This window comes from Uloborus diversus, chromosome 10, assembly GCF_026930045.1.
Source record: "Uloborus diversus isolate 005 chromosome 10, Udiv.v.3.1, whole genome shotgun sequence".
NCBI classification, from domain to species: domain Eukaryota; kingdom Metazoa; phylum Arthropoda; class Arachnida; order Araneae; family Uloboridae; genus Uloborus; species Uloborus diversus.
This window is the reverse complement of record NC_072740.1, coordinates 93,488,641-93,560,729: the sequence shown is the minus strand read 5'-3', so window position 1 is coordinate 93,560,729 and position 72,089 is coordinate 93,488,641. Positions and strand designations below refer to the sequence as shown.

Genomic DNA, 72,089 nt, shown 5'->3' with positions numbered 1-72,089 from the left:
GCAATACATTAAAATTACGAAGTACCAATTTAAGTAAATAATATTCTACACTAACAAGTAATCTACTGAAATCACACAGTATAACCATTGCCAAAGACTAATGAAGTATGTGTGTAAAACAATTAAAGAAATGCATTGATTTGCATATATTTTATAACATCAATAATTTAGTTGTAATTTCATAGCATAAAAAAGCCTAATTTCGTTACGCCCTCACTAGTGAAGGAGTGGCGAATTTTAACAAAGTGGCCATTTACTTTTTTTTACAATTATCTGAATAGAGATTATAGGGATAGTGGGCTTTAATTATACCAAAATATTTATAAATCAATAATAATGAGCAAGCCTGGATTTACAAGCTAGCAAGCTAAAGCTTAGGGTCTCCGCTTTGCTAGGGGCCCCCATCTCCCGGAAATTAGTATGATTCGTTCCAAATAAAAAAACAGAAAAGGAAAGAAAAGAAAAGTGCTTGAAAAAATAAATTTTATTTTCTAGTGTTGGAGAACCTTGAAAGTTTGGAAAAGTGTGGCTATACAAACCACAAATGGGACTGGATATTGGGTAAAGGAATGCCAATGTCTGTCAAAAACAGCTCTTTGGTTTATCTTACACCAAAAATGTAAAAACCATGGTTCTTACGTTTCTGAAGCATATTACAAATTTTTGTGACTCTCATGTTTCATATCTTGCTATTTATATAATTCCGAATGCAGTAATTTGGAAATTCTTTTATTATTGCTTGTTTTTATCTTGCTTCTTCTGCAGATTGGCAATCTCTTTAGCTCGGAAAAAAAAATACACTACTTCTATTCCTTTTCATTTTCTGTCCAAATTGCAACTTACGAGAAGTTGTTGTCATCATGAGAAATCTATAATTTTTTGTTTTAAATTTAAAATAGCTGTTTCTTTCAAAGTTAGAAGAGGAGTGTGAAAATTCACAATAAAGTACTAAAATATCAGATAGACTGGAAAGTACTTATGAAGTGAGTTAAATAATTTTAATTCTTCCAGAGTCCTTGAAAATAATTAGATAAGTCTTTGAAAATCAGAAGCAAAGTTGGGCTCTAAATTTTTTTCTTATTAAGTGTATCAATTATGAATTTTTCAAATGCGCAGTATGTTACTCTCTTGTTACCTATTTTCTAAATTTTTGAACCATTTCTTTTAAAGCATTTTTTAAATCTTATAGTTTATATTTAATTCATTGCTGTATTTGTCGGTGGGTTGGAGGGATGATTAAAAACTAATTGTACCGAAAGCCAATGTGAGCAAATAACAATGCATTGTCTTTTCTCTTTCTACTTTAAAAAAGTTTTGTTTGGCTATTTCTGCCATAATATTTTTGTAGTTCCAACTGCATCTTAAAAGGCTTCAAAATGCTGAATTTTATATCTATATTTCAAGCTTTCCTCCGGGGGTAGAAACTCCAACGTTGGGGCTATTCTATACTCCACTTAAAGGGGAGTCTCTTGGTACCATTACCCCTCTTAAGGCCAATCCAAAAAGGACATCAGGGAAAAAACGATCAAAAGAATAAAAGTACTGCTGTTATTAGAGAAAAAAGACAAACTTGGTACAGGGGAAAAAAATAAAAAAAGTCTCTTACACCACCGAGAGAAACGTTGTTTAAACTACACAAGGGGGCCCCCATACCTGAAACAGTTTAGGGCCCCCTTAAGTCTAAATCCGGCCTTGGTAATGAGAAACTTTTAAAATTTACCTGCATTTAGTTAGGAGCTGATGAAAAAGTAATGAGGTAAAAAACTTTCCGTTCGCTCTCTGTCAAAATTTGCCTCTGAGAACAATATTTCTGAGTTTTTTGATGCAATGTGCTCAGGGTCGTGCACGGGGGGAGAAGTTAAACCTACTGGCCCGGTCCCGAGATTCATGAATTAGGAGTGAAATATATGTAGAAACGCTGGGTTAAACAATGTGGATGGAAGCCCGAAAAAGTCAATTGTGACGGGCCCGAAAATGTCTGTGTACGGCCCTGAATGTGCTGTGATGGCTATCAAAACATTCTAATTCCATTAACTAGTTTTATGTGCCCTCTAGTAGGAACTTTGATAGGTCAGTGATGGAGTGGCATACGAAAGCGGGAACAACATTTAATAATGATATTAAAGTTAATATTCAAAAATACATTATAACATATAACAATAGCATATTATAGTTCGTATTTGAACACAAAATCAAATTTTGAAAAAAATAATTCATTTATACTTTCATATGGCAAGAAATGATTTTAAAAGTTGATATATTGTATAGGGACAGTATAAGTAGACTTGCCAGACGTCCCGGTTTAACCGGGACAGTCACAGTTTTCAGCCAAAATCCCGGTGTCCTGGCCAGTTTACTTCACGTCCCGTAAAAGATAAATTTGATTACAAATGACCAAAAAAGTCCAAAAATAATAGACTGTGGAGGATTATTTAGGATGATTACTTTGTCATTTGAAACACAGACTTGTAAAATTTCTATAGGATCCGTTTGTAAGGATTTTTACAAGATAAAAAACCAAAAAGACTTTCTAAAAAGAGTCTTAGCGAATAAAACATACATGTAAAAAATGGTCAAAATTTTATTCCTCATGCAAAGTACTCTTCTTACAATAGTAAGAAGAAATATTAACATGTAAGGATATATCTGCTTGTGTCATTTATTATCACCCCTGGTTAAGGCTCATTATTAGTATCCATTTATTCTTAGCCTTAAGAATGAAACACTCTGAAACACACTAAAAACCAGTCAGGGGTGTGTTCCCTTGTGAATACTCGCGACGGGGGGGGGGGGGGGGGGGTATTCTGGTGTCCCGGTTGAACATTTCAGAAATATGGAAAGCCTAAGTATGAGGGAGTGACAATGTGATTGGTTTGAGTTTACAGTATTAATTAATTTATAACAATCAAAATTTTAAAAACTACCAAACTAACTCATAAACATGATATTTTACATGCCTGTTAAATTTATCTTTAAAACGATGATTAACTAATCAGATACAGGCTTGGGACATTAATCCAGGGGGTGCCCAACTTTGGGGGGGGGGGGGGGTTCATGGCGCAGACTGCGCCATTGCAATTTTTATGGGGGTCGTTTTGAGGGGTATTTTTTCTCTTTTTAGGGTAACTCTTGCTTTTGTGGGGACTCGGGATTTTTAAAGGGTGACCCTTGCTTTTAAGGGGGTTGGTACCCCTGATTAATCTGGCCTATTTGGAGAGAATTACCCATTAATCAAGTAATAAAGCATAGAGATTCGCATAGAAAAAAAAATGTTTCAAAACCTGACTGCAATCGTTTATTGCAAAACCTTATATTTTTAAACACAATTGATTTTTTTTCTTTTTAAATTTTTCTTGCAAGTGATTATTAGTCTCGAATAACCGTAACATAGTCTAATTTCTATTGTTTTGTTCTTCTTTTCTTTTCGGTCTCTGGCAGTGGTGGATTTACATAAAGAACCTGTGGGCAATGCATTTTTGCGGCCCTTTGTCTAACGTAAACATTTTTTCTATGCAGTTTTTATTCCTTTCGTTGCTCTTCAGTCGCAGGGCCCATTGCAATCCCAAAACTTGCGACATAGTAAATTCACCACTGGGTCGATGGAAACTGAAACCGATGTAAGTAATTATTTGTCTTGCCAGAATGAGGTGTGTATTTACAGGTGTTGATGGAGAATGTATCGTGAATGTAAGTGAGAAATTCTATTAAAATTTAGATCAGCACTGTTCTTGTCGATTAAACAGATCAACTGAAATATGAGTTTCTGAAAGAATTATTTCAACTCCAGGAGGCATTCTGGAAAGCTTTATTAGAGGTAAGTTTAAATCCATTTAAAAATATTACATTATTTTTATTTATGTGATTATTTTATCCAGTCCTGATAAAGATTTAATGATTTGTGCAACTTTGTGTAGTCCTCCATACATGTATTGGATATGAAAATGGATGTAACTTATATCCATCAATCCATACCTTAGTACGAAACCATAGGTTATAAATGATTAGAGTGGGGGCGTTATTTCATTGTTGGAGCACCTTAAATTAGGTAATTTCATTTTGAAAAGCTAGTATCTCTGAAAACTAATAGATTGGTCAATTTCCGCTTGTAAGCTGGATGTTAGGCTTTCCATCTCATCCGTGGTCAGACTGTTTGAATAGATTCCAATTCCGTATTAAACCTTAACAACATAATTTTTCCAAAAAAAAAATGTATTTGTTTACTAGTGTTATTGGAGCGCGAGTCCTAACCTTCGCCCACAGTAAACAAACGTTTTTACGCTCTCTTGAAAAGTAGTACAAATGTGATTTACGCTAGTCAAGCTTTGAGGTACAAATATTTGTTGGTACACGTCAAATTTGAAGGCCAATCTCTCTAATACAAAGGCAATTTGCCTCCGTCATACCATAATAGTTTTTTTTTAGTTATGAATATTCATGAATAGTTCTTTGGACGTCCCTTTCCGTCACATAAAAAAGGTACTTTTTAGTTAAATTTTGAATTTATTAACATATTAAATGTGCAACTTCCGATGTAATTAGATTATATTAGGGGTTAAAATCCAAGACCAAAACAGCTTTAGCATAAAAATATAACCTTAGAGAGAGCATTTCATAACTGTCATTTCCGTCATAGCCCAGTAAATAGGCAATGCCAAGTTCAGGAAAAGTAAGTGTAACAGTGGCGAATAAATGCTTTTATTTTGGAGGGGGCCAATATATCTAAACTTGCTCTCCCCTCCCCCCACCCCATTTTTTTCTTCTTTTTTTTCGTAATTTGAATTTTTTTGGAGGGGAAACAACAGTGCGAGATCTTCAGCTTTTCTGAGCAGGCGCAAAGACTTCATTCTGTTTCCCTATTCATCTTCCTTCAAGATTATGTGTCAAGTTTTTCATTTATTAATTCATTTTGTAACGCAGAACAGCAGATAATTCATAAAAACTAAGACACGTTTATTACTGAGAAATTCTTTTCTGTACAACTTGCTACTTGGAAGCCAAATAGATATCAATAGTTAAAACCTTAAAACACGAATTTTAAAATAACTCTGGTTACGTAAGAGGAAGGACGGATAAAGGTCATAATAAAAAGTCAAATAAAAAAAAAATTTCATAATTAAAGTTGTAAAAACACTCTTTTAAGTCTCTCTTTCGGGATATTAGGACACGAAAGAGTTGTGTGTACGGAGGAGGGAACTGCCTGGAAGAAATTTTCAAAATTGAAGTAAACTACTGTAATTTTTGGTACGGATTGGGAATAGGGAAGGTTTGTGCTCCCTTTGGAATTTATTTCAAAAATGATGCTTATTTTAGGACATTTTTAATGACGGTAAGAGATCGAGGCTCGAGGGATCTCTCCCGAAATGTTTCGACATTGAAGCACAATTTAAGACAGTGATAGAGGAAAAAGGTTCACACACAATCCTGATTTCCCCCCCCCCCTTTTTTTTTCCAAAACTGAAGTCATTTTTAGGCTTTTTTGGAAAGAAACAGTTCGAGAATCCTCCCTGAAAGGTTTTTTGAAAGTAATAAATGCAATTTCAGGTTATATCTTCTGAGACGTTAAGAGGTACGGAGCGTTTAGAGATCTTCCTCCGAAATTTTTCAAAATTGTAATCTTAAAGGCGCAATCAATTTCAGACTATCTTTGGCAGTAACGGTAGGGAAAGAATGATGGTTCGGAGAACCTCCTCCGGGCTCCAGAAAGGTATTGAAATTGATGCCCTAAACATGCCATAATAAATGCGTTTTTTGGACATCAGTTTCCCATTGTTACTCCAACCAAATAAACCTTACTTTAAATTTCTTGCGGGGGAGGAGAGTTGAGGAGCGTAGCATTTTGAAGACTCTTATTTTCAGAATGACTAGGAAAAAAGGGAGAGTTAAAGAAAAAGAGGGAACTGACCAATAAAATCTGTCCGTTAAAATTTTGAAATTTAAAAATTTCTTTTAAAAGGAGTTAAGATTTTTTTCCAAAACATTATTTTTTTTTACATATTAAAATATTTTCATTTTCCCAAGACACCTTATTTTTTTTACATATTAAAATACTTTCATTTTCCCAAGACACCTTCATTTATTTTCTTGAATAAGGGGCACTTACCTCCTGACCCCCATTGGTTGCACCAAGGTCTGGTGCCAGCTATCATATTATTATTATTATTATTATTATTATTATTATTATTATTATTATTATTATTGTTATTACAGTCGACCGTTGTTTTACGCGGGGGTTACATTCTGCGGAAATGCCGTGTAAATCGAAACCGCGTAAATTGAGACCTAATAATAGTGTTAAAATAGGGGTTTGGTTCCATAGGTAAAAAATACTTCATTCTAGTGATAACTAATTGTATAATAAGTTTAATATGTACTTATATCGACTTTTATGCACAACATGCATAAAGAAAACATAATATAATTTCGTGTTCTGTTTATAAAGAGGAGCTGGCTATGATAATCTTTTGGCAGTCATTAATAATTTTTCTCTGCAGTTCTTTGCAAAGCATTAACGCATCCATGATCACTCGCGCCATTTTCATGATAGAATCTTCCTTCACTAACAAATCAGAAAGATCATTTCTGTTGTCTAGGAATGACTCAAAATTTTCAAGGCTAACGTTTTTGGTTGTGCGTCACCGACGTCGGTATCCTCGTTGGTTTTGGCCTCCTTTGTCACAACTAAAAGCTCTTCTTCCAGTGAGTTCTGAACTGTGAGAGTTTAATAATTTTACTTCCGAAAAGAGTTTTGGAACCAATCGCATAAAATGTCTCCAGTGGCCCAAGCTCGATAATTAGCACGCCAAAATGCAGTTGATTACGCGTAATCTGCAATCTTTAGGAGTTTGGATTTTGAAAGAGGGGAAAATTTAATCTGTTTGCTTTGCCGCATCCGCGTAAAACGGAAACTCATCCGCGTAAAATAAAATAAAGGTGTCACATCTTAAACCGCGTATAATCGAAACCGCGCAAAATAAACCGTTGTAAAACGAGGGTCTACTGTATTATTTATTCTTTCTTTGTGAAGCTAAAAGTATAGAAATTAGTTGTGAACAAACTAAAATAGTAAATAAATGAATAAAAAACTACCTTTATTTAAACTTTTATTTCCCAGATTTTGGGAGGGGCCAGGGCCTTCTCAGCCCCTTCCTTACCCCTCCTTTATGCCACTGTAGTGTAACTCAAATAACGAATTTACAACTTTGTAAATACACATAATACTGTGAAATGTGCGAGTTTTCTTTTTGGGGGTATTTTATACGTATTGCATAAATGTCTTTGCAATTAAGTCTAATTATGATTTATTACTTTCAGATATCCTTAAAGAAGCGCAGCAGAAAGCAGAAGAGAGCAAAAACAGCGTTTGAAAGAAATTCCCGGAAATGGGCGAGATACAAAGGCAGAGAAAGAAGATGGAACTCTCCGCAAGGATCGATTTCGATGGAGAGAAGGGGGGTGTCTGGGACATAATCAATCAACTGAGGGAGACCCCTGGCCCCTTCTCGCACTCGGAGGTTTTTAAACGCAACCGATTAAAACCCTACCTCATTAGAAGCGGGGGTGCTCGGAAAACTTTAGACCATATTGGTCTAATAAGTGAATAACTTTAGTAGGGAATCTCGTAATGCTAAATGGAGATTTACCACTGATCTGATACTCGAGCGTCGTGGGGACCTATTTTAGATTTTGTATTTTATGTCATAAGAGGAAAGAAATGTTATACGTATAATGTGCCCTTCAGTTCAACTGATATTCAAAAATGAAAAAAAAAAAAAAAAATGTCAAAAAGTTTCCTGAATTGCTGCAAGTTGCACGAAATGAAGACTTTTCACTATTGTGAAGAATATTTTTAGCTCCCAGTTTAAAGATTGGCTGAACGTGTTTATAAAGTGTATCGGCTTTAGTTCGACCACCGCCTGTCCCGTCTCGACTTATTAAGCTACCAAAGGGAGCGAATAAGTCCATGCACTACGTAAGCTTGCAAGAAAAAAGCAAGCAAAGTTCTAGATACTTGCTTGCAATTCTGCTTTAACTATAGGCCATGTTTGCAATACTGCTTTTGAAACTTCCGTGATAAATCAGGAAGGTATCAAGCAATTATATTGTAACTACAAAAAATTGTTCTACAGTTCCAGAAACACGAATGGCTTTAAACGGGAAGATTTCTGAAATTTTCTGGAGGCTTCCAGGATCATTTCAGGAAGGTTACTGAATTTTAGCGGAAAACGTTCCTGGTTTCTTCAAGATATGTTACTGGTAGAAATTGGGCACATCAGCTGCCCATTATTTACCAGGAACATTTCTGAACCGTTTTTGCAGTGTAGAAAAAAAAAAAAATAAAAAAAAAATTCGAGTGCATCAGATATTCAGAGAGAGATATGTGAACCCTAACACAATGCTCCCATTCCCAATCAAAAACCTGAAGTTTCAAGAGTGACGCAAGCGCGTAGCAAATTTTTGAAAATAAAAAAAAAAAAAAAAATAATAATAATAATAAAAATCGCGTCATATCAAAATTACTCGGACGAATTAGATTTTTATACAGAAGGTACACCTTGATGTTGTAGTCATCGTAGCCTAAAATCTGACGATTATTTAGAGGATAGGGTCTGATAGGGTTATTATTGATCTGATCACTAGAAAAAAAATATCACCGATCATACCTACTAACGAATGAAATTTTCTGTTTCAACTGTCTATTTACCCGCTATCTCTACATGGTCAAGCTTTAACAAGACAATTGTTTTGTAATCAGCTGTAGTCGCTTACTGAGCATATGCACGCTCTAAACTTGATAGCCGATTTTTATTGCTCCGCTTGTAGAACTTTGTAGATTTCTTGTAGATTCTTTTCGTGATTTTTGCATTTGTTCCCTCAAAGTAAAAAAAAAAAAAAAAAAAAAAACAATCAACTGCTCTCGAGACGGTTTTTTTTTTTTTTTTTTTTGTGAAGTTTGTAGCCTTTCCCACACCCTTACGCCACGGTCAGATCTTCAGATATTCTAAGAATAATTTCTACTTACCATTACTTTTCGGGGGGGGGGGGTTAAACCCATTCTTACGTAATATTTTCTAAGTCAGTTTTTTTATATTAGAAATCGCGCGGTCAAGTGATGGCTTTGGTAGGGATTATATTTCATTTGCGTCTGGAAGGGAAAAAACGCATCAGGATGAGCTGTTTTTTAAATTGTTTTACAAAGAATAGATAATGTTAAGTATAATAAAAGAATCACACTAGGTATGGCGTGTTTTTTTTTTTTTTTTTTATTTGTATCACATCATATGATACCATTTGAAAAATAAAATTCTTTGATACTGTTTAAGGCTTTCACGGCCGGCGTCAATATGAGGAGATAACATTTCCGGGCTTATTGGCAGTGGTCTATCTCCTCATAAAATTCTTTGATTTAAGTCAAACTGTGAGTTTTAGTGAAACTGATCCTTTTCTAACAGCATTTTATTATTTTGAAAAATTAATGGTACATTACGGAAGAATAAGGGGAGGTGTTTGAAAAATCTTACGTAGCCTTATATGAGGGCAGGTGGGGGGGGGCAAAAATTGCCAAAATCATCCTCACGTAATTAATGAATGACCCCTACTCTGATGGGCTGTCCTAGAGGCAACCATCTCGTAAGGATGTAAGGTATCCCCTTATGTTCATCTGACGCGCTCGAGTAAATTCCAAAATTACATTTAGGGACGAAGTCATGCAAAAATGAATTGCAGTTCGCATCACTCTGCGGCAGCATAATTTTAACTTGAACTTTCTCAAAATGCTGCTTTTTCAACTTGCGCATGAATTTTCCTTAATGATTTTCAAGCATTGCATAAATATTTTACCGCTTTTAGATTACATACGAAGGATCAAAATCATGAAATATTGAGTATTTGTTTTAAGAGTATATTTAATTGTTAATTCTCAGTACTGAAAAATACACTAACTCGTGTCTCATTCTCCCCCCCCCCCATTCATACTAATAAAAAACAAACGGATTTCAACTCATCATTTTAATTCTAAGGAATTTTCCAATGTATGTAAAGTGATATTGTGCCAGTATGTCGTCAAACATATATATAATTTAGAGCAAACAAAAACAGAATACCATGTTTTTTTTTTCCTTTTACTTTTTTTAAGTTAATCTAAGAACTTTAACGTACAATAGAATTTTATATAAATCCATGTTAAAAAATATTTTTTTGGTATTGTGTGTTTTACTTGTATTGTGTGTATCGTGTGTTTTGCTTGTATTGTGTGTATTGTGTGTTTTACTTCTATTGTGTGTGTACCGCTCCCGCACTTTTTACGGTCAATTTTTTTATTTTATTTTCCAATTTAGGAACCAAAGCTAGAAATTTCAAAAAAAAAGCAGTTTTAACGAAATTCTCAGAGCATAATTATTTGCTTTGCTTTGAATATCTGTTTACGAAACGTTATTCAGCGTAAGCAATATCATTTAGTTTATTTATTCATTGTTTAGATATTAGTAAATCAATTATTTTGCTTAAACACGGCATACCTGTTTAATAGCAGGATAACCAAGTGTTTGTGACACCTCAAAATACTTCGGGGCAAATAATTTCATGTAGAAGTTTTCTTCGGGGAAAATTATTGCTTACAAAATTCATCAAAATCTTAAGAAAAACGTGAGTCAAGTTGTTAGACTTACATTAATATTTCCACTTTTCTTCTTCAATATTCTCAAAACCAACCCTAACAAATTTTTTACTTTTTTCTTTTCTTTTCTTTTTTTGTTATTCTCATGACTTTTTGTTGTCCTTCTTTCTGTTTTTTTTTTGCCCCCCCCCCCACTTTTCAGCCCCAATCGCCGCCTCTGTTGCTTGGGGATAAAAACAAGGGGTAAGCTACGGTGGTAAGGGGGAGGGGGTCAAATGGCAGCAAAGGCACAGTAATGTATTGGCACAAGAAATGTGTGTGCGAAATTTCAGCTCGATCCCTCTTTTCGTCTGGGCTGTAGCTTGTAGCCCTGACAAAAAGCACGAAAACTTTTTGAATGGCTTTCTAACTTTAATTATTCCTCCCCCTGATGATCCTGTTAATTGAATTTTTGTATACGTCGTCAGGAGCTACTGGAGATTGAGCATACTAAAAATCAACTCCGGGGGTCTTAATGAGGCTGAGATGCATAGGGGTGAAAAACCCAACTTGTTCTGTCGTGTAAACTATCCTTTTAGTCGCGTGTTTATTTTCTTTGTTGACGGCTGACATTTGATTTTCTTTTCAGCGGTAGGCATTTGGTTTTCTTGGCGGCCCGCGTCTCGTTATCTCCATTCAAGAGTTTATAAGATTATGGGATCATTTTTTAAATGACTTCTGGTGTTACAATAGATATCTTTCGCCGGTCGCTCCATACATTAAAAAGTTTAGTATCCGAAATGTTTTTTATTGATATATTAAATAAATTCAGAATTAATACATGTAATTATTATACATTTAAATTAAGAAATATAATCTAAAGAAAAATTCTTGATGTTTAAATTTTTGAATAAAAAATGATTGAAAGTTTTTCTGGGCTGCTCTTTTAAAATGGAAATTGCGTGGAAAAAATGGCAATAATCTTTTGTTTAGAGCAAAATAATAAGTAATTTTTACCGATATAAAAAATTACTCTGGTCTAAAGTAAAACTAAACTCAGTCAACCTTGAAGCTTGAAGGTATGAATCCAAAACTTTAAGGCATTGTAGAACAGCTAAAATTTAACTGTGGAAATGAGAATAAGAAAACATATTTTCTCTCTTGTAACTGCGAGAGGCGATATTACAGCTCTTAACTTATGTTTGAATCTACACTTTTTTTTTTTTTTTTGAATCATATTGGTCGAAATTGAAAAGAATCCACTACCAGATACACAACTGTTAAGCAACAATAACTGCCAATGATCAAATTTCCAGATAAACATTTTCGCATTTAAAGACAACATCGAATTTCTATAGTGAAATTTAAGGTCATGAAAACACAAACTTTTCTTTTTCAAATTAATTTTTTTTTTAAAGTTAATTTTGAGGAAGAGCAATAACAATGAGAGTGACACAAGTCTTAAACATGAATGAATAAAAAGGCTATAAGAACATAATGTCGAAATTTGTTCTATTTGTGATACGTTTTTTAATAGCTCTTTCAATGTCGGAAATTACCCACTTTTGCAGGTTGTTCCTTACACAATCTTCCAAATTTCCTTAAAAACTAATGCAAGAGACTTCATACTTGTTTTCATTTTCAAGCTCTTTTGTTTTGGTTTAAAACAGTTCAAGTAATAAAATTCAGCATTTATGGACAAAACATCAAAGTTTTATTTTAAAATCGAGCACAAGAGGCAATCTCCAAAATTTTTTGATGAGACACTTCTTGTTTAAGTAAAATTGAAGAAAGCCTAATCATTTCTACTCCGAGTTTTGAATACCTATAGTCGAAAAATTAAGCATCAATTTTTCTCCCTTAAAAAAATAATTCAGATTTATAAGGTAAATCTATCATTTTTTTACATATTTATTTTCAAAATTTAAATGTATTTTTTTTTAATGCATCATGCGTTGAAATATCATTTATTTAAAATCATAAAAGTATTTTCAAAGTGCCGGAAATAAGTTTTTCCTTCTCTTGCTATTCTTCGAAACAAATCACGTGATGTTGCCCAACAACATCACGTGACCAAACACGTTGACTCATTATTACCCCCTCAAGAATTTAAAGCCCCTTTCTCCTACGGGTGCAGGTGGCAGGGAGATATTTTAAACACCCATCCCTTGATGCAGCTGGACAGTGGACAGTGTCTTCTTTCCTCGTTATAATGAGTTGGTAGGGAAAAGGGGATGAATAGAAGAGAGATAGAGATAGGTTATCAGGGAAAGGATCAAGAGAAGTATTTGAAATGTGGCTAAGTGTGCAAAAGAAAATTTATTTCTTGGATAACAGGTTGTCCCGTTTCCTGTTTTTCATGGCAAGTTCTTGGAGAGGCTGATTCTGGCAGGATGTTTTTCTTTTTTTTTTTTTCAAGGAAAAAGTTCCGTATTATGCTAGTGCTGTAACATATTTTTGGTAATTCGGTGTTGTAGTTTATTTAACGGAAATATTGGATGTGATTTTTATTGCGAGATATTGAGGGGGACGTGTCCCCCTGTCCCCCATGCTAAAATCGCCCGTGGGTGAAATATTACAGCACCAGAGGCACTTCCAAAAGGGTGCCAATTGACTCCTTATGGCACCCCATGTGACCCTTAAAGGTGCCATTTGCTTCCGTATGGCACCTTGTGTTACCACTAAGGGTTTCATTTTGCTCTTTATGGCTACTTTCATCGTTTTTGCACATTTTTTTAATGGTCGAAACTTAAAGTGGTTTTCTTTTCGGTTGGACACAGTCAAAAATTATTACTGATTACAGATGAGCTACCAACTAAGTAAACAAATTGTTTCTTTTCGCGTATTCTTAAGTCTTTTTCGGGGCGACTGGCATTTGCGATATTGTGACCGCCACTGTTGGTTTCGTAAATAAATCCACACAAATGACATAAATTCATTTCACAATCGCTATCCGTATACGCCCAAACCTGTTTCTATGCGGTGAATAGGGACCGCATAAAAAAAAAGTTCGAAACTTCACGAGTGGTTTTAAAAAGTTGTTTTCGCAACACAGTTAATTTTTTTTTTTTTTTTTTTTTTTTTTTTTTTATGCGGTAGATAGGAACTGCATAAGAAAAAAGTTTCAGAAAATAACTCAAAAACTTACAAAATTGTAATATTTGAAAGAAATCAAAAATAAACCAAGTGATAATTTTTGCTGAGTAGTCGGACAAAATTTCACGAATAAGGAATTTTTTAAGAGGTCACAGTAGCTTCTCATCGAGGTGCCAATGTCGTCACTTGGAAGATAACTACCTCGCACTCGTTTTAAAAATAATTTCGTCAATTGAACTCCAATCTGATTGAAATTTTAATGTAACGCAGAAAAAAAAAAAAAAAAAAGAAAAAAGAAAAAAAGAAAGAAAAAAGAAAGAAAAAAATCCCATTAAAAAAAAGACCGCATAAAAACAGGTTTGGGTGTGTATTAAATTCAATCGCAATCTTTTAGATGAAGAATGAATGCTCTTTTCTTTTTTTTTTCAGTTTTTTGTTTTAATTTGACATCCAGCGCGGTAATTGTGTGTGTGTGGGGGGGGGGGACCCCGTTCCCCGAAATTTTTGGTTTTTGTTCAAAAAGTGATACAAAGGTAATGTAAATTGCAATTTACCGGACAGCCCGGTTATCACATACAGGGACTGTAGTTTCGTTCTTTTTAGAACTCATTAGTCTGGATTAGAGGTCTAATATAAACGAAACTGCAGTCTCTGAATGTGATCAGGCTGTCTGGGATATTGCATGTAGCTTTGCCTTTGCCCTGACTTAGGGACTGTAACTTACAGCTAAATACCCAAGCTTTGCCCACGAGTCGAACCGCACCATGTGGGTGTGGGATACATTAACTTTATCTTTCAGTTTGCTGACCCTCTCAACTTCAAATAGAGGACATCTGCCTCCAGCTCTGTTATTCACTAATCCAGACTGATGAGTTGTTGAGTTGTAATAAAAGCGAAACTGCAGTCTCTGGATGTGATAACCGGGTTGTTTGTTATTTGCCCTGTCTTAGGGGCGGTAACTTACAGCTAAGTTTTCTAAATTCGTTTCAAATCACTTTTTCCTTTGATGAGTCCTCTCTCCCTCCCCAAATATATATATATTTTTCCAACTACAGCATTGTTAAATCTACTAGTAAACTTAGCAGTTTTATTCCTTCAAATCAACGGTTTAAACTATTTTTTTCTGCTGCACTTGTAAAATTATAGCAATAAAGTAAATCCAGGAATCTGCTAAGATTTGAAAACTTGGGATTAGAGACAATCTTCTTCAAGCTATGACAAGACAAGCTGTGAAATCTCCTTCTTTTAAAATTTTGTACAAATGTTTCAATTGAACAAAGGGAAATATTCATATTCTGAAGAGCTTTTTTTTTCTATTACAGAAAAATTTATCTTTTCCATCTTTGCTGAATTTCATTTTTTCATAGTAAATCACATTCAAGTAAATAATAACAAAGTTAAGGAAATTGAGTTTCTATATATTATTTGATGTAATTTATGACTTTCAAAATGAATTTACTCAGGGAAGGAAGAGGATGGAGGAAATGAAACACACAGAGAGAGAGAGAGAACAACTCTCCTACTCTCTTTACAGCAAAAACATTATTTACTGTACGGGATAACATTTTTTTTAGATATCGCTGTCGCCTCTGTCGCCTATTTAGTGCGCATAGCGTAGCTCGCTGTACCCTTTCTGCTACGACTTGCTGTTCTAGAGTGATTTTTGGGAGACCATGAAACAGTAGACGACCTCTAAAAGCTGTGTATAGAGCTCCACGGATCTCACTTCACCACCCGTAGCACCTCATTGCCAAAAATAACAACCTGATGACGGATGCCATAGAAAGCCAAAGTGTCAAGGGGGTGCCACTGGTGGTGCCGCCTTAAAAGCTACAATATGCAACCAAAGTTCAAACAGTGTACCGAAATGAATTCTAATACAATTTAATTCAAAAGTAGTATCGTATTCTTGTTCAGGGCCATACGCAAGGGGGTGGTTTATAGGGTTCAAACCCCCTCCGAAATTTTTCATCCAAAGAAATGCTTTCCATTATTTATTTATTTAATTTACTTATTTATATTTTGGTGGCAAAAATATTATTGTTGTTATTATTATTATTTCAATTTTATTTGTGAAATGAAATTAGTATGACTGAATAATTGTACAAACTCATTGCATGTTTATGGTAGCTATTGAAAAATTAATTTATTATGTAACATAATGGCGTTTTGTAAGAACATTCCCTCCCTCTATTTAGATAATCTATTGTAACAAAAATCAATAGAATACACCTGAAACTAAATTTGATAGACCTTATAAATATTCAGTAAGTTACCGCCCTAAAGCCAGGGCTAAGGCAGAAATACATGAAATACATCGCCAGCTCAGCTGGTTGTACTGAGCTGGCGATTGTATTTCATGTATTTCTGCTTTAGCTTTGGCTTTTTGGCTTTAGGGCGGTAACTTACTGAATATACCTGCCTTACCTTCAATATTCGAGCTGTACCAAACCATTGCTTCGGTCACTCGTCTGGGTCAGTGCTAATTATGTATTAGCTACCAGTTTGTTTGGCACTCTTGGCTTCCTTAAAAGGTTTCCACCTCCTACTCAGTCTCTCCTATGCCGGGCTGATGACTGCTAGTAAGCACGAAACTGCAGTCTTCGGCTGGAATTGACTGAGCTGGCGGTGTATTTCATGTAGACCATATAAATGTTTCAAAAAATCTGGTTACGGTCATGTTCTTGTTAGTCATTTTCGGAAAAGATCTCCTGAGGTTATGCCATTTTGCTTTAGCTGCCCGTAACTGGCTTCTCTTCCAAATTATTGTTGTTCGTTTAAAATAAAACATTATAATGTGCATACAATGCACATTGTAATGACAAATTCCACTTCAAAGTGACCTTTCGATAAATGGAAAATACTTTGCTCTTTTTCTGTACAAAATGTGAAATCTAAACAGAAGATTAAACTTAAATAAACTTTTATGTGTTTTAAAATTATTTTAAATATTTTATAAGTATCCCATCATTACTTCTAAGATTAAGCGTTTATTTTGTCAAGAAAGTGTGTTCCCTTATTAAATAAAGTGTACTAATTAAAGCTACATTAGAATAGGATTTCTTCTTTTTTTTCAGCATTTTAATTTAGTTCTTTTTCTTTCTAAGCTTCAAGATAATTAAAAGAAATGTCTAAGCATTTTGTTTGTAAATGTATTGGCATGCAACAGTTTTCACCATGTACTTATCATAATTCACATTTGCTCATTCATAAATTAAGTTTTAGAAATTATTCCTCAGGTCATTCTCAAGCTATCAAAACTACGTGAAAGCCCGATTTTACGCCCCCCGAATCTACATCTTTCCCGTATTTTACGTTTTTCCTGAGGAGTAAAACAAAAACAAAAACAAAAACAAAAAACAAAAAAAAAAAAAAAAGAAGGAAAGAAATGCTCTGAAATTAGAGCAACAAGTTTGCTTTTGTGCATTTTCACGCAGTTGAAAGTAAATCTATGAAAACAGAAATGCTACCACTCCATCCGTAGTCGACCTTATGGACTTCTCGTCCGCTAATAAAGATGAACAAGAAGCAAAAGCACAGCATGTCCTTTCAATGTCAAAATGTGCATTAAAGGGCCTACTGTGATAATAATGAAAAACTTTTCTGTATCATAAAGATCAGGGGAAAAACTTGCAACGAATTTCGATTCTGGGAGATGTTACATTTACTTTGAACCAATGACTAAAACACATTCACTATTACGGGCTATTTTCAACCTGAACTCCCGGATTTGCGACTAAATGCATGAAAATGATCTAAAATAGTATGTGCAATACCATACTAAATACAGCAGAACGTTAACAATCGTCGTTCTATTGTTGACATTCTGCTAATCCGAACTAATTGGGGCACTAGGTAGTTGGGATTTTCAAATTGTTCAAATTTCCGAATATAATCGAGAAAATATTGTTTAGAAAAATAGCATGCCATTTAATAAAAAAAAGCGGTTACACAATATGTACGTGCATGACACACAATACTTTCATTAATTTGGAACAGCCATAGTTAAGCTGGAGGCTGTGAACCTTTCCTAACGCTCAATTTTGTAATTACATATCGCAGCTTGGCACGGAAATAGATACAACTCAAAAAAGCAGAAATGGTGAAAATTAAGGTTTTAAGCAATAGTAGTTTAAAGCTATTAGTTTCAAGTATTACAATACGCGTGGAAAGTTTGTAACAGGATGGATAGTTTCTGTTGTATAAGTTGATAATGCATATGTAAAGTTCGAAAATCATTCTTCTACACTGTTATAACCAGGGGTTCCAGACGAGTGAATATATTCCCTCTAAGGTGAAAGCATGGTGCCTGAAGGTGCGATGCAAGATAGGAAATAGAGCAGAGGAGCCAAAACAGCATGCAATCACAGAAAAACTTGCTGCGCATGCGCGTTTACCTTAGACATACATTCAACCTCTTCAATATGGCGGACAAATGATGATTGCGTTTATGTGTCTTTCACATTGAATGAAGTACACTATTGGATTAAAACACAACTTTTCTAGGATTAATCATCCGAAATAACAAGTAAGTACAGCTTTTGATCACTTTGTAGCTTTTAGGGCTTGCAAACATAGTTAAAAGAGCATTTATTGCTTTTCAGTTACAGTTACTGTCTTTTAGTTTCCGTGTACTGTTACTATCGTGAAATTTCCATCATTCAAAACGCTACTAAAAATATCTCTCATTATTTTCTTGAGTACTCGATAAGAGAGCAGCTTTTATTAATCACCAAAAAAAAAAAAAAAAAAAACCACCGGCAAATAAGATTATCAATAATCTACAAGTGAGAACCTTAACAAAAATGATTCTTGTGCTTCGTAGATTATAACAGAAAGCTACTGAAAAAAAATCTCTCTCAGTCCCGCTCTTTTTTTTTTTTTTTTTTTTTTTGCTTCTTCATTCAAGTGTTAGAATCATTTCCTGTCAGCGGTTAATGTCTCGATAGCGTTAGAAATTTCTGTTGGTTTTTAACTGTCGAAAAACTTCATGAGCATTTTATTTTATTACTCTTGATTAACGTTTATGAAACGATTTTGTTTTTCCGTAACTGTAATGTCCCAGAATATTTTTGGCTCTTCATGTAAATAATCCACATGGCCAGCTATGCTTCATTTTCGGAATGGTTCATGTTTTAATAAATGTATAATTTCTCACATTATTTAAATAATTACTCGTCTTTAAATTATAACGTATTTGTGACAGATTTTTGATACCAAGTAAAGGGGTAGATATTTATTGTTGTATTAATTTTTAACATTGCTTTTTGTAAAAAAAAAAAAAAAAAAAAAACTCATCAGAACTCTGAATTTTTTACATGATTTTAACGCCCCCAGAGTTTTATTAATATTATTTATTTTATGAATTTTTAAGAAAACGATAAAGATTTCACTGGTTCGCAAAGTTTTTCATTTGCTTTTATCGCGCCCGTGGGTCAAAAGAGATTGAGAAACACTGAGTTAGAGCACGATCAGCTGAATTAAAGCAAGAAACACTTCTTAACTATGTTGAAAACTCTGAAATATGATCAAATGCTGTAATTACATGTTTTAATCATTTCCAGTACCAAGTTCAATGTGAAAAGTGTCCAAAACGTAGAATATCATTAATCAAAACAAAATTAAAAAAAAAAAAAAAAAATACGCCACTGTATTCAAAAACGCCCACAATACGGGGGAAGGGGGAGGAGGATCTATAGTAAGGATCCCATTTCTCTCTTCGAAGGTTCCTTTTTTCACTCCGGCTGTCTATTTTTTAACAGGTGTCTGCATTTCACCATATTTAGAGGTGCCATTTCGGCTCCGTATCGGGTGCCGCTGGTGAACAAGCGTATCTCCCCTGAAAGGTGCCGAATGCATCCTGTAGTTTTAACAGTGTAGTTTATAAAATTTTAACGATGTGTTACTATAAATTCGATCGTTTTCACGCCATCACGCACCAGTTATGTAAGCTAACTTTGTGCGAGTTATGTGGCAAGAAAGAGTAGGGTAACGGGGGGCACCCAGTAACAGACAAGGGTCCAGTAACAGACAGTCGTAAGTTTGGATTTAAATAATAAGAATTTTAAGCGGGTAAAACCGATGTTGCTGCAACTCATAAATACGGTGCAACCATCTAGTGTTATGAAAGTGAATTTTATGAGCCAGTTGGTATTTACAAGGCAATGGTGGAAGGTTATGAACAGCTACCACGAGGTCTGACGTTTTTTCATGTTCATTTGAATTTAACAGAGTTTTAGATCTAAATATAAAGAACTTTAGTGCATTTTGGAGAGAAAAGGGGAATTCTGTCCATTGCTCATCCTTTACTTATCCTATCTGTTACTGGGTATCATCAGAATTGTGGGTGTCTGTTACTGGGGTTGAGACATTTTTTCAAAACTGAGCAAATAAAAATAGAGCTAACGAATTCAGAGGATCCAAAAGCAGGCAAATGTTGCGTGAGATGTAGTTGCATGAGAAAAAAAATAGTTTTAAAAGTCTAAATACATTAAAAGGCTCAGAAAATCGAGTTAACCTGCGAGCAATGTCTTAAGCATGTCTGCTACTGGTGCCGTTGCCCTACCTATTAAATTTAAATTTTTGTATCACGTTCCTTGTCGGGTTGCGACATCTTGACAAAAGTTAGCAAAAATTTACTTTCATTGTTTACTAAACATAAGGTAAACTCATTAAAATTTCATGGGAGTGCAATTTTTTGACATTTCGGACTTTTGACGTTTCGAATTCATGATACTCGGATTTTCGACGTTCTACTATGTTACAATTTAAAAACTCGATGCAAATCATTTTCATTTGATACCATTTTACATATTTTTTTGGAGCACAAATTCAGTAAATATTTAACTTTAAAAAAAAAGGGAGGGGGGGGGGCAATAATTTCAATTGCATAGATAATTAAAGTGTTATTTATCATGTGAATAATGTTTTTGATGGTATTTTAAATATATCCTTTCAAATTTTTTTAGGTCTTCCTGCTCCAAAACCGTCTAAAGAAACTGATAAACTGAAGTAAGTTCACTTTTTTTTTTTTTTTTTTTTTGCCAGTAAGAATATTGTGGCAGTAGTCTTATGGCAACATTATTGACAATATTTTTGTGGAGCAGTGAAATAGGGTTGGGAAGGGGGTGGGATTGAAAACTCCCTCTAGAGGCCATGGTCTTACAATCCTAATACAGTAAAACCTGTAAAGTTGACCACCCTTGTAAGTTGACCACCTGTCTAAGTTGACCGCTATTTTCAGGCATAGAATTAGATCTTGTCATGTAATTCAACCTCTATAAGTTGACCACAAAAGTAGTGCACCACAAGTGGTCAACTTACACAGGTTTCACTGTAATAAAATATTTTTATACGCACGAAAGGATTGTTGTAATCAAAAATCCACCAAGAAGGCAATTCTGACTGCACTAGTGGCTGAATTGTAATATTTTGTCGTGTATATCAAAAATAACTATATTTACGATACATTTCGCGTTATAAACATTTCAAATATTACTTGAAACCTACTACTTGTGTTCAGTGCGGCATTATTAAAATGTTGGGCATGTTTTGAATTTAAGTGTGCAGTATTATTTGTCAAGTACATTAGGGAGAAAGTGAATGGGACAAAGTGAAATAAGATATCCAGCAGCCATGGTGCTAAAGATAGCACCATGGGTGTTTATTTACTTGTATGCTGCTAACCGAAAATGTAGATTTAAGTCATGATTTGCAGCGAAAAAAAGATCCTTCAGAGGGAGAGTGATAACTTAAGTAGCGCAGCTCTTGCGTTCTTAAAATAAACAGTACATCCGCTCTAACCGCATAATTATAAAATACTGATAAAGTGAAATTGATGTCCGTTGCTTTGAGCGGAAATTATCCTTGTTTTTTCACTTTTTTTCTTTCATCAAATCAGAGGTTTTCAACCTTTTTGGACGGCCATTCTTTCATTAAAAAAATTCCGTGTTCTGTAACAGTTCATTGCAGTAAATACAATGAAACCCCGATTTTACGTCCCTCGAATTTAAGTTTTCCACGCATTTTACGTTTCTTTTTTTTTTTTTTTTTTCATTGAGCCCCAGTTTTTTCGTTTAATAATAATGTTAATTTAACCCGGATCAGAAGTTTGTTATTTATGGCATTTCCCGCATTTTGAGTTTTCCCTGGAAAGTAAAAAAAAAAAGCAATTCTAAACTAAGCAATATTTTCCCTTTTGTACTTTTTTTTATCCACGTTGTTGAAAGTTAATTATGAGAACAGAAATGCATTAAATTAACTCTTGTCTGGTCAAACCATTTCAAAACTGGAAGATGCTGCATTTCTTTGAACTCATTTGAACTCAATGACGAAAGAAAAAAACCCATTCTTACGGACTATTTTTAACCTAAGCGCCATGATTCGAAACTAAATGTGTTAAAATGATCTTGAAATGGTAGGCAGAATAATATTCTTCTTATAAAATATAGATATAGTGCGGTAGAACTAGGCCAAAAAACACCTTGAGGTCAAACAAATTGCAACTGAAATGATTCTTGTGGTAAATGGTACGTAACACACTCCTAATCAACATACTAAAAATATACATCCGTACTATTGAGACAAATGCGTTTTTTGGCCGCTATCTTAAAAATCCATGAAAAAAAATTTAAAAATTAAAAAAAATCCTGTGTGGTATCAAATGAAAAGAAATTTCATGCTGAAAAGGAATATAATATGGGATACTTAAAATGAAGTGAAGATGATAAAAATATACATCTATATTGTAGTGAAAAATGCGTTTTTTTTCTTTGGCCACCATCTTGAAAAAAACATGATTCTTTTTTTTTAATTGTGTGTGGTATCAAATGAAAGAAAATTTCATGTTGAATAGGAAAATGAAATGGGATATTTAAAGTAAAGTGGGCAGAAAAAAAAATTACATACGTACTGAAGCGAGAAATGCGTTTTTTTTTTTTCTTTTTTGGTCGCCATCTTGAGAAATCACAGAAAATTTTCAGGACTAAAAAACATCATGCGTGGTACCAAATGAAAGGAAATTTCATGCTCAAAGAGAAAATGATTTTTATTTAGATTGAGGGAAGGCAATAATGAAATAAGAGTCAAAACACTGAAGTCTCTTGTTATGTTGAAAACATTCTTTATTAATCTAAGTGATTTCAGAACTGTGGATTACTTTGCGTCCGAGTACCTTTTTCAAAGAAGTTGAATAAATACATTAAAATAAAATAAGTAGGAAGAAAAAATAAAATCATGAATTTAAAGGAGTTTCATGCAATAAAATATTTACAACACCCAAAATGAAATCTCATCTTCATCCAAATTCAAAATGCTTCCTGTGTTTGTGTAGTTATTTTCACAACAGTTTTTACAAATTACTGAGTATGGAAGTCCACATCGACTACATATACATTTTGTAGTGTTATGTGGTTATTCTAGTGTATTTTGGCAAATTTATCTAATTATATTTAAGATTTGATTTTGTGCTGGGCTCAAGTCTGGATATTGGCTTAAATTCTCCATCTGCCAACTGCCATGTCCAAAGTGTGGGATCGGGAGTTTGTAACTCAAGGTTTTTCCAAATAAAGCCCTGCAAATGTACTTGATATAGCTGATATTTCGATGCATTTTGCATTGCGGGCAAACGAGCTATGTCAAACTCTTTTTTAGCTGAAGCTATTTTCCTAATGTATTGCTTATAGCGAAGCGCGTTTAAGTGGTCTGGGTCGATGTTACCTCCATGAAGTGACACAATAATCTTCCAACCGATTTCAACCAAATATTCCTAAGTTACATCTTTTCGGCGATCCGAAATAGCATGCTCAACAATCTTAAGAGTCAAATCTTAAAAACAAAAGTTGCTCATGATAATAGATATTTTTATTTAGATGTATTATTAGTTGGTTAATATGGAAGCCGATGTTGGATTTAGTTTTAATAAGTACATATAGCTCATATATCAGTTTTAATAAGTACAGCGTAACAAGTCTTTCCCATCAATAGATTTCTGAATGGCTTGAATGTCACAAACTTTATAAGATTATGTGGCAAACAGTATTAAAATATTCATCTGGTGAGTCCCTACAGTGACAGGAACCGGGCATCCTCGGGGGTGATGTGCTAAAATATTCTTAAAAGAATGATATAGTAAAAGGATTAAAATGTCTGCATCATCCGCAACCACCATCAAGTGTTTTTACCTGGGCAATTTTTACAGTTTCCTTCACTATCACCGTGTCTGTGTCAAATCCCGCTTGAATTACAGAATGACCTCTCCTTTGAAAACAACTCGCCAATATGTTGACAAAACGTTGTTTGTTTACAGAATTGGAAAGAAAATTTTTTTTTTTTTTCGGAATAATCATAGCTGAATTTTCATCAAATATTACTTTAACTGGCGACTGTTTTATACACAACATGTGCTATATGTCTTTTATATTTGATTTCTTATACCCATTGAATACTATGGTCTGTTTTCCACATCTTTTGCTTTAATATGCTTCGCATCTCCAAATATTTTAGACGTGGATTATGGTATCTGATGAACCAATGCGCCACTATCAAGAAATTAGGAAGTACTCTGGTAAATAGTGTGTATTAACATTCAGGGTATCTAATGACTATGGCAATGAAGATTTATCTCTTTTTCTCATTTGCTGAGTACTATGTTCAAATAGTGCAGTTGGGATAGTAGATAACTCGTGATTTAAAAATTCACTAGCATCTTGAGCATTATTGTCTAAGGAGATACATACAAGCATCCACTGTATTAAAAGACGTGAATTTACGCAGTAAGTCTCACCAGCAATGACAGTCCTTTTTTTTTTCAGTACTCGTGTTACTCATCGTTACTACTTGGTCTAATTTCAGTAGTTTCATCGTTAATAAAGCCTTTGCCGGTGAGTTTATCCTGGACATTTCTTCCAATGACATCAGAAAATTTTCTGCAGTAACTTTGTTTTTGCTATCAACCATTCCGTTAAAAGTATTCTGTAAACCACTTGAAAGAATAGCAAATGGATTATGGTTTACGAAGGACTGCATTAGCACTTGCGGTGCGAACACACATTCATGAAAGCAGGTTGTAATTGTTTTACCATTTTCTACCTATTTCCTCTTAAATAACACTTCGCTTCAAAAATCTGATTAATATCCTTTTGAAGTGTGAAATTTACTTTTATTTGACACCACTCATGATTGTTTTTTTTTTTTTTTTCAATTTTAGAAATGTTTTATGATTTTTCAAGATCGCTGCCAAAAAAAAAAAAAAAAAAAAACACTTTTCCGCGGTATCATGGGTGCATATTTTACTATGTTTCCTTCACTTTAAATATCTCATTCTTTATTCCTTTTCAGCTTGAAATTTCCTTTCATTTGATAACACACATGATTTTTTTTTTTAAATTATTTCTTTCATGACTTTTCAAGATGGCCGCTAAAAAACACCATTTTTTGCGATAGTACTGGTGAATATTTTTATTATGTTCACTTCTCTTTCAATATCTCATATTTTATTCCTTTTTAGCTGGAAATTTTACATAGACATTATTCAAAACAATTTAAAAATTTAAATGGAAAAAAAAGAATCTCAATGTTGCAATATCATCTGCAAATTTTCCAAACCGTCAGCAAAATTTGCCGAAAAATGATTATTTGGAAAGTCACAGTGATCTCTTCTTCCCCCCCTCCCCCCCCCCTAAATATTAAACGTCAACTTTTCCTTTATGAGCTTAACAGTTTAAATTTCGGGAACACTTTTTTTTTGCGTTTTCGGAATCAAGCAAATTTTGCCTATTATACTTTTTTTTTGGGGGGGGAGGGGGGGGGGGGAGGGCAGATTCCAAATCTGCCTAGGGTCGAGGTGGAGCTAAATTCGGCTCTGTTCGCAGTATGGTTATAGCCTTCCCATTCACTTGAGCCTTGTTCATATGCGGAGCAAGAAGTTTTTCTGCCGGGGTGTTTCCGATCTTATTTACTCCCTCAGCGTCCCTATCTCTAAGCAATTAAGGATATTGGGCTCGGAAATTGCCTTCTTTTTTACAGGCGTAGCATTTCTGTTTCCGGCGTTTTTCAAAACTGTCCCACTTTGATTTCTCTCATTATATTTTCCCCAGAACCTTAGTAGGTTTCCCAGATTTTTGGGATCCGCTAGGAAGTTCGGATAATTTCTTATCCTTCCGCCCCTTTTACCCAAATTTATCACAGTTGGTAGTTTTTTTTATGTGCTTGAGGTTAGATTCATAGTTATCAAGTTTTTTTGCCAATTCATTTGGAGTAATAATTTTGCCCCATTCATCGATAAAATGTTCCCTAACTTTGTTTGGGACTCTTAGTTTTATTTGGTTAGTTAGCATAAGATCTTTCAAGGTGTCAAAATCTGAAACTTCAAGACCCTGCAGCCAACCTTCCAAGTAACTGTTCAATTCAAAAACAAATTCCTTCCAGAGCTCGTTCGAGCAGGCTTCCGCGCTAAACTTTCAGAGGATCCAGACCAACAAGCAGATGCATTAGATAATCTAAGACGCTCTAATTCAAAAGACTGAAACTCTCGCTGTTTTTCAGCGTCAATTTCGGCCTTATCTATTTCGAACTTCCTTAACGCATCCTCCCTCGTTATATTTTAATTTTCAAGGCGAGAGGCAAAGATATTTGTGAAAACATTTCTTTTAAACTCTTCTTCAAAATCGGGACAGTCTGTAATTTGTCTCTTTAGCTCAGCTAGAGTAGATTTTTCACTAGCATTGATTCCTAACTCATTAGCCGAAGCAATCAAATCAAAATTCCTTCCTCTCCCTAAAAATGCCATTGTTTCTACCACTATTAACCCAAAGAAAAATTGAAATTTAATAATTATAGAGTTGCAGTGTAAAATAAAAATAATGACATTTACCCCCCAGCAAGTACCTTGTTTAAACAATGCCTTACTTAATTTCGTGTGATTCCCAAAAATTACAAGTTAATCAGCTTTTTACTGCCTCGATTCCCAAAAATTACAAGTTAATCAGCTTTTTGTTGCCTCCAAAACAAGAAAGGTTAGAACACATCGTTTGACCGTGAAGAACTCCCAGGAAAATTGGAAATCCACAAAAAGTCTCAGAGTATTCTTTATAATTATCACTTTTGCTGTTTTTCTCCCCCCCCCCCCTTTTTCCGCAAAAAGCCTTTGTGGAACCGCATCGAAACACAGTTTGAAGGAACCGCTTTGAAGATTCAGGAACTAGGCTCCCCACAGCACTTGGACGAAAAGACGGAGAATATCGCCTAAGCGACTCCAGTGAGCTACTCCAGCGGAGAAGGGTGTTTTCAGACAGCGGCCGGGCCGTTTCCGCGTGTCGGACGTACCTCCTCTTGTAGCGTCTTGTAATGTCAAAAAGAAAACGTGATAATTTTTTAAGGTTAAATATGATTTTATTTAAGGTAAGTTGGGGTACAATGTTACAAAAAAAAAAAAAAAAAAAAAAAGAATTTTTAAAATTAATTTGAATTTTGAAATTTTGAATTCAAATTATGTTTTTCGCTATCACGAGTTGCGACAGGACCCTACTCATTGGTTACTACCCCACTCGCTTGTTTCTAGAAATGGTTCCTATCCCTCCTCTTGAGCAGTTACGTGTGTATACACTGTAAAAAAATTCCGAAACGTTACTGGTTATTTCCGTGGAACGTCTCGCGATTTCACACGTTTTCACCTATTTCCCCGTAAAAACAAGTATCATCACAAAAAAGTTTCCTAAATCGCTACAAGTTGCACGCGTGCAGACTTTTCAATGTTGTGGAAAATATTTTTAACAACCAGTTTAAAGATTGAATGAGCGTGTTTATTAAGTGTATCGGCCTAAGGTTGCTTACGGCTTGTCTAGGTGGACTAAGCTCCCAATGAGAGCGAAAATATCAATGGATAGTTACAGGCAAGAGATATGCTTGGTTCCTTCTTGCACAGCCGTGGTCGCTCTGATTTTTATGGAGCCTTCTTAGTAAATTAGAAAGGTTCTAATCAATTGCACTAAACCTACTTAATTTTTCTAAAAGGTTCTAGAGACATGACTGACTTTAATAGGGCAGATTTCGCACGTCTTCATAAAGTTTCGAGGTTAATTTCAGAAAGGTTACTGAATTTTAGCGGAAAGCTTTCCTGATTTTTCCAAGATATATTACTGGAAGAAACTAGGGCACATCAGCTGCCCATTATTTCCCAGGAACGTTTCTGAATCGTTTTTACAGTGTAGTTGTGTATAGCCGCGTTCACAACACACTTTTCGACCCGGTAAATCCCTGCTCTGGCACCGCAAAAAACTGATTGCAAAATTCCCCGTTTCCATGTAAAAAGAGGTTTTCCATTGTACCACAGAAAGCGGTTTTTACCCGCAGAAGCGAGCCGGAGGAGAAAAAATCCACATATATCCCGCAAATGACCGGAATGCGGTGAAAAGCAGATTTTTTCCGGGGTCGAAAGTGTCCATGGAAATGGCCATATGTGTAGGCTTGTGTGTGTGCGTAGACCTGTGTGTATGTACGTTGGCGTGTGTGTATGAGTGTGAGTGTGCGTGTGTGGAGGACATCGACGCCGCCGACCAGGAGAAGCGGATTCCGGGGGACAGTGCTCATTAGTCGCGCCTGCAGAGGGCGGTAGGGTTGAAAAAGGAACCAGGCATCAAGGATGGTAAAGTGCAAGCAATTAGCAATCGTGATTGCTCAAAAAACGAATAAATAGAATGTAGCATCGAAAATATTGTTTTGATCGGCATGGATACATACCATAACAATCTCCCTTTAATTAAAATTATTTAAACATGAAAATTATTAGCAACAACTTAATTTAAATTGCACTTCAATTAAATCAGTCGGTTTCAAGTTTCCAAGAGTTTGCATCGGAGAAATCCCGAACCACCCTAAACTTCAAAAAATGGCCTACAATTGCGTTTTAACGACTGTACTTACGATTTTTTTTCTGGAATAGAGTCCCCCCCCCTAGCTATTTATTATCAAAGATATGAACGTTTTAAGACTTCGGTATCGGGGGTGTATTTGTGGACACACCTACATTGCAAAAGCAGTGGGTTTTCGGAAGCCCGCGTACTGCCGTTACTTTTCTCATCTCCTTCCTCCCACCGTCTCCCCCCCCCCCCCTCTACCTCATTCTAGCGATTCTTAGATAGAAAACATTTAAAATTTAGTAATTCAAGAGGTTTTGATCGATACTTAACATGTGAAAATTGCTGGAACAGAATTGCCCCATCGTTGTTTCAAACCGATTTGAATTCCCCACCCCCTGATTCTTTTAAGGGACCCCCCTCACTCCCCCCCTCCACACTTTCATCGAATCTTCAATAACTCCAATAGATCCTGTTTGCATTGGTCTGTGGCCGCGTATAGGTATCGGTTACGCGTAAACATTTCATCCCGTCAGCAATCACTCTCAACCAGTAATTCAGATTCAACTGCAGACATTTTAGAGTGCACATGATTTTCATTTATACGTGCTAAGTTCGCCAAGAAAAAAAAAAGAAACAAGCGTCAAATAAATAAGAAAAAGCGACAGGATGATTGAACATAGCGAGAAAAAGGACTACATTTTCAATCAGAGATAAAAGGATTTCAATTAAAAAAGTCAACGAGAATGAGAACACACTGGATGCCGGTTAATTGAATCAGTGGTTAATCAAATCGACCGCTTTAATGAATCAAATCGTCAAAAACAGATCAAAATACAGCTTTACTAGTAAGCCGATTTATGGAATCAGCCGCTCCACGGAATCAAAACTGTTTAGATTCAGACGTGATTCATATAAGCGGCGGCCACTGTAAAGAGCAAATCCGCCTTCTATGTATAAAGCAGTGATTTAGCAGTAACAGAACTACCTGAAAAAAAGTCGAACGGCGCAAGTCTAAGAGCCACACCTTCAAAAGCACGTTGTAATAAAAATTAGACCACGGCGGAAAATCGAGAGAGTGTAAATGTCCATGTAAATGCGTGGTTATGAAACAGTTCAGTCTCTTTTCTTGTCTTCAGTTTCGGCAATTTCGTCTAGACGAAATCCGTCTTCAGACGGAAGGTCTTGCACTTAGAGCAGGAATAAGTAAATAGAGGGAGCAAGTCCAATCATTATTTTATCAGAAGCTGAGGCAAAGACCCCAAGTCACGTGACTCAACAACGACAAATGGTTTACACATTTTACGTAAAACTAGTGAAAGAAACCAGATTTCTTCCAATGCTTTGCTTTAAAATCTATCACGTGACTTGGGGTCTTTGCTTTACGAATGAAAGTCTTCACTCCCTCCATTTTATCTCTTCTCAATGGTCTTGCACCCATGCCCGATGGGCCGAAAGGACGATCTCGGTTCACCTCTGTTTACATGTGTCCAAAATAACAACGCGAGGGGTCTTGGAACGCATCACTCGCGTTAAGTCGTAACTTAACTGTCATACTTATATAAAGCATTTTATTTGAAACACGGTAAGCATAGTACATTCTTATTCATCTAGTTAACGACTTTTGATGCTACAGATTAGGAATGTACGACATGCGGCCCGCGAGTCATGAATTTGCGGCCTGCCAATTAAAAGAAAAAAAAAGTGAAAATCTTTCGAAAGGGGTTAAAAAAAAAAAAAATGCAACATGTAACTAAAAATTTTCCTTTTTCCTTTTCGCGTTATTGGATCAAAATTTATACTTGTGCCGTCTAAATTTTAGCATACTGTAAAAACGAATTTTTTGAAAATATTTTAACCTTTATAGCATATGAATTTGCTGGAAATTGAGCGCTGTGTTTGAGATTACATTCGCATTGCGACTTGTAACGTATTTTAATTATTTTGAAAGTTGGAAATCATTTTCAACAAATAAATCTTTATGGGTGGGGAGTAAAGGGTTCAATCCATATCACTTCATCCGGACTAGGCTTCGAAAATCATTGTTTTAGGTCACCGTGATTTTTTTTTTAATTTTTGTATTTGTTTTAGTTGCTATCTTAATTAACCTTGTAAAATTTATTTGGATATCTTCAACACTTTTTGAGACATTAATTTCAAAGACATTAAGATAGGAAGATATTTTTGCTTTACTGAGAACTGTAGTTTGGGACATAGTTTAAGGAAGCATTTCATACCTATGGCTGTTTTCATCATATAGACAAGTTTTTTTTTTCACTAAAATGATCTGAATAACTTACATGATAAGACATAAATATATTTAGTGGCAGATCTGTTTAATGGTGCAGTTATTATCGGCTGAACTGAAGAAAAAATCTGAACATAATCAATGGGATTAAAAATGATAGGCACTCCAGTAACCAAACCAGTTGTTTTTTGAAAATAATCCTTCAAGTATAAAACTAGTTCTAAAATAAAATTGATGTTCCTTTTTTTTTTTCTTTGACTAAAAGTCTCTGATAGCAACGAAAAAAAAAAAAAAAAAAAAAGGAAGAAAAACGACTGCATGTATAAAAGATCGGGGAGAAGCGAATTTGTGAGCATGACTCAACGAAAATAATCTAAAAAACTACCTATTAAGATTTGGGAGATTGCCCGCAAATGAACCTCAGCTTGAAACACAACAAAAATAGTTGTGGAGAAATAAAAAAAGACTCTTGTGTGTGCGTTTAGTGTAAAAATGTGAGGTTATTGGATGCCATGTTTGACCACGGTAGACATAAATCCGACAAGCTAGTAGCCCCTCGTTATATCGCGCCTCGTTATATCGCTCATTCGGATATATCGCTCTTTTCTTCTGTCTCCGAAATATTAAAGCCTAAAATAAGAAAAAAACTTTTCTTTAAGTTTGAAACCATTTCTGAAAACATATGGTATTGCACAGAGAAGGTCTCTTTCTTCTCTATTTTGTCAATGAACAAAAGGAAGCAATTCTTCTGAATTCGCTGGAAAAGCAGCAGCAATTCCTGTCATTAAAATGTACATACCCGCACAGTATATTTCAGTTTAAGATGGTCTGTAAACTACTTGACATCTTCTTTTGTATTAATACATTGCCTTTACAAGGAGTGAGAGACATCAAGCAAGTGTCATAGTAGCCCATGTAGAAGAGAACATACGCCCTTCTTTTAGTACAGAAAAGATTTGTACTTGGTTGCACAAACCAGGATTTGCATCAATTGGAATGCTCATTCTTATCTCGCGGTAGCTCAGAAGGATCGTCTTCATTCACCATTTGATGATTTTAACTTTCTGACGGTGAAAATTTACTTAAATTTCAATCTTGTTTGAATTTCAATAGGTGTGATAGTATCCGCATCGAAACCATTAGAAACTAATGTCAAAAAGAACGAATGCCAATTTACTTGTGTATTAGACATAACTATTTTTAATGCCCTCCGTTATATCGCGCTTTCGGATATATCGCTCTTTTTCTTTGTCCCCCGAAAAGCGCGATATAACGAGGGGTTACTGTATTTTTAAGGCGAATGAGACAAAACCAGGGGCAGACTGGCCCGCCGGCTCATCGGTCAGCGGGATGGTGCGTCTCCCTCCCATGCGTCTTCGTGTTTTTTTTTATTTTTATTTTTTTTATTAAAAAGTAATCACGAACTGCTTATTGTTCTCACTTGACCATTTTATGCGTCCGTCTGTCCATCCGTCCGTCCTTTGAGTTTTGGGTGGACTCCACCTCGACCGTCCCCTACCGATGCTGCTCCTCCAGAGAGCACCGTCTCCAGGATTGTATCCATATCCTATACACACTAATGTTTACACACACACCTAATCGCCCAGGGGCTTGCACAGAAATTTTGGGGTCCGTCACAAATGACTTTTACGGACCTCCCTCCATATTGTTTAACCCCTACGTCCCTACATATATTTCACCCTTCATTTTCAAAATCTCGGGTCCCCTTCAGGCTCGTGCCCGGGAAAACAGATGTCCCATCTCCCCCCCCCCTGTGCACACACACACGCGACTACACACACACACACACACGCCTACACACACACATACACGCTCAAAGACAAACACTCGTGATTGCGAAAAACATAATTTGAATTCAAGATGTCAAAACTCAAATTATTATTTTTTTTCTTCGTTTATTTTTTCTTTTTTGCTCTCTCGAACCTGTGCGGTGCGCCTATGTGTAAGCAAATCTTTGGAAATCTTTCGATCTTTGATTCTGTTTTTACAGGGTTATTTCGATAATTGGGAAATTGGGGCCGCCATAAAATTTTTGTGTGAGTAATTTTATTTTGATAATCCTGTTGCTTTATGGAAACCCTTATAGATATTTCTCTACTCTTTGTTTTCGCATGAAAAGGAGAAACATTCCTGGTGCAGGCATTGGCGCAAAGAGATTAATGTTAATGAATTTAGATAGCCAATTTCCCAATTATCGAAATCTTCCCACTTCTGCGAATAGCAGAATATTGTAGTAGCGAATTTGACCCAATCACTTATTACGAAGATATTGAAGAAAGTTTTGTGATGGCCGCAACCATACTAGTTTTTATCTCAAAATAAAGTTTAAAAAAAAATAAATTCTTGCTAAATTTAATCGTTTGTGCCAGAAACCAGTCAAATGCCAAAAGTTTTCATTTTAGGAAAATATTTATACCATCATATTAAATTACTCAACAGGAATAACAATGATTTTTACTAAGACAAATAAGGATAATGTTCAGTTTAAAATATTGTAATCCTTATCGAAAACATTTAGTTGAACGCTAAAAAAAATTTTTCGCATATTCAGAGCTAACGCTTGACTGATTTTTGAAATAAACTTTTCAATAAGTTATAATAGTGTGGAATAGCATTACTATTATTTCTTCTCGTGAGGAATGCTAGCAGGTGTGAGTGGTTTGTCGCATTTCAAAAATCATAGACTGTACTTGTTTACAGTTCGATGACTCATATAAGGAAATGTTGGGTTCAAGGAGTTGGAATTCCTTTTGTTTTGTTTTTTCGTGCTCAAATGTACATCGTGAATAACCTTTATTTTTTCGTTTTTGGTAAAATAGCCAATGATTTCTCACCACGAGTGTTTTTTTTTTTTAATTACCACTACGTTCAAAGTTTTCTTCGTAGGTAATTTCGAGGTAGCGAGTCAGATCGACTATTGTTTCAGACTAAGAAACAATGCAGAAGATTTAATTTAAAATTCTTAACAGATCAATCCAGAGTTTTCGGATTTTACGTATTTAAAGGTTAAAAGCGAAGCTACACCAAGAAGTGGTAAGCTATATTTTTCATTCAGTTTTGAAGGCGATATATTTAGTAATAATTAAAATAATATTTTTTAATGGTTAAGATAAATTAGAAATTACATAACCGATTTTTAAAAACTATTTCGTAACTTGCAATCTCTGTCATAACGACCGCGTTTTACTTCTGGTTGCCAAAAACAATGAAAAATAATAGTTATTGCAAAGTTTACATACTTTTGCTTTTTAATTGATGCCGGGCCAGTAAGACTCCTAATACTTAGTTGCAATTCTGTCTCAGCTTTTGCCATTTTAAAAAAAATTCGATATTTTAGCTTTTTTGGTAAATGAGGAAGGTGCCAAGCTGTTATATTAAACCTAAAGTAAACACCCCATTTATCAACGGTAGGATTATCCGCTGTTCGGACTATCCGCGGGTCTTTTCGCATTTTTTTAACGGTAATGCTTACAATTAACCGACTTTTTTGTAAAAATTTAAGATATGTGCTAATATCATAGTCATTAAATGTTTTTTAAACTTATGATTGTGTTATTGTTCGTTTTTAGCTTTTACGCATATTTTTTACATTGAATGTTGCTGAACTTGTATGGGAGAAGGGGCTACAGTCCCTTAGTCCCCCCCTTCCATTAATTTGCCGCTATAAATAGTAGTTCATTTAAATATAATGCATATTTAAATTCGCAAATGTATTGCAGTATCTAAAGTCTCTGAAATTTCGATTTTATGATTTTATCTAGTGCAAGTTCGAACCTCATGCCCCTTGGATCCGCTACTGGTTTGGTTAGGAACACAATTTTACATTCACCAATATTGTAATTTTTCTCTCTAGTATGTGAGGTATACGAGCCTTTTTCTAGTTGCTACTCATCATCCAAATTATTTGATAATATATTTTCTAAAACTTGATGGAAAGACCCTTATGGAGAATATCTGAATATTAGTAATAAAATCCAGTAGTTTTTTCTTTTGGTTTTATTTTTACAACATCTGCTGTAGGAGGGGAAGGTCGTGTACCTTGGGCACCCCCTGCTATCTCTGGCATTTGGGAAGGGATATTCGTGTGAACGTGGGAAATTGTCACGCATGTTGTGGCAACAGTGCTACTGTGTTTTGGTCGCTCCATCTGTCACCATTTCAGTTTTGTGTAGTAATATAAGAAACAAGTGGTTGAAAGTAATTTTTTCTCACCCAATCACCTGTGTTTTTTAGTGAAGAGTTTTTTATTTTTAATTCAGCGATGGATTATTTCAATACTTTGAAATGTACGCTTTATGCTGTACTATTGGATTTTCTGCTTTGTTAGCAAAATTTTGGTGTTTTTTAAAAATATTTTGAAAGTCACTTTCGTGAACCTAGGTCATACATTTTGCTTGTACCTTGGCACCAAAAAAGATTGGTAAAAGAATGTCCAAGGTACAATCAAGGTACAAGTGGAAAAAAAGACGAAGAAGACTGAGGAAATCAAAAATCCTTACTGATGCACTCGAAAAATTGATTTGATGAAAGCTTTACAAGCCAGAAAATACGGTTTGAAGAAGAAATAAAAAGTAGCGAAGAAACAGCTTAAATGTGACACGAAGAGATCAAAGAAAAGGATTGAAGAGGAAAGTTCAGAAGAAGAAAATGATAAGTGGAGTTTAAGTGAACAAGATTGTGGTTACAGATAGCACGCTATCTTACGAAATTGATAGTAGAAGATCAGGAAACACAGACTCAGAGAGAGGATGAATGGATCGAGGGGAAGTGGGATTTTACTATAATCCAGCAGAAAGTATTAGCAAATGGGTTCTAGTATCTTTCTCGACGGCAAACGCACCTAAACTATACGGCTGTCATGTGCTTGAAGCTAACCACAACGACCAAACGACTGTGACATTTTTACGAAAGAAAAAAAAAGTTTTTATATGGCATTCGATTGAAAACGTTTGTAGAGTCAGAGTTGCAGATGTTATAAAAGTATTACCCCAACCTCTGGTCCAAAGGTGAGGTGAGATCCAATTCAACATTACTTTTGATGGGATCACTTTTTACTAGCTGCAATATGAGATAAAATCGCAAGAAGTGATTGACTGGTTTGTTGCCAAGATACAATCCAGGGTGCCCAAGGTACAACGGTTGGTTGTATCTTGGGCAGAAAATCACTTTTTTCAAAAAAAAAAAAAAAAAAAGAAAAAAAAATCATCAAAAATCAAATAATCAAAATTTTTCAAAATTTCAAAAATAAATAGAAAGCTAATAAGCAGGAAAACCCGTAGAATTAAAAACCATTTCTTTTACATTGCGTTAACATGCTAAAAATTAGCATTGAAAAATAAGTGCGCAAGGTGCACGACCATCCCCTACCGTGGAAGAATTGTTCTTTTATGTTTCTTAGAAAAAAAAATGGAGTTTGTCTCCTCAGAAATGTAGCCCTCAAAGTAAATAAGAGCAACACCCTCTTCTGACAAGTAGATTTCAAATAAAATTACTTGGAGCAGCAGTTGAAATTTTATCATTTTCCTTCTTGTAAGTGAAAATGCTTTTCAACAACATAAGACTAAATCTAGATATAAATTTTCATGTAAATTCTTGTTCTTCAGGATCAGTCGAAGTACATTCAGTTACAACAGAAGCTAAAACAACTACACTTTCACGAAAGTTGGTTCAGTTTCTTCATGATTATCTTTCTTCCAAATTTTTTTTTTTTTTTTTTTTCGCAAGTTCTGTTTCCTTTCTAAATAGAGATTTATTAGTTACCGATTTTGCCTTGTCATCCTAGTTTTCGTTCAGTCAGAAATAATTTCTCGTCTGGAATCGAAATCTTGCGTTAAGTATCACCAGCAAGAGCAACGTCAAGCAAATTATCTAATGATGGTTTTTATCAATTTTGTTTTCGATTACTGAAATAAAATGCTTTTACTTTTCTTTCTTTCTGAGTTGTTAACTCACAACTTGTGTTTCTTTGAGTTGCTAACTAACTGTTATTTAAGAGGTTGAGAGTTGATTGTAGCTATAATTAATCAAAAGGATTTAATAAGGTATAAAATAAATACGAAGTCAATAACATTCTAATTTATCACTAATTAAAATTAATGACACAGATGCTACACAAATAAAAATTATAATAATCGATGCAAAAAAGGAAAAGGAAGTGCGTTTTCACAAATTTTATAGCTAAGGTAGCAAATCTAAACCTCTAAATATTATTATTATTTTTTTTTCGATATTTGATTTTTTTTTCATCCAAAAGAACAAAATGAGAGCGTGCCTCGAGAAAAAAATAACACGCACCCTAATATATATATATATATATATATATATATATATATATATATATATATATATATATATATATATATATATATATATATATATATATATATATATATATATACTCTTGTCGTCTTTTGTCAGCCGCCAAAAACTCAAGAAACCAAAACACGTCTTTTGTTGTCTCCTGACTTCCGCCCTTACCATTAGACACAATTATTTCTAATGGATATCGATCGCCTCCACTTTCTCTGCGTTCAAAAATTTTATCCCAGAGGTAGTTTGGAAACCGTTCCCATAAATATATTTGGCGAGAAAACTCATAAAGATTATGGTAACCCCTATAATCTCAAAATAGAGCAGTCGGGGGCTTTTCTCCTTTTCCCCGAGAGAGCCTACGTCATTATCGCTTGTTAGTCAACATGTGATCTGAGGGAGGACAGCGAAGAGAAGCAACGGACTTCTATTCAGGGTACTTGAGCTGTTTCAGACACGTCGCAGACAGGCTCCAATTCTCCGGATTCCATTAATACATATATTGATTCTTAACATGACATTTCATAAATGTTAAATGCATAATAGGAGCGAAATCAAAACATCTTTTTTAACATCAAATTAAAAATTATATTCACATAAAAATATACCTAATACGAGTATTTGTAAACAACACATTCGGTTTTTCTATGATCAAACTTTATTGCTATTAAGACTAATTGCTTTTATTAGTTTGACTGCTGGTGTTTAAAATCATTTGTTTAACCAGTGGTTCTTAGAAACCATTTATTAAATGTAGTTATAAATAAGAAGAATTTAGATAACCATTTTCTTTTTCAAGTTCTTCCGACCAAGTGCGACAGAATTTTTGGTAGGGGGGGGGGTTTGTTCTTAAATAACTTTTTGCTGGATGAACCGATTTGTGTAATATCTCAATAATTGGTACAGGATGGTTCAACTTAAGCACCATACCTTCGTTTATCTGTATCAATTTATTAGAAAAAAAATGGCGAAAAATTCGTAATTGACAAGGAAACTTGTAATGTTTTCCCATTGTATTCGTTGCTTTATTTAGCGTTTAGATGTTATTAACGAATGCAAAACGTTTTTTTAAAAACTTAGTTACCGTAATACTTTAATAATTGTCTCCACAATAAATGTAGTCACTGAAAGATTCTTCATAATAAACATAACATTTATTCAGTCCTAAAAATAATGAACCATTCAATCTAAATTAATTAAAGATTAAGTTAGGCAAACTCCATTCGTAATTTATTTGTCAGTTTCGGATTATATAATTAGACTCATTTGTTTCTTTTTTTAATTTTTGCAGAATGACCCATGGACTATTATTATTATTATTTATTTATTTTTGAAATGTCATGACTAGGAGATTTAATCTGAATAGAATAAAATGAAACACAAAAATAAAAAAAACAATAATCATAAAAAACAAATAAAAGTAACTTCTAACCTAAATTGAAGAGAAAAAAAATCCAACCTAACCAAAACTCAAGCAGTTATGAACATAATAACAACGCAGTGCCAGTCTACGATTTTTCCGAACCAGGGTAAAAACTTGAAACTTCCGCCCTTTACCATCTACTATCAAGGTTTAATATGTGTTTGCAACGAAAAACAATACAGAAATGGGTTGAATTTGCAGCCTCCCCCCCCCCCAGAAGTTGCTACCCGAGGCCACACTGTAAATTTTCGGAAATTCAACATTATTTCAGTTCAGGTGGTTTAGTTATTTTTTGTCAAAGGAAAAAAGAATAGTTTAGCGACAATCTTCAAGAAATTTTTCGAAATAGAAGTTCCAAAAATGCAATTTTAAACTATCTTGAGATTTTCTTGGCTTAACTTTCTTTTAAAATGCTTAAAAAGAAATATATTATCAATATATATGTTTTCAGTTTGTAATCTGCTCGCGGGAAAAGAAAAATCTGCTAGCAGGCCGGTTTTGACCCGCGGGCCGTAGGTTGGAGAGCCCTGCCCTAGATGAAGCAGTGTAACAACGTTCGTAATTGCGCAAATAGTAATAAGGACTGCAGCATGTATATCGGGGGTAATAATGAATATTCCACAAATATATGGAGTAGAGAGTAAAAAGCTTTTCTCCGGACTGTGAGATAAGTCTCCTTATCTAACGTCACTGAAACAAAAAGAAAAGAAAGGGAAGGGAAGGATAAAAAATGAGTGAATCTCCCAATTGTGTGAGAAGAAGTTAAGAAACAGAACTTTTTTTTTTTTCAAAGACTCGACCATGGTTGCCAGACGTCCCGGATTTCAAGGGACAGTCCTCTATTTTGAAAAGTTGCTCCGCGTCCCGAGGAACTTCCGTACGGGACGGATTTCGTCCCGTATTCTAGCTATTTTACAAAGCGAGACATTATTTTATGGGGAAAAAATAAAGTGAAACAAAAAAAAATAAAAAAAAAATGACTAATGTTAGAAATATATCTGCTCATGCGTGGCAATCGCAATGAAAACGATTTTTATACTTTGATATTTTACAAAACGATTTTTATACTTTGATATTTTACAAAACGAGACATTATTTTATGGGGAAAAAATAAAGTGAAACAAAAAAAAGTGAAAAAAAAAAAATGACTAATGTTAGAAATATATCTGCTCATGCGTGTCAATCGCAATGAAAACTATTTTTATACTTTGATCGGCGACATTTTGTAGGGTTGCTTTGTTACGATTGAATTTTTCAGATTTATCATGAAGAAACGTTCTACGTCCTGAAACACGCTTTAAAAATTCACCATATCCAGTAATTGCCCTCAACCTCAAAAATATCCCCTCCCCCCTCCTAGAAGCCAGTCCTGTATTTACTGTTCTAAACCTGGCAACCATGGAGGCGACCTGAATTGAAGATGCAATTGAACAAAAGAGAAAAGAGTAAATCGCTGGAAAGAAAAGGGGCTGTAAATAAATGATGTCACAGTTTTTACAACATCTTCGACGCCTTTACCCTTTTTGTCACAACATACCGCGCTAATAACCCTCTTGTCACAAGTCACACTATTTTTCACAAACATATTCTTATAAAAATTCGTGATGTCACACTACTTGTTACCCTCTCTTTTACTCCTTTGTCGGTCATGTCACAATCTCAATTCCACTCTCAACGCGTGACATCATTTTGTGGACAGCCCCGAAGAAAGAATGAAAAACAAGTGCTCTGCCGCAGCTCTGGAATTACAGAGGAAAGAAGAGGTGTGTGCTGTGTGGTGGAGGTGAGGAGGGAGGGGATCGAGCGAAGAGGCGGAGATTTGACTTTCGGCGGAGCGTCAACAGGTTATTATAGGGTGAAGGGAGAGAGCCACTGTTTGGAAAAAGGCTTTCGTAATTTTTATTTCTTTTGGAATCCGTTTTTTTTTTTCTTTCGGATTTGTGTATTCGTTTTGGGGGAAAAATAGCTTTAGTGGGGTTTTCATGATTTGCAATTATCTTTATTTTTTTAAATTACTCCCGCCATCGTCTTTTCAGACATGAGGCGTCTTGTAGTCCAGACAGAATTGAAGCGGCTCCAAGAGGGCGTGAGGGCTCGAAAGTCATTCCTGGAACGAATGTCAGAAAGAGATGGGCAACTTAACACAGGCACTAAACACTGAAAACTGCAGTTAAATATGTAGCATAGCCTATTGCTTTTAATACAACAAGTGATGGACTCAACTTAAGATATTTTGTCATTGCTGCGGAGTCGGAGTCGACATCAGACTGATTTTGAGAAAAAGGAGTTGGAGTCGAGAATCGAAGATTTAAAACTCCAAGAGTCGGAGTCGATCATTTTCCCCAGGGGTAATCATCTAGAGGGGGGTGGGGTCATGTCGAAGACTGTGCCATTGAACTTTTTAGGGAAAGGTGTGGTTTTGAGGGTTATTTTTCTCTTTTTTGGGGAGCTCTTGCTTTTTTTTAAGGGGGGTGATATTTTGGGAGTGCTCCCTTGCTTTCCCTTCAAGTCCACAACTCTGTCAGTGCTTGCGGAGTCGGAGTCGGACTGAATTTGGAGAAAATAAGTCGGAGTTGAAGGCTCTAAAATTCCCCGAGTCGGAGCCGGAGTCGTTCATTTGCTCTCCGACTCCGCAGCCCTGCTTTTTGTTTTGTTATGTTATTTTATGTTCCAAGCGGCGTTTGGTTTTTTGCGAAGTGTCATTGGTAGTTTGAACACAACTTTCACAGCCATAAAGAACCGAGTCGTCTAACAATTTGATTCTAAGCTGTAAGTGACCGCCCAAGGTTTAGGCAAAGGCTGAACTTGTAATTAGAATAAAATTATTTGCCTTTGCTCTTGATATTATATATTTTTTAAAACTCACATTTTTTTTTTTTTATTATTTAGGAAGAGATTGAGTTTCTGCGAGCATTATAAATATATTTTTTGTTGCGTTAACTGAAACAGCGACCTTTATAGATGGTGACGCTTAGTGAAGGAGGGAGAGAGAAATGTTTGACAGAGTTGGACTATAGAATATCAATGTATCATTAAATTTTGAGTTTCTAAGGCTTCCATGCGTATTCCTTTTTCAGAAAAAAAAAAAAAAAACAGCATTAGTTCAGGAGTAATTTCTCTGGAAACAATTTTGATCCAATGCTTTTCAATTCTTAATGGAACAAATGAGAGGACGACAAATAGGGTTATTTCTTGGCATAGCGGATAGAAATATGTTACACCAAAGGGGGGGGGGGGAACTTCCGTGAGGTTTCTGCAAAGGTCATCTAGAAGAGCAATCGCTGATGGTTTGATCGGAAAAGTGCGTTTTTTAAGGAAGAGGGCATTAAAATTTACTATGGGCTCATGGTAAGAATAGGGAAGTTGCAACCTATTAAATGTTCATATTTTGGCTATTGCATATTGTTAATTGACCCTCAAAACTAAAAAATTCACCATCGCCGAATTTTAAAACACCGTGGTTGATTTTTAATGAATTTTTAAAAATCCACGCGCAAAAGTGCGCTCTTCTGAAACGTCACGAGCCTACGTCACAGGACGCGAATGGGCAGCCTTCCGCCGAAGATCCCTTGTTTTCGCTAGGGACATTTTGAGCGCGCTGATATTTTTATTTTTTAGAAATTCAATAATCCTTTTGAACACACTATGGAGGCCGGATTCGTTAAAGCACAATCTAAATAATCTTCCTCAAATAATATCAATGGTGATATTCGAATATTTCCGAGAGGATGAGAGGTTTAATGTTCCAGAAACGCGAGGAGTTTAATGCGAGGAAGCCTTTTACGTTTCATCTTCGAAGTCGAATGCACGTTCATCGGTTTCTCCCATGACATGGGAACCGGTTCGCTAGCGTTTCTCTCCTATCGGACGTCACTTCCTATGCCATCTGACGTCACAGGCGCTTGAACTTTAAAAATTAATTTAAAAAAAACTACTTATCGTATCGCAAAAATTTTTTCACCTATGATGTTTATACATGTTACTCTATCACATAAAAATAAAATTGAAAAATCGAAAACTTCCCTATTATTGCTATGAGTAAAGTGATTTTCAATTTCATGTATTTCTGCCTTAGCCCTGGCTATAGGGCGGTAACTTACTGAAGAAAACAATATGCGAAGCGTATATTCATTAGTGTATTTAAACCATTAAGCTCATCAGTACCGTTTCCGGGGATAGTAGAATTTATTTCTTACTGGGAAGGGGTGCCCATCAAGGGGGGGGGGAGGGGGCCATGGCACAGACTGCGCCACAGAAATTTTTAGAAAGACGATTTTCTTTCTATTTTTCTGAGGGGGGGAGAGGGGTCTTTGTGGTATTTGAGGGGTGAGGGTGAGCTCTTGCTCTTGGAGAGTGGGGTGGGCAATCCTTGGTAGTGAACTGACAAAGTTATCTTTAGTATTAAGAGTTCTTAAGAAATACTTTAATATCATTTTTCACAAGTCTCTGAATTTCTTCTCTATTTTTGCGCTGTTGGGGAAGGGGATAGTATTGATTATCATACTGCATTTATAATCTATTTCGCTTGCTAAATAAACTCTACCAGTGTCCAGGGAGAGCGTAAAGAGAACTGAGTGTTGGTGTCTATTTGTGGGGCTTTAAAATAGACGTCTAATGTAGATCGCGTAGCTCCCCCCCCCCTTGTTCCTGCTCGATCATAACATAGATGTCAAACATTAAAATATTTGTTTATCATTACTGTAATAACGTTTTCAAACAAAATTCTTTTATGACATCTGTCCCTTAATGATTCTCCAAGTGAAACGATACATCTGGGGGTGCTTGACCAGGGATTGCTCGACTCCTGGTCTGGATCAAAAAATCAGAGCTGTCTTCAGAATCCCATCCAACTGGTTAAACTTCAAACAGTGATAGGTACGGGGAACCCCGGAGTGAAAAGTGTACTTTAATGATTTACTAGGATTTCATTTCCTACTTTCGTTTTCCGTATCTGACATGAACCTGAAAAATGGATTAAAGACCATGCAACTTCAAATAACGCATATGTGAAAAACATGACAGCACAGTGCAATGTTTCTTTTTAATTCTTTTTTTTTTTTTTTTTGCAAATTTCTTCAGTTTGTAAATTTTTTGGATTATTTGTTTCCATATCCTTTATTTGTTGTTTCTTTTCATTAAAGTTAAAATTGAGAGGGAAAAAAAAGAAACAAAAAAAAAAATCGCAAGTTTTTTTTTTTTTTTTTTTTTTTCAGCTATAATGCTCGCAAAAGAGGTCAAAACACACAATCAAAATTTGTTTGTTGAAAAATACAAACAAATTTTATGAAGGGAAATAACATAAAAAGTTGACCATTGATGAAATCGTATGACGCGATATAAGCGTGCCACATTCACGAACAGTCCTAACAATGATTTCATATGAAAAACTTATTCGAAACCACACGAGACGTATCCAGAGCATTAAATAAACAAAAAGTCGTCGGCGCTGTTTCTCCCCTAGCAACGGTTATTGAGATCTTTTCCGTCTTCCTGGCAACCCTTGATCTAGCGTGTGCAAGTAGTGTGTTCGCTGTCAAGGAACTCTTCTAGTTCAAGGACAGTTTCCGAAGAATTGGGGGAAATTCGAAAGAGAGGAAAGACATACAGTATTAATTTTCTTGCTTATTTTATTCATTTTTCAGCATAGAGCTTATTGTCAGTAAGCTTATTTTCGCCTAAAAAATAAGGAACGCTCTTTCATATTAGATCTCTTTAATTCTAACTTTTGCCCCAGATTTAGTAAAAGATCACGGAATTTTTTATCCAACAGTGCTAAAAGGAATGATAGTCTTCCTCTCGTCTTTTTCTCTTAAGTTATGGTTAGGGGACGCCCACAAATGAAATCACAGTCCTCCAAACGTGACTTGTGGGAGGGAAGGGGTGTTTGTGAAATTGTGGCAGTTTGTGACAAGGGTGGATCCAGAAATTTGTGTAGGAGAGGTGGAGAGGGCGGTTTATTTTTTTCAGGTGTGCCTACCTGGGGGAGGGGGGGCTGTCATGGCGCAGACTGTGCCATTAAAAATTTTAGGGAAGGGGTTGTCTCGAGGGGTATTTTTCCTTTTTTTGGGGGGGGGGGGCTCTTGATTTGGGGAGAGGTATTCGCGATATTTAGGGAGGTGCGCCCTTGCTCATAGAGGGTGGGTGGGCACCCCTGATTTTTTTAAACTTACCTCTTACTACGTATCTGATTTTTACATGCCTGGAGGCGGGGGGGGGGGGGGGGTGCTACAGCGTTTTTACCTAAAAATGATTCTTTTTCTTTTCCGCGAAATGATTTGGAGGACTGTTTTCGAGACAATGAATGATTTCAATAATGAATAGCTTTTTAAAATGAAAACCTGCAACGGAAAGAATAGAAAAGTTATACGGGCCAGTTTTGGACATCGGGTCATAATTATACTATTGAAAAATCGGTTTATACACATACTACTACTGTTTTTCAATCGTAATATTTGTTTTCATGACAAGAGTCATTTCTCAACGAGAATATAAAATCCTGTGTAACTCCCGTTCGCGAAATTTATCGACGTGTCGTTATATCGAAAGTCGCGCCATCGAAAATATTCTCTAGAATCTTCTATAGGATTTTTTATACACCAAAATAGTATACACAACGTATTTCATGTAATGGACTGCCGCTTTTGTCCACAGCACTAGCGCAGTCAGAAATACTGTTACAAATTCTGTAAATAGTAATTATTTTTCTGATTAATTTGTTGTAATCTAGCTAAATTTGGCGTTTACTAAATTATCTTTCATTTAAAATTATTGTAGCAACGTAACCTGTAAATAGTTTCTTGTAATATACAGCCCCCGTACATTCGGCTGAAGTATACAGCCCCCTCATTTCTGAATGATAAAATTTGTGAATGGAAAGAAATAAGAAAGTGTAGAACGGTGTAGCATTTTCTGGAATAGTTGAGAGATCTCTTTCGATGTCTATAAAATAGCCGTTACGCATGATAAAAAGTCAGTTTCGATTGAGAATTTGTACTGAGTGTATTAGCTCTGTTTATTGCGAGGCATTTCGCCGTGTTGTTTTTCGTATTTCGATGTAAATACGTGTGTAACCGTTTAGCAGTTGTTAACGATCTTTCCTGTACATAGTGTAAATAAATCTCCTGTGTGTTCTCAAGAACTGTGTCTTCACTTCAAGAAAGTTGAAGTCGCACCGGAACCTTTAACAATACCTTTTGGAGGGGTTTTTTTTATGAAAAAAATCTCCTGCAGGGTTCTTTTTTTTTAAATCAAAATACCTTCTGGAGGGTTTTTTTTTTTTTTTGTTGATCAAGACAGCCCTTTCATATGCATAAACTACTCTATTTGAATTTGCATTTATGTTAAAACCAATGACTCTGAAAGGTGTTTTCACCCACCAACCCTCCCCCCTTTCGCTGCGCCACTGGTCTAGAGTAAATGAATTTATAGAATGTCATTTAAAACTTTCGAAATAACTTTAGCACACATCACAAGATATACAGCTCAATCCCGTTACATCACATCACACCCGAGGGTCCCCTGTCCCTATCACAGAAGTGACTTGCCCAGATTAGGGACCCTCGGGAAGTTGCAACCTTCAATCCCGTTACAGCGAACTTCAAGGAAATGTAAACTTTGTTCGTTGTAACGGGAATTTCATTGTTAAGCAATGTATAAACAATTAAAACGAGACTTAATTTGTTATTTCTCTCAGACGGATATTTCGTTGTGTTGGTATTCGCTGTAATGAGATTTCACTGCATTTAATAAATTCTGAAAACAATAGATTCCCTCTCCCCCTTCTCCTATGGGAAAATCTTTTACACCAGGGTCACCTGCTGTCTGATTTAGCATTTTCTGAACTTGCTGCTTTCGCTATAGCACTATAGGAGATATAATTTTAATTTTCATCCGCATAGTATTTTCATTCATAGATAAAATATATAAACATTTTCGTAAACATACTGCTTAAATTTTTAAATTATTAGAGCTCTAAAGTCAAAAATTCCAGAAATTTTTCGAAAATATTTAAGAGCTCGAACGCTGTGTGAAGTGAACTGTTTCGTTGAACGCAATAGGAAGAGCACGTCGTTTGCCATTTATCATCGAAGAGGCCATCTAGAATTTATCGAGGAGAGGGGGGTCATGGAGGTCATGACCCCCTCCCCCGACTTCCTTAAGTGACCAAAGATAACCCGAAGCTGGGTTTTGGACACTTCTATTTCGAAAAATTCGCCCCTGACCCCGCTTTTTTTTCTCTCAAAAATGACACCTATGCCCCCTCCCCCTACTAGAATTGACCCCATTCAAAATCAGGAACTGTATCCGACCTTAGATGTTGACATGTAACTCCAGTCACTTTCACAGCATTTATGAGCAGATTTAGTTATCAACTACACATTTACATTCGACCACAAAATTGAGTAAATTATAATTAGTTTTGCCTTTAATTGTACACTTTTAAGCACTTACGCTTCCTTTGAAATTCTTCTATCTAAGGAGGATGAAAGAATTTCAGCTTGAGAACCACTGGTCTAGAGGTCTAAAGCGCAGGGGTTCCCAAACTTTTCTTAGTCATGGCGCGGAGCCCTTTGAAGAGTTGGAATTTTCTCACGTCATCCTTAGTCAGATATTATTATCATTAAAAAACCTTGTAATGCTCTTAATATAAAGAAACGATAACACTTTCATTATGAGTAACCACCAGTGGCGCACACAAGAGGAGGGTTCAGGGGGTCCTAACCCCTCCCATCGCCCTTAATTATTATTATTTTTTTTTTGATTGGTTATAATGCTTTGTATGCAGTACGTAAAATACCAAGTAAAGGTAATAATAATTTCAGATTTAGTAAATGAAAAAATAAAATTTATTTTTCTTTCTTCCCCTGCGACATTGAGCTCTATGAGAACATAAATTGCTCTATAATGATGATTTTGCTGCCCTGTTTTTACTTTTAATTATGAGTAAAGTAAATATATTTATTCTTGTGCTTTCTGGTATTTTAATTTAATTAATTAATTTTAATGCTGAGTAATAATTCAATATTTTTTTAAATGTCTTTTGTCCCCGACAATCGATCAAACCAAAAGAACATGTTGCGCAATGGAGTAAAATATAAGAGTGGTGGACCTTCAATTCTGGACCTCCACCGCCTTTGAAAAATTCCTATGTGCGCCACTGGTAATCACAGCATCTTTTTGTTTCATTAACAACAAAGATTTGACACCATGGACACTTGACGGAACCCTTCGCCTCTCCCTACGGCACCCACTTTGGGAACCCCCGGCCTAAAGGATTGCACAAATTCGTTTTTACTCGCAACGGAGTTTCCAAGTTTAAAAATTTTAAACTCGAGACAAACTTCTAAAGGGGGAGAAAGGGTCCCATAAAGGAGGGATGAAGGCTAATTTTTCCGGATAACTAATATTTGAAGAAAATATGTACTACACCAGTCAATCGGGAAATCGGAATGACTAAAATAATTTTAATGTGTTATTAAAAAATCTGTACCTCAGAGCCAGAAGGACGTAAGTCCAAAAATTGCGATTTTCTGTTTATTTGTGCATTGTATGTTGAAGTCTTTTTCGTATCGAGCCATGTGAACGTAATTCTTAAAAAAAATATCCTTTCCAATTTTTTACCAGGATTAAAAGAGGGCTCGTCCCATCCTTTGCATGTGCCAGAAAAAAGTTTTTCTTCTAACCTGTAAAATTATCATAATGTGACTTACGTCCTTTTTGCTCTGAGTTACAGAAATAATTTGACTCTTCAATTGAGCAGAAAAAGAATTAAACCTTGTAGTAGGGACAAACTAAAAGCAGTTTTCAAAAAGCAAATCAAAATTCAAAATCTTAATGAATAAAGATTGTCAAGTTTTTATTGTAATGAAATAATTGTGTTTTATATAATGTTGAAACAGTAATGAATATAATGCTGAAAACCATATTTTTTGAAATATCGTGATTGATGCTTGATTTTACAGCTATAACAATTCTTTTCAAGTTTTTATGTGTCTTCAAGTTGTAATAAATTTCATTACAACTTACATTTGTGGAATTGATTGCTACAATGAATTCCGTTTTCGCTAACTGAACAGAACACTAACATTACACTTCAGACTTCAGGACAGAAACAATTTTTACTTTTGCTGCCTCTCATGATTCTCTTATTATCGTTTTTTATTTCATATTTTGTGTTTTCTATTCATTTATTTTTTTTCTTTAAATAATGTCTCATTCACTGTCTCTATTGTACGATTTCTCTTAGGTAGAATACGGGGCTTAAACTAGGGTTGCCCCCCCCTTCAAGCAAGGGCGCACCCCCCAAATCCCCCCTCCCATGATTGTCTTATTGCTTTTTATTTCATATTTTGTGTTTTCTTTTCATTTATTATTTTTCTTTAAATAATGTCTCATTCACTGTCTCTATTGCACAATTTTTCTTAGGTAGAATACGAGACTTAAACCAGGGTTGCCCCCCCCCCCCTTCGATCAAGGGCGCACCCCCCAATGCAAGAGCCTCCTAAAAAAGAGAAAAATACTCCTAAAAACACCCTTTCTAAAAATTTCAATGGCGCAGTATGCGCCATGACCCCTTCCGTCCCAGGTGGGCTCCCCCGCTTAAACCGTCACGTTTCAAAGTTCCCCAGGACGCAAGACACTTTTTCCAAATAAGGAACAGACTCTAAAAATCCGGTATACGTTTAGCGACCCTGATTTTCAACACGCGAAGCTGTTGAGTTGCTAATTGCTAATTAGGGGCCATTTATTAATTGCGTAAGGATCCCGAGAGGGTGGGGAATTGGAAAAATCTCTACATCCTCTTTGGGGGGGGGGGGCGGTCCACCCATTCTTCCGTAATATTTTCCAAATCGATATTTTATATTGGAAATCGTGCGGGCAAGTGGTTTGGCAGGTATCATTCATATTTCATTTGCGTACGGAAGGAAAAAAACGAATTAATATGAGTTTTTTTTATTTGTTTTACAAGGAATGAATTGTGTAAAAGATAATAATGATTTACGTCAAACTGGAAGTTTTTGTGTAACTGGTCCTTTTCTAACAACATTTTATTATTTTGAAAAACGAAAGGGAATCTACTTAAGAATTGGGGGAGGGGTTTGAAAAATCCTACGTTCCCTCACACGGGGGTGGGAGCCCCCCCTCAAAAATGGCCAAAATCAACTTTACGTAATTATAGAATGACCCCCTTAGCCCTTCAGAAAGAATCGGCAATTCAAATTTTTTCGCACTTTTGTGTATTCGCAAAATGAAGTGGTGACTCCAAGGTCAAACAGAATTTTGATCCCGTAAATCTTATTCAGATTCACAATTTCCCCTGCCAGCCTTTGAAGAAAAACGGAGCGGTGCAGTTTTATTTCGCAATCGGGTTTCATTTGCGGATTTATTGCTGTTATTAGCTGTTGCTTCTGGGGGAAGAAGGGGGCGCAGGAGCCACGATTCAAATCCTCTCTAGGGTTGCCATACTTCGCTTCTCGTTCGTTATTGTTTAGAAATAGGTAGTCAGAATTCCGAAAATTTATTTTTGATTTTTCTTTCTTGCTCTGTATACAGTTCTTTCAAAGCAGTCAGTTTGCGTGTGACCATTACGTAAACAAAGCATTTTTCTTTCTTAAACTAACTTCGTTCTTTCAGACACACAGAGAGGGCATTTGTTTAAAAGAAAAAGAGATTTTCATCATTTCATAATAAACTCTTTTTGTGGTTTAATGGCATCGGTAAGAAACGAAGCTGCACTTGGGATTGTGAATTTTAAATTCGTTCTTTTTTACTTCGAAACGGTATAGAGTACTTGGAAGATTATTTATTATTTGAAAGGTCTTAGTCACGAGAACACAATTCGTTTGTGTGTGTGTTTTTGTTTTCGCATAACTCGTTATTTTCTTCTCCTTTTAGAACTCACCATTTCTTTCCCGATGTTGTATATCAATCAGTTTCCATGAAAAAATGATAGATCCATAGTTCGAAATGAATTCTAAAGCCAAATCACATGTTATTGCATTAATTAAAATTAGGTAGGGGAAGATGCTGTACCCACGGACGGTTGTACCTACGGACGTTGGTCGGGAAATTCCGGGTATCGTCGAGAGAGACCCTAATTGGGGTTCAACGTGTGTGTCACAGCCTTCTCCAGCACCCAAGGGCGCCCATATAGGGGGCAAGGGGGGGGGGGGCTCGAGCTCCCCTTTGCAATCAGAACTTCTTTGTTTTTAGTACTGTTTGCTTTGCAAAAATGTAAAAACATTTCTTCTCCAGCCATTAATGAATAAGTTATTAAATATGTCAAATTTTAATGACTCTAATCTGCCCTGAAATCGGTTTCCACGTGGAAATATCCAGCTAAACCACGGGGAAAATATTTGAGCCCCTCTTTCAACTTTGCATATGGGCGCCCATGCCAGCACCCCAGGAAGTTTCAACTCCATCAAACGAACATTTAAGACTCTATTGATTTTTTTTGGTTTTAGTGGGGTCTAAGTAAAAAAAAAAAAAAAACATAAGCAATTTCTTTTTTTTTTTCATCCGTTGTGGATTGTATTATTCATTTTTGTTGTAGGTATCATGATTCCCTATATTTTGAAGGTTTTGTTTCTGATTTTTAATGTTGTAAAACTGTGGTCTTGTCGATGTGACTGCCTTGAAAAACCTTTTACCTAAGGACACAAAACCATGTGTACCCACGGACAGCAATTTTTAGTCTTCTTGGGTCACACATGAGTCTTCTTACAATGTGAAGTACCTCAAATTAGTGCCTTGTCATCAATGTCCGAAATTTGCTTTCAACAATGATGATGAATTTGAAGTAGGGCTTGAAGTTATAGTGTCGAAGTAACCCTCCACCCTGTTGTAGGATCTACAGGCCGTCAATCCCATCTGTTTTCATTTGAAGTCAAATTTTCTAGATTTTTGTTTGTTTAATCTAAACTGAGTTTTTTGTGGTGGGTTAATTTTGGTTAAAGGTTTTAATTTGCATATAAATTGAAGTTGTTATGCAGATACATAGAGAGCCGTACTGCGTACTATCATGAATCTAGTTACTTTTTTGTTTAAAAACATATTAATTATTCATAGCATCATTAACTCTCTTAAGACTAATAACTTTTTAAAAGAGTTCACTGATGTTAAAGATTAAGGAAAATTTAAAAAAGGGAAAAAACCTTCGATTAATTTTCAAAGTTTAATTTCTGTTGGAGATTTTATTTAATATTATTTTCAATGGATGTTTGAAGTATTTCAATATAAAAGGCTTATGAAAATGTATTGAGTATAATTGAGTTCCTCAGACCTATTTATATATTATTTTTTTATATGTCCATGGGTACAAAGGCACCTGTCCACGGGGTGAACAAGTTGTTGTACCACGGACAAAAAAGATGGTTTTTAAGAATTTTTTTTTGAGATTTAAAGCTTTGAGATTTTTACCTAACAAAAATTGCGAAATTAGATGATAAGTTGTAGATTCTGCCAAAAAATTTTTCCGATCGATTATCCATTCCCAGAGACCAGCAAAAATTGAAAAGTAAATTTTGTCCGTGGGTACAGCAGCTTCCCCTACAATTAACAACTGTTAATGTCGGGTTCAATTCCAAGGTTCTGTAATGCAGTAAAGTTTTCTTACAGCAGGGGTGCCGACTTCGCCAAACAAAATTTTTAGAGGGGGGGGGTGCTTTCAGGGGTATTTTTCTCATTTTTAGGGGGGCTCTTGCTTTTGGGGGGTCTTCGTAATGTTTAGGGGGGTGCACCTTTACACTTAGGTGGGTGGGCACCCCAAATACAAGGCAGAATCTGAACGACACAACTCAAGAGGTTAATGTCACTTAATTTTCTTACTGACGACAGGGACAAAAGCCTGTTGCATTTTCAGTATTTAACTTCTTACCCAACAATCCCCAAGCCCTTCTTTCCCTACAAAATTTCCTTTCTTTTAGAGCGTTCCTTCAGAATATTAATGATTGTTAAGCAGTAAGTTACCGTCCGTAAGCCAGGGTTAAGGCTGCTCTTCAGTGGGAAAGAAAAACGATCTCGCTTGAAAATGGGCTTTTTCTTTAAACGAAAGCAATGTTCATCAGTGAAGTGATTGACACTTCAACAACCAATAGAACGAGCGGTGGCCGATGAAAGTGTGGATCATGTGACCTGTCACATTTTGCAAGGGGACAGACCGGACGCTCCCCTGCTGTGCAGAGTAGTCGGAGGAGGTAATAGCTGACGGCGAAATGAAACCGCAGCTTTTTACAGACCCTTCCAAGGAAATTCTAGTTCTTTCCCTCTTGAGTCTTGACTACATAGGTAAAAGAAAAATAACTCAGTGTAAAAGGCGCGGCATTTTGCAATCCCGCTTGTGATATTAATTTATTTGCATTCGCACTAAAATTAATTTTTGAAACGAAGATTTTTTTCCCCATTAATACGGTTCCTGATCTCATCTAGGAAAAATTAACGAATGAATGAATATTTGCAATAAATAAATTTATAAATTCGTTTTATTTTTAGAAAAATGTTCGTTATTGAAAATTGATAATATCAAAAAAGGAAGGAAAAAAAAGATAGCCTGCATGACCACACTGAATTTTAACGAAATGAACTCCAAATTCTAACCAAAAAATATTCTTTAAAAATGGATGATCCTACTTAATAAATTTGAAAAATCGAGTGCCGAATAAAAGTGGGGACTAACTAGTTATCGGTTGGCGAAATTCTTTCACTTCCTCTGCCTGTTTGCCACTCTCCCCAACCCCATCCGAGTTAGCAGAAAACATTCTTAAAAATGAAACTAGATCCTCTTTGCATAGTTAATACTTGATTGTACAATAAACATTAATGCCACTAATTAGTTACATTAACCTTTATTTGAACTGATAATATTTATATTTTAGTGCTAAATTAAATACTACTTTGTTGGTTAGTTACCTGTTTTACAAATGTAGTGGCGACTAGAAAAAAATGTGGCTACTATAAATACCTTTTCTCACCACTGGTGACCAGAAAATTCCCCTAATCTTTATCTTTGAATCCTTTTCTTTTTGAAAAAATATTTATTTATTTATCTAAGTACTATATGCAGATGAGAAGGCTACGATAGCATTTCTCAAGGGGTTGTTATGGTGAAAGTTCTTTCAAATTGAGCATAACAACGGCAAAGTCGCGGACGGCTACGGATAAGGATTTCCTGAATTTGAAAAATTAAAGATTTTTCTCTGATCTTTGTATGCAAGGGTGCTCACCCTGCTCCAAGCTCAAAGGCAAAAATCACTCCTTCCCCCACTCTCAATGTTTGTAAACTATCTTGCGTTGAAATTTTGCAATAAAACTAAACCTAGCACTTTTAGAGTCTCAGATTCCCAGTTACTAAATTCGGCAAAATACATGAGGTATTACATGCACTATATGACCAAAAGTATTGGGACACTTTCAAAAATTCACAATTTTACGGATTTCTCAAAAAATAAAAGACCAATTGCTCTCTGCTCTGTAATTTTTTTCTCATGAAAAGTATACTCCAGACGTCAAATCCAATAACAATTAAGTCTGCTATTCATTTAGGGGACCAGCAACAAATAATCTGTTCTTATCATGAATCACTCTATAACGATGGCAGGAAAGTGTTGCCAGTTTGCTAACAATTCCTTACCATTCGTCGCCTATCCTAGAATTATAGAAATTCGGCTCATTAGATTGCTGATAACTTTTTAAAATTTAAAGAAATTGCGGTGGAATTTTTTTCATGGATTGTAGGATGTATCTGAGCTTTGAATTATGAACGTTATAAATTGCTATCTTTCGTGTCTGCGCAGTGAAAAATTAATAGCTTTAACTGTTCATATTTCAACAAATTTTCAATATTTTAACTTCAAATTTTATTATTATGTTTCTCTAAAATGCTGTCAAATATTTTAAAAGTTTAGTAACGTTTGACGAAATACTCTGCGTAATATAAGGCGAAAACCTTCAAAAAAATTTTGCATTTTTGAAAGAAATGCTTATATTTCCATGGATATAAGAGATACTTTCACAAAAATATAAAAATAAGTTTTTGATAGATTTTTAACTCATTTCTGAAAATTATAGCTTATTCCCAGCAATTTGCAATGAAAAATTATCAAAAAACTTTTTTACTCAATTTGTTGTCGGTCCCCTAAATGAATAGCAGACTTAATTTTTATTGGAAAATGACAACTAGAGTATACATTTTATGCGAAACAAATTATAGAGCAATTGGACTATTATTTCTCGAGAAATCCCTAAACATGTGAATTTTTGAAAGTGTCCCAATGCTTTTGGTCATATAGTGTATATAGTGCTTCTACTTCAACACATTGAGTTTTTATTAAAATTTTCTAATAAGTCTTGTGAGTGTCTGATCCTCGTTAGTTGTCATAATAAATATTAAGGGTTGTACTTTTTCTCAGGAGGCACGAAAATATTACCTACATGTATATCTGCCTAAAAAAAAAAAAAAAAAAAAAAAAATCTCGAAATACTTAGATGAAAAAAAAATCTCAACGCCTCGCTCTGCCAGATTTTAAAGTTTTTATCGCTCTGCCTCGTTTTCATGCATCTTGCATTTAATGAATCAATAATAAAAAATAAAAAAAGGGCAAGAAACAGATTTGCAGGAAATACATAAAGTTGAAACAAAAATGAAAATGAACAGCTTACATTTAGGAAAGCAATTATAGGTACAAGTAAGGGTTCACAATTAAAAAAAAAAAAACAAGACAAACTTTTTCTTTTAAGTTCTGTGTTACGCACTTCTGTGCCGAAAAATTATCGTATCCTGTCTTCAGTCACAGAATAAAATGAATGTTCTTATCCAATGATTATCAAGTAATTTTCATTCGTATACACTGTAAAAAAAATCCCGTAAAATTTACGGTTTTCCTTAGGCAACTGGGTTGGTGCAGGAAAACCGTAAAATTTACGGTTTTCCTGCACCAACCCAGTTGCCTAAGGAAAACCGTAAAATTTACGGAGTATATCCGTAAATATAACGGTCGTTTACCATACCAGCACACATTTTTCCCGTAAAAGCTACGGAGTATATCCGTAAATATAAGGGTCGTTTACCATACCAGCACACATTTTTCCCGTAAAAGCTACGGAGTATATCCGTAAATATAACGGTCGTTTACCATACCAGCACACATTTTTCCCCGTAAAAGCTACGGAGTATATCCGTAAATATAACGGTCGTTTACCATATAAGCACAAATATTTCCCGTAAAAGCTACGGAGTTTTTCCGTAAAAATAACGGTCGTTTACCATACAAGCAAAATCTTCCCGTAATAGCTACATAGTATATCCGTTCATATAACGGTTTTTTGACAATACGAGAACAAGTTTCCCGCAAAAGTTACGAAGTTTTTTCGTAAATATGATGGTCTTTTTCCATACAAGGACAAAATTTCCCCATTAAAGTCACGGGGTACATCCATAAGCATCACGTTTTTTTGCGACATGAGAACAAGTTTTCCCCGCAAAAGTTACAGAGTATGTTCATCAACAGGACGGTTTTTTACCACACAAGAAGTTTTCCCCATAAAAGTTATGGTTTGTAACCTGGACCCTTTTTTACTTTTTCTCGTAAAATTTCTGGACTAGATTGTTCGAGGTACAAAGTTAATCCCGAGTCAGAACAGTATTTTTCCACAAGGAAACAAGTTTTTACTGTAAAAGTAGTTAGAAATCTCACCGTTAGATTACGGTCAGTCACTGCTCTTAAAAATAATATTCTGCCCGTAATCTTTTATAACCATAAAAATAGTAGGTCTGCCCGTAATTTACTCCCTGTAAAGTAAAAGGGCAGGGACTGTAAATTCATAATGAGCCCATAAAATCTACATTCCTTTTCCACTGGCCAATGCCCGTAAAAGCTAGAATGTTTTCTACACCCATTGCCCGTCAATTGGTATTGGGCCTGTAAAAGCTAGAATTTGTTTTCTACGCACTTTGCCCGTAAATTGATATTGCGCCTGTGAAAGCTATAATTCGTTTTCTAGGATCACTGCCCATAAATTGACATTATTCTTGTTAAAAGCTATTTTCTTTTTCTATGGCCGCTGCCTTTGGTAAATCATAATGATGTTCATAAAAAAATTTCATTCTTTATAGTCGCTGCCCTTAAATTATTAGGTGCTTTAAAACTTAATTCATTATCAAATTAAGTACTAAGTTATGAACTAAACTTTCATGAGCACATTAAATAGCAAGGTGTTTTTACGACTCGATTCGTAAAATTGGCTAACACTGTTAGTCAGGCAGTTTCACGACCCCAGTTGGCAGAATTAAATATTCTATTAAATTATCTTTCAAAATGAGCATGCATATTTAAGAGAAGTATGAAAAGAAAAAAAAAACATCAGAAATAGGAGAAAAGTGAGCAAAAGAATCAAACCAATAAAGCTTTTGCTTTATGGATTATAGCAAAATACAACTTTATATCTTGTGTAAAATACTTACATACACAAGAATTTGTTTCATCACTAAAACACTACATGCTACCAATAGCAGCAATCTTGAACCTTATTAATGGTTTGTCCATTGTCTATACTTGTTTGCTGAATTCATTCATTTAAACAACATAAACATTCAAAAAAAGTTAATTAAATTGTTTTAAAAATTATTATACTTTATAATTAAAAAGTTATCAATTTATTAAATTGTACATAATTTTTAATAACTTGCTCAATAGGGTTTGAAAATAAAAACTTAATCTTTTTACTCACGGATAAATTAGTAACTATGTATCAAAAGTACTATTAAAGGAAAGCATCTCTAAAACAAAACAGATTGAAACATTACAAACTATGACAAGATCTTTCTAATAAATTATTACCATAAAACATGTGCTCATACGCATATAAGAAATATGAAGAGACAATATTCATAAATGTGAACAATAAAAACAAATAGTTTAAAACATCAAAAAGGTTTATTTTACAATATATACAAGCTATATAACAACATAATTACAAATATTTATTCAAAAGAAATTTAAAAACTTGGCTGAATCACTTTTTCCAGATCTTTTTTCCATTTGGATCCTTTGATTCGCAGATTTATCCAAAACAATGCCCTAAAAAGAAAACACAACGAAGAAAATACAGATTGATTCCTTTTTTCATTTTTACTTTCTTCTATATCTAATTTATAGAAGAAAGTATTGGATTCCTGTTAATTTTTGAATTTCGAACATTTTGAAGTGTGCTGAGTCTTATTCAACCATTTTTGGAAAATCTGTCTGTGTGTCTGTATATGTGTAACCGTTTTTTTGTCGTCGCTCGACAGCAAAAATTACCGCATGGAATCGAATCAAAATTTGGTTCTTATATGTAAACTTGTGCCCATTGTTTATTGGCGCAAATTCCTCCAAGGGGGGTGGAGCAATGGAACATTTTTTGAGTTAGGCGTGCTTGCTATTCCCCAGAAAGTAACAAGCGGAATCAAACAAAATTTGGTCCATATGTTGCCCCTAACATGTACAAGTGCTGATTCAATTTTGGTGTTAATAGCTCAAATGGGGACTGAGCTATAGAATGTTTTGTGTCGTCCCTTTTGACTGCTATATCTCAAAACATAATGAACGGAACCAAACAAAAATGTACCGACAAGTAGCCTTTAGAGGGTACAAGAGCCAACTCTATTTTGGTGTCAATTGCTGAAAAGGGGGTGGCGCAATCGAAAGTTCTTTTTTTTTCTATTGCAAGTGCCATATCTCAAAAAGAAATGCTACGTTCTGGATGAAATTAGGAATAAATGTGACTCCATTTATAAACAGGCATTGGTTCAATGTTAGTGCCAATCACTCCATGGAGGGCTGATTCTTTTTTTTTTATTTTTTTGTGCGAATAAAGAAAGTTTTATAGTTGCAACAATATGAAAGAAAAATCATAATAGACACTTGTCTGCGTATTTTGCATGATTTTAATTGTTAGGAAATGATCGGAAATATTATCTGACTGATTTAAAATGTTTAACAGTTGCCATCTTATGTTTGTTAACAAATAAAATATTTGTAATTAATTCAAGCAAGGCTATTAAAATACCTTTCAATTTTCGCTATTTGCTTTGCATTTGCGATAATTAGGAAATTGGGACGGTTGTTCAGTTTTGGCAAGTGTAATTTTGTTTTTGTTGGGAACAATGCTTCGTCGTCAAGCATGGGGAGGGGTCGGAATTCATAAGAAAGTTTCGTCATGGCCACAACATACTAGTTCAAATGTAAAGCAGGCCAATGTTCACTTAACAATGAAAATCAAAATAAAACGCTTTTAAAGCATCCTATTTTTCTTCACCCCTTTCTCTCTGTTCTGGGAAATCGCAAGGAACTAAAAACTAACAAAGAAAAGCAAGTTTCCGACAGTAATTCAAAATATATGGTCAGTTTCAAAAAGAAAACAAAATGAGGATATAAAGTAAATATCAATTTCAAAAAAAAAAAAAAAAATCAAATGGAGAACAAACAATAGTTATCATTAAGAAACATAATTAAATATAAAGTACTTTGGAGTCATGTAAAGAAATTGGGGGAATCCTGCAGTTGTAGGGGGGTATATGTATATGGGGAAATTTCAGGGGAAAAAGTTTGGCATTTAGTGCCAATGCTGGACTGTTTCCTGGCGGGTATTTACAATTTGATTGACAAATACTGAAAACATGTTTAAAAAAAAAAAATCTAACTTCCCAAAAAAGTCTAGTTTTTAATCTGAATGTTTTTATATGGTTATATCCAGAGAAAACAAGCCTCCTTTAAAAGAGGCTCTCAGAGCATAAGCGTCCAAGTTTTTTGACCCCATACATAGGCATAGTAGCATATTTTCTAGTGGAGGGACCCCAAGGGGTAAATTAATTAAACTATTTTATTACTTACATTTCAATTCATTTCCCCAAACATAAATAAAACTTTTAAACCTATTGCACAAATAAAAATAACGAGTATGTTGTGGCCATCAAGAAACTTTCTTCTACATCTTTTATATGAATTCTGATACCTCCCCATGATAGACGAGAAAGTAATATTCCCAGCAAAAATAAAATTACGCACATAAAAACTTAAACTTGACAACCGTCCCTATTCCCGAATTATCACAAAATCAAAGCAAAGAGCCAAAATTGAAATTTATTTCAAAAGCCTTGCTTGAATTATTTACAAATATTTCATTTGTTAACAAACATAGATGGCAACAGTTAAACATTTTAAATCAGTGAGATAATATTACCAATCATTTCCCAACAATTAAAATCACGCGAAATACGCAGACGACTGTCTATTACAATTTCATATTGTTGCATTATCGAAACTATTTTTATTTTGAAAAAAAAAAAAAAAAACAGCTCCCCTTGGAGCGATTGGCGCCAATATTAAACCAACGCCTGTTTACTTATAGGTTCACATTTATTAAATTTTATCCAAAACGAAGCTTTACTTCTCGAGATATAACACTCGCAATGAAAACGGAGAGAACGGTCGATTGTACCACCCCCTTTTCAGCTATTGACGTGATGTACCCTAAGGATTACCTGTAGATAAATTTTTGTTTGATTCTGTTCATTATTTTTTCAGATATAGCAGTCACAAGTGACGATAAAAAACGTTCTATAGCTCATCCCTTGTTTGAGCAATTGACACCAAAATTGAATAGGCACCTGTACCTGTTAGGGGCAATATATCGACCAAATTTCGTTTGATTATGCCAGTTACTTTCCTAGGAATAGCAGGCACGCATAACTCATGAAACATCCCATTGCTCCACCCAATTTGGAGGAATTTGCGCCAAAAACCAATGGGCACAAGTTCACATAGGGGCCCATACGTCTACCAAATTCTGTTCAATTTCATGCAGTAGTTTTTGCTGTAGAGCAGTCACAAAAAAAAATGGTCACACACATACAGACACAGACAGACATTTTCCAAAAATGGTCGAAATGAACTCAGCACAACTTAAAACATTTAAATCTGTCACAATCCGAAATTCGAAAATTGATGATCGAAAAGGAATCCAATACTTTCTTCTCTATATAAGATATAGAAGAAAGTAAACATATTTGAATAAAACCACATTTGTTTGCTATAGGAGTAATATTGGAGTCTGAGGCCAGTCTGAAAGGATGCATTTCTACTGGTTTAATATTTGTATTTTGTTTTTCTTTTAAGTTCAAAAAAAAAAAAAAGAGGAAAGATTAAAAAAAAAAAAAAAAAAAAAAAAACTCATTTAAATTGAATTTAATTTAAAAAATATTGCATGCTCAAGATCCATACAAATGTTCTAATAAGTGAGTTTTTCCTCTTTGAGTTCACTGCCAAAGGGTTTCACAGCTCGAAAAGCACACTGTTCAAGAAACAATTTTTTATGTTTATATGCATTCTGGAATCAATAATTTAATTTCTTATAGATTTTATTTCGGTTAGTTTAGCATTAGCTGCTTTACTCATATTCCTTTGAATAGCTATTTACACAATTATACAATTCAGATAAATAAAAATCCTGCATTAGTTCAGTAGACAGTCATAAAACATTTAACTTTTTTTCAAACTAACTTTTAATATTTAAAACTATGCTATTTTAATCAATATTAAAACTGTTACCAGTAATAAATGAGTACTATTGATATAGTTAATATAATCCTTATATTGCAAACCTCGTAGTTCGAAAAATAAATGTCAGAAATATCATACTATTTTGAATACACTTTCAACTAATTATGCTGAAACAAATTACATTTGACATCCACGTCCTATTGATTGTTAATGATTGATATGTGAATAAGACAAGATTTCTGCTAGGGCAGGGTTTGTTGATTAAAATCATGATTTAAATCAATTGATTTTAATTAAATGATTTTTTAAACAAAATCTTTGATTCAAATCAGTTGATTTTTATTTTTATTAACTAATTTTGCATTTCTATAATGTTTGGCTTTAAATTTAACAATGCTGCATTACATAATGATAACTCTAACTGGCAAAACTACATAGATCCTTCTTTCTGTGTTTGTAATGAGCTTTCAAACTCTTTCAATTTTGCTTTTACTTCAAAATTAACTGCTCAGAACAAAATACAAATTTGCAATTTTTCTCATACACCATGACAAATATGTTCTAGTAAAGAAAATTAATTGTTCAACGTATTATTTTACAACAAAAATGTAAATGATGATGGAAACCTTATCTTTTAGCAAAGTGTAAAACAACATCACATCTTATCTAAACATTATAACATACTGATAAATTTTTTTTTTTTTTTTTTTTGCCTTTTTCATCCCATTTGCGCATCAATTTTAGAACTTTTGTTGACTCTATGCTGATAAACATAGAAAACTGCCAAATTTTAAGAATCTTTTTTTCTAAAAAGTATGAAAATTATAATTCTAGGAAATAGAAAATGTGGCACTACTGTTTCCTAGAACTTAGTTGGAAGGATTGGTGGTTGTAGCTGGGGGGGGGGGATAAACATTAAAGTTAATTTGAATCATGCATTTATTTTAAAACTGGTCAACATAAACTATTAGTAAAAAATAGCTACTGCCACGAAATGAAAATTGCTACAAGATGCTTTTTCTTTAAAAGTATGAAATACATAATGTTAATAAATGTAAAATAATTAATACCCAAAAATTTTTGAAAATTTTTAAAAAATTAAAAAAAAATTGTTTTAAATTTTAAAAAATCCGACTTTTTTGATTAAAAATTTTTTTTTTTAAAATCCGGAACCCTGTGCCAAGACCAATTTACATAGATATGACCTATCCAATGAGCTATCTTCCATGACCGCACAAATTTGAAAAAGACCGATAGGTGTCACTGCTATTCAACTGTACTTTCGTCAGTTGGCGGGCAGTTTGTGTGTTAAAAACAGAGTTCTGAAATGGTGATTATTAGTTCTATTGATTGTTATTCATCAATTTTTGACTTAAAATCCCAAAATGGTATACTGTTGTGTGCCATGTTGTAGTTCCGAACAGGGCCCGATCAAGCCAAACTGGTGCCCAGGTCCTGAGTAGAATTTGGTGCCCCCCCACCCCACCCATGAGAAAATCCGCAAAATTTTAAAGTCAATGTTTCATACTAGAAGCCTAATATACTAGAAACTACATTTTAAAGGAACATTACTGCATTTAAAAGGAAACCTCGGATTTGAATACCAAACACTTGATAGTCACTATACTAATCACAGTTAAAATTGCCTTACCTTAAGGCGAAAAAAAAGTTAAAAAACAATTTAAAACTGCAAAAAAAAAAAAAACTAATTCTGACATCAAGCTTTAAAAAGGCTTCTTTCTGGCTTTAACAGAGGCAAATGTGTCGATCAAATAATCGAAATCTATGTTTAATGTCACAGAATTTTCAATGGTCAGTAAGGAAAACGCCTGTAAATTATCCTGAGAAACGCAGCTTCTCAAATGATTTTTGATTCTTTTCGAAAATGAAAAGGAACATTCACTGGAAACAGCTGCTGATAGGCAAGGTAAGAAAAAATTGCGGGGCTGAATCTACATTTGGAAATGTGTGTGTAATGTTTAGTGATCTTATTCTTTTAAAACATTCTCCAGGAGAAGGGTTACCTTTTGCAAAAATTTGAAAGTGTGTTAATTCTTCTGGAAAATGTTCATCAATGTCACCCGAGTAATTATTTTGAAATTCCACAGCTAAGGGACAACGATTTCTTTATTCGAAATGTTTTTAACTTTATGAGGTTTTGAGCTGATTTTTGAAAAAAAATTGAGCCCCCTCTCCCTTAAAGTTGAGAAAAAGTAAAATGAGCTTAAACAAAAAAAGGGGGTGGGAGGGAAGTAAGTAAGTGAATTTAGGCTAGGCTATTTTGGTGCCCCTAAATTTGTGGTGCCCAGGTCCGCGGACCCGCCGGACCGTGCGTTAATCAGGCCCTGGTTCCGAAAGGAATTCAAGCTCTAAAGTGCCTTAGGATTTCATTCTAAGTATTCCCATGTGATAGCTCACGTAGAACAATATGAATTAACATATCGAGACAGAGTAAGTATTTATTAAATTGTTTCGTAAAATTGTAGTTTTCAATGCTTATTTTGTAACCTAATCTCCCTTTAAAGTCTACGAGGGTATATTTGGACGAACTAGTTTGTAGTATTTTAATATTTTACCCATTACAAATCATCTTATAAAATTCACACTCTGAACAATTTCAAAATCATTTTGTGTTTCATTAAACATCTGTAAAGCTTAGAACATTTTCTAATGCATTCGCTTGTTATGTTCTAAAATTTGTGTTTAAATGTTACCGGTCTATAAATTATACAAAGCAGGACCGTAATTTTAGTATTTCTATCTGGTGCATTGTATCACTCACTCTATTAACTCACAAGCGTCTTTGCTGGATGCTTTTTTATTGTTGTATCTGCAGTTATTTTCATTATTAGGACTACATTGACGTTCTATTCAGGATTTTAGCAATTTAAATTTTCGGTGATCATTTAACGCTCAAATCTTGCATCATCTCGTATTCAGATCCATAAGATCAATGAAATCGGCAGTTCAATCAGCGTTTGTTTACATATTTTTGAGTCCATCTTTTTGCAATTGCTTAAACATTTCATTTTCAAATTATTTTGCATTTTATGACAACTTAATAAACAAAAATTTTTTTTAAGTACAAACACTGAAATTATATTTTTTAATTCTAAAGTTATGTCATGTTGATGAAATGCACTATCATTTTTTCCCAAGCTGTCGTATTAAAACAAGTTCATTGTATAATTTCCTAATTTCAAAGGTACAAATGTTTAAATGAAAATTCATTCAAAAAAAGCTACTCTTGGTTTTGGTTTCTTGGCCTGGAATTTACCGGAATAGCCGGTAGATGGCGGTACAACGCATCTGTAATGGGGGCGTGGTACGTGCAGATACAATGTCTCGTAGGAGCCTCACCGTTGATAGGGTCATATCTATGTAAGTTGGTCTTGCCCTGTGCTATGGTCGCATTTTGCGCAAAATCGGATAACACTTAAAATGAAGCAAGGTATTTTCGCTTTTATGCTCAAAAAAAAAAAAAAAAAAAAAGTACACAATCAGAGAGAGAAAAAGCAAGCATGGATATATTGTATTTGACATTGTTATAAATCTTAGCTGGCATGCTTAAACTACCATTAAGTTCAACAATACTTTGTCTTTATATGCATTATGTTAGAATTGCATTTTAGAGTCCTATGAAAAACATATCCTTAATATGGACACAGTTGAGGGCAAAAAAAAAAAAAATTAAACCATCGATTCAAAATTTTAATTTTTGACTCATAAAAGAAAATTGAATTTTGCCCCCCCCCCCCCCCGCAATAAATGCAAAAAGAAAAATGTTTTAATGTGCTATGTAAACATAAAAACGTGAAAGTCATACAATTTTCAGAAACAACTACATTTGGGTTATAACGAAATTTTAAGTGGAGTAATGTACACAAAAGACAAGTAAAAACTATGAACGATTTTTATATAACATGAACTAGACCCAATGTGCAGGCCGTCGAGAGGTCAAAAAAGCAATAGGGCATATGAAATTGATGGCCCCTTAATTGAATGTTTATGTCCATGGCACATTTGTACACATATATTCTTTTAAACTTATTATCAAATTTTATAATTTCATATTTATAGTATTTTAACACAACAGCGACCAAAAATAAAAATATTGAATAAGAGTAGAAAAATCACTATGGTTAGTTCCTGAGCAAAGAAAATAATTTTTAACACAATCCATGCAGACTGATCAGTCAATAGGTTAAAACAATTCTGAAAATAAAATATAAATAAATACCTCAGACAAAGTTCCGATGAAATACTTTTTTCAAAAATCTTGGGCCAACTGCAAACTGGATCAAACTTCAAACAAGAGATGGTCTAGATGAAATAAAATTCAACTAAGTATGGAACAAAATTTAAAAATGTAGATATAATTAGCAGGGTTGTAAGAGTTTCGGCCAGTGGTGGTTTTAACCATGGATAAAACGGGTTAAAACCGGCCGGGATAAAAAGTTTTATCCAGTTTTGGCCACTTAGATAATTATCAAGCTTTTAATGAAAACCAAATAGTAAATTATTAAAAAAAGAAATGTAAAACAAACCAAAACCAATCATATTTCATTATTATTCTAAATAACTTGTAGAAATTACAGGATGTTTAGAAGATAAGGTTTACATGAAAATATGCAGTAACATTAAAAAAAATAATAGAGTGAAACATTGTAAGCTGAATGGATAGATTTTAATTCTCACCCACAAATGTACAAAGCATTTCAAGTAATTTTGAAGAATAAATGATAGAGAAAAAAGAACTTCTTTTAGAAACATATAAGCATTCTTAAAAACAAAACTGAAGGTAGGGGGGAAAGAATTTTTGAAAATTATAAGGCAACACTACTGAAAAGTTTCTATATATATGTTATTACAGGCTGTTTTGTATTCCTTACGTCTTTTGTTGTAGGTGTGAGTAATTTCAGTTATTAATTTTGAAGAAAGTTAAAATTTGTTAAATAATACTGTTAGAATAATGTAAATTACTTTATTATATTTAATTAACTAAAATTGCTATGCTTAATTAAACAACTTAAAACTAGCAGATTTATTAGTTGCGAAGCACACTTCTCTCACATGCATACAAATTAGAAGTGTATTTTCAAGTAATTTAGTTTTGGCCAGTTCTATGGTGGTTAAATCCAGTTTTGGCCGGTTTTAGCCAGTGGCCTGGATAAAATCAGTTTTGTCCGGCCAAAACTACAACCCTGATAATTAGTCATAAATATAAAAACTTTTTTTGTTTTTTTTTTACATCAGATTAATAAATGTTGTCCCCCCCCCCCCCCTCACTTCAAAGACCTGCAACCCACGTCTGCCATAAACCTGACATGATTAAAACATGCTCTGGTCAAAACATATTCCACAGCCAAACCATTCGAAAGAATGACCTGAAATGCACCTTCGACCCAGCAAACATTCTATTATGTAACAATATTCAAATGAAACACTCAAAAAACACAAATTGAATTGGAAAATTCAAAAAATGAAAGTATTCGATTTTAACACATAATTTCCTTAGTCGTATAATAAGAGAAAATTCTAAGTTGAGTAGTTATAATTATATATAATTCATGGAGTGGTCCGAAAGTGGGTTTAACCCCCTTATATATTTTCACCATGGCTGAATGTTGGCTATACAGCCTTAAGAACTTCAGTTGAACACCATCCATGTTGTAACACAGCTGAATTTTGCCCCATGTTCTTGTTGATTTTGGCATTAAAACAGCTATGAATCACCGAAACTACACAACACATCTACACGGTGTATTTCATGTATTTCTGCCTTAGCCCTGGCTATAAGGGGATCACTTACTGAACAATTCTTGTTTTCCTTTTTTTTAAATTAATGTTTATATTTTTCTTTTTAAATCTTCCTATAAAAAATCAGAAAATAATAGTAGAAAGATAAGACATGCCTTTTAAGGTCTGCAACTGAACGTTTTTGCACACAGGACCACCAATGAAAGTCAAGGAGAGCCCCTTGTCACTTTGGGTCGCTGCCCCCCCCCCCCCCCCCCCAAAAAAAATATATTTCTATGATACGAGCAAGGCCCTTGTTTCCTTCTAGAATGACATGACATCTCATCCGCCCTGATGGTAAAATGAGAACCGATTCAATTTTATAGTTAGCTGAGATTCGGTCATAATACCAATTAGTGACGTGAACATTTTTCTTACAGAAATTATTATACAAAATATAACGTATTTTAAGTTATGAATTTTTGTACCTTATAGTAAAATATTGCATTACAGAATTTATTTTTTGATTTATCATTTTTTTATTCATGCACATTGAACCAGAAATAATTCAGTAATTACTTGAAAGTTGATAAGAAATACACATTATTTTTGGTTAATAATTATATGAACTGAACAACTATGATTGTTCAAAGATTTAGCTATTAAAATTTTATGAAACATTCTGAACACATTTATATTTTTGAAACTTATGAAAACAACTATGTCAATATTTATATTTTCTACTAAAGACAAATCTGCCATTAAAAGGCAGCCTTAAGCAATTTATTTCAACTACAGTCGAACCTCCACACATTGAACTTCTACATACTTAAATTTTCTATGTATCGAAATCCCAGCAAATTTCCATGTTAATTAGATAGAAAAATTGTTTCTATGTATCGAAAATAACTATGTACTAAATTTTTTTCGAGACATTCGTAGATTTTTTTCCCTACTTTCGCCTGTTTGTCTTATGAAAAATGAAAGTTAGAAGGAGAAAATTATGTTCACTAAAGGTTGCTGCAAAACTCATAAGGAATCTGAGGTTGAGGGATGTGTAGATAAGTTGTTGTTTCGTTCTAGAATTCTTAAATTCCCTTAAGTTTATTTCAAAACTTAGTTGTAACCAGTAACACTGTAAAATCAGTTTCAAGATATCCCTTTTGTCTGTTAATTATCATACCTAGTTTTTTTTAGCTTCAGTAAAAATCTTTCAAGTTAAGTGGATTGATTTTTTACTTTTCTGTCGATTACATTGTTGAAATTAAAATCCCCTTATTTTGCGGATGAAGTTGAATTGACGAAGAATGAAGATGTATGAAGGCGTAAAAATGTAATTTATGATATTTTTTAATTATTAACTTTGGTTTAATCCGATGCTCGTATAAATTAGAAATTGGGTTTAATACACGAAAATTAGCTTAAATTTTTAGGATAAAATAAGATCTTTTCTATATATAAAAATTTTTTACCGAATTTTTTCCCGGTAATTTGCTATTTCAATAGGCCCGAGTGTACCTATATATTATTCCATTGGTTAAAATCTAACATATTAGATCATAAAAAACAATCCGTTTACAAAATTTAACCAATTACTAGTCATTGATCAAGGTTATTTAACAACAACCAAGAATGCAAAACATGCAGAGAATTTAAAACAAATTAATTTTGTTCTCAATATATATATTAATTTGAAAAGTACTGCTGAAAATTTTTTGTGAAACCAAGAATATTAAAACAAATGGAGTATAATATGAAAAATATTTGTATGTTCATATTACATCACTTTATAAGTACAATCAAAATATTCAAAATGCGAAAACTGAATGTAGAGCGAAGCTTCGGTACTCACTAACTCAGCACACGCTTCGTGCAATCAAACAATGCTAACAAATTATTGTTATTTAAATAGCTTATAAGAAAAGAACAGTAGGTTAAAATTATGCTTTAACAACAGTATAGAAAAAAATACTTACTTAATGCAGTAAAATCTCTCTAATGCAGACAATAGCGGGACAAATTTTTCTGCTGCATTAGAGGGGTCCCCACAAAACAGGGGTTCATAGTTGCCTTGAAATCGGAGAAGCTACCGGCCACAGCGATGCCAACACACAGGAGCCACTTTGCTGTTTGTTTCTTGTTTCCCGCGTGTTCTTCTCGCATAAAAACACGTGATCTTCAGCAGCCAACCGTCTTGCAACCGCATTTTGTTGAGAGAAGGAAAATCCGACTTTTACTTAGGAAATCAGGAAGACTGTTTTTATTCTTATAACTTTTTTTCTATCAAAGCTTTTGAGCTGAAACATGGCTCGTTTGAAAGCTAAGAAAGAGATCTTTTTATATTATATGATATCGATAGATTTCAGATTTTAAAAAACCTATTTTTCAAAGTCAAAGTTGCGACGAAAAACAAACTTTTTACCACTTTTGAAAATTAAAAACCTATGAAGGGTTCAGAATAACAAGCTCTATTTTTTATCATATATTCATATGCAAGGTTACTTATAGTATGAAAAAATTGGCTTGTTACTCCTCCCCCTTTATGACATATGCCCCCTCGAAGTTGCAAATTTTCAAAATAATCCAGATTTTAACGCTAAAAAAATGCATGTGAGGGGCAAGATTTAAAAAAAAAAAAAAAAAATTGGTATTCTAACTACTTTTTACCAGCTTTCTAACAAAATGAAAGCTGCTTTGTTATTCAAAGGTGTTTGACTGATACCAGGGTCTGAAATTTAAATATTTGCATTGAAACAACACATTTTCATACTTTTTAATCTGAGATTTTTATTGAAATGTATATTACAATATTCTTTGCTTTTAAATGGTAAAAAAAAGACTAAGAAAAGTTATGAAATAATATATTTAAACTTTAATAAGACAATTTAATATTTTTAACACCTGGGCATGGGCGGATTTATGGAAGGGGAGGGGGCAAGGGAGGGCAATGCCCCCCCCCAGTTTTGGGAGGACTTTTTTTATATTAACAACACTTTCCAAAATCTTAATAGAAAAATCATGATTTTGTTTTATTAATAGTTCAGAAGTGAAAACTAAGAGAACAGCTAATATCCTTTTCTGATGAGAGAAGAGAAAAAAAAAACACTGCATACTGTATTGCAAGTAGAAAGCTGTCACTGGGGTGCTAAAAATGTGTCTAAAATGACTATTTAGGACTGAAAACCATTTGGGCAAGTATATAAATGAAAATATAGGCTAAACGAGCTATGCACTCAACTTGAATACTTAATGTAATCAACGATTATTTTGGCAAATTATAAGCTAAAAACAAAGAAAAACATATTTATTGAAAAAAATGTGCTTCAATTTTATTTCTTATCAAGTGTATAAATTATGAATGTTCAAATGAGTAGTATGTTAAACTCTCTTGTTAACTATTTTCTATATCTGTCTAACATTTCTTTATAGACATTAACTTATATTACAAAGCACATTTAAGTATATACCTTTTAAAAATATTTATTTGCTCATTTTTCCATAGATCCATCCAAATTTCCTCTTATAAGGCTTCAAATGCTGTCGAAAAGAAAACTGTGGGAAAATTCCTTCACTTTTTGCTGATAGCTTTAATGAAGAAAGTAGTGCCTAAATTTTAGCTAAACCTAAAAAAATTCGAGTTAAAAACGCAAATAACTCCCGCCGTATTTAAGTTAGATCATTGAAAAAATTCTACCCTTTCCAACGATATATAATATTAATATCTGCAGGCAATTTTTCACCCCTTTAATAGGCAATAATAGGCAATTTACGCGAAATTTTAGCTTAAAAAATTTATTAAAAAAAAAAAAACTAATTCGAATTTTAAAAAACAAAACCCCAGGTGAAAACCACCGGGGCCAATTTCATGGCTGTAGGTGTTGTGGAGTCCCCTAGACGCACGCCCGCCACAGACTTCGTTCCACAATTTTTTTGAAACCTTACTTTTTTTTTATTATAAAGAGAGAACAATGAAACAAGAAAATTTCACTGTTTTCACTTTAAATGAAGGAAAAGTATTTGTACTATTTAATTGAACAGTTTCAAGGCCATAACATCAACAGAATCTCGGTTGCAGGAATTTGTTTACATTGATTGAAAAATTGAAAAAAGTTGGAAAAAGTGACCTCGCTTTGTAAATCCCTGAAAATTCGGTAAATCACGTTATAACTTCAAACCAGGTCTGTGGAGTCGGAGTCGGACTGATTTTGGGGTACAGGAGTCGGAGTCAGGAGTCAAAGATTTAAAATTTCAAGAGTCGGAGTCGGAGTTGGTCATTTTCCCCCAAAGTCCGCAACTCTGACAGTGCTGTCGGAGTTGAATCGAAGGCTTTAAAATTCCCGGAGTCGGTCATTTTTACTCCGACTCCGCAGCCCTGCTTTAAACAAATAAGATTTTTGAAGAAAACTATTTTTCTATCTAGTAATGCGTTGTTTTTTTCACTACGTTAATTAGGAGCGTTTTTACGTTCGTAAAGACGCAAAACTCTAAAACGTGGAAAAAACATTAAATTTTTTTTTTCTAATTCAAGTTTTGACAACCGAGCTTTAAGTTGCAAGATCTGACCTTTCAAACAACTAGTATACCAAGTTTCAGGTATATAAGTGTGCTAATAACTTCGCTGTACTGTACAGCGCACAAACACATAGTAGGGTATCGCCTTCAGTCAAATACTCCACTGTGGGTGGTTTTAAACCGTTAGCTGAAGAGCAAAACGGGAAAAAACCGTTTTGACGACAAAACGGGAAAAAACCGTTCATGCTAAAGAAAAAAACCGTTTTGACGACAAAACGGGAAAAAACCGTTTATGGCTGAAGAGAAAAACGGGGAAAAACCGTTTTGGCGACAAAACGGTTTTAAACCGTCAAATTTACGGGAAACTCCGGCAAAAAAACGGTTATTTTTTACAGTGTATGCCTAGGAACGTACAGACACCCGAAATATCCATTTTAACGACCCCGAGTCAATTACAACGAATTTTCTCGTGACGTCCGTACGTATGTGTGTATGTATCTCACATAACTCAAAAACGGTATGTCCTAGAAAGTTGAAATTTGGTACGTAGACTCCTAGTGGGGTCTAGTTGTGCACCTTCCCTTTTGGTTGCATTCGGATGTTCCTAAAGGGGTCTTTTGCCCCTTTTTGGGAGGAATCATTGTTAATTTCGATGTAAACTCAAGTTGTGTTATAATTTGTCAGACATTTGGCGATAAATCACCAGTCTTTTGGTCGCCAAGTTTTGCCGCCAACTTGGTGACAATTTGGCGATTTTTTT

At 34.5% G+C, this 72,089-nt stretch overlaps 1 long non-coding RNA gene across 1 annotated transcript; it reads right to left on the bottom strand.

The window, feature by feature from the left end:
* Positions 1-57,489: 57,489 nt before the first annotated feature.
* LOC129231743 (uncharacterized) lies at positions 57,490-68,849 on the bottom strand. The gene is made up of 3 exons (XR_008581285.1): positions 68,794-68,849; positions 65,319-65,401; positions 57,490-57,616 (listed from the first exon to the last, which is right to left on the bottom strand). It is a non-coding gene; the product is annotated as an uncharacterized LOC129231743 (long non-coding RNA).
* Between the last annotated feature and the right edge of the window lie 3,240 nt (positions 68,850-72,089).